The sequence below is a fragment of the Leiobunum rupestre genome, chromosome 4 (genome assembly GCF_980474605.1).
Source record: "Leiobunum rupestre chromosome 4, qqLeiRupe1.1.hap1, whole genome shotgun sequence".
NCBI classification, from domain to species: Eukaryota; Metazoa; Arthropoda; class Arachnida; order Opiliones; family Sclerosomatidae; genus Leiobunum; species Leiobunum rupestre.
In genome coordinates this window covers 26,949,412-27,021,500 of record NC_143387.1, presented here as the reverse complement: position 1 = coordinate 27,021,500, position 72,089 = coordinate 26,949,412, and the positions used below count along the sequence as shown (strand labels likewise).

Here is a 72,089-nt window from a genome sequence, read left to right as displayed (position 1 = left end):
TTAAAGAAATACAATTACTTAATTTTAAAGAAATACAATTACGCAATTTTAAAGAAATACAATTACGCAATTTTAAAGAAATACAATTACGCAATTTTAAAGAAATACAATTACGCAATTTTAAAGAAATACAATTACGCAATTTTAAAGAAATACAATTACGCAATTTTAAAGAAATACAATTACGCAATTTTAAAGAAATACAATTACGCAATTTTAACGAAATACAATTACGCCATTTTAAAGAAATACAATAACGCCATTTTAAAGAAATACAATTACGCAATTTTAAAGAAATACAATTACGCAATTTTAAAGAAATACAATTACGCAATTTTAAAGAAATACAATTACGCAATTTTAACGAAATACAATTACGCCATTTTAAAGAAATACAATTACGCAATTTTAAAGAAATACAATTACGCAATTTTAAAGAAATACAATTACGCAATTTTCACGAAATACAATTACGCAATTTTAAAGAAATACAATTACGCAATTTTAAAGAAACACAATTACGCAATTTTAAAGAAATACAATTACGCAATTTTAAAGAAATACAATTACGCAATTTTCACGAAATACAATTACGCAATTTTAAAGAAATACAATTACGCAATTTTAAAGAAATACAATTACGCAATTTTAAAGAAATACAATTACGCAATTTTAAAGAAATACAATTACGCAATTTTAAAGAAATACAATTACGCAATTTTAAAGAAATACAATTACGCAATTTTAAAGAAATACAATTACGCAATTTTAAAGAAATACAATTACGCAATTTTAAAGAAATACAATTACGCCATTTTAAAGAAATACAATAACGCCATTTTAAAGAAATACAATTACGCAATTTTAAAGAAATACAATTACGCCATTTTAAAGAAATACAATTACGCCATTTTAACGAAATACAATTACGCCATTTTAAAGAAATACAATTACGCAATTTTAAAGAAATACAATTACGCAATTTTAAAGAAATACAATTACGCAATTTTAAAGAAATACAATTACGCAATTTTAAAGAAATACAATTACGCCATTTTAACGAAATACAATTACGCCATTTTAAAGAAATATAATTACGCAATTTTAAAGAAATACAATTACGCAATTTTAAAGAAATACAATTACGCAATTTTAAAGAAATACAATTACTTAATTTTAAAGAAATACAATTACGCAATTTTAAAGAAATACAATTACGCAATTTTAAAGAAATACAATTACGCAATTTTAAAGAAATACAATTACTCAATTTTAAAGAAATACAATTACGCAATTTTAAAGAAATACAATTACGCAATTTTAAAGAAATACAATTACGCAATTTTAAAGAAATACAATTACGCAATTTTAACGAAATACAATTACGCCATTTTAAAGAAATACAATTACGCCATTTTAAAGAAATACAATTACGCAATTTTAAAGAAATACAATTACGCAATTTTAAAGAAATACAATTACGCAATTTTAAAGAAATACAATTACGCAATTTTAACGAAATACAATTACGCAATTTTAAAGAAATACAATTACGCAATTTTAAAGAAATACAATTACGCAATTTTAAAGAAATACAATTACGCAATTTTCACGAAATACAATTACGCAATTTTAAAGAAATACAATTACGCAATTTTAAAGAAACACAATTACGCAATTTTAAAGAAATACAATTACGCAATTTTAAAGAAATACAATTACGCAATTTTCACGAAATACAATTACGCAATTTTAAAGAAATACAATTACGCAATTTTAAAGAAATACAATTACGCAATTTTAAAGAAATACAATTACGCAATTTTAAAGAAATACAATTACGCAATTTTAAAGAAATACAATTACGCAATTTTAAAGAAATACAATTACGCAATTTTAAAGAAATACAATTACGCAATTTTAAAGAAATACAATTACGCCATTTTAAAGAAATACAATAACGCCATTTTAAAGAAATACAATTACGCAATTTTAAAGAAATACAATTACGCCATTTTAAAGAAATACAATTACGCAACTTTAAAGAAATACAATTACGCAATTTTAAAGAAATACAATTACGCAATTTTAAAGAAATACAATTACGCAATTTTAAAGAAATACAATTACGCAATTTTAAAGAAATACAATTACGCCATTTTAAAGAAATACAATTACGCAATTTTAAAGAAATACAATTACGCAATTTTAAAGAAATACAATTACGCAATTTTAAAGAAATACAATTACGCAATTTTAAAGAAATACAATTACGCAATTTTAAAGAAATACAATTACGCAATTTTAAAGAAATACAATTACGCAATTTTAAAGAAATACAATTACGCAATTTTAAAGAAATACAATTACGCCATTTTAACGAAATACAATTACGCCATTTTAAAGAAATACAATTACGCAATTTTAAAGAAATACAATTACGCAATTTTAAAGAAATACAATTACGCAATTTTAAAGAAATACAATTACGCAATTTTAAAGAAATACAATTACGCCATTTTAACGAAATACAATTACGCCATTTTAAAGAAATACAATTACGCAATTTTAAAGAAATACAATTACGCAATTTTAAAGAAATACAATTACGCAATTTTAAAGAAATACAATTTCGCAATTTTAACGAAATGCAATTACGCAATTTTAAAGAAATACAATTACGCAATTTTAAAGAAATACAATTACGCAATTTTAAAGAAATACAATTACGCCATTTTAAAGAAATACAATTACGCCATTTTAACGAAATACAATTACGCCATTTTAAAGAAATACAATTACGCAATTTTAAAGAAATACAATTACGCAATTTTAAAGAAATACAATTACGCAATTTTAAAGAAATACAATTACGCCATTTTAACGAAATACAATTACGCCATTTTAAAGAAATACAATTACGCAATTTTAAAGAAATACAATTACGCAATTTTAAAGAAATACAATTACGCAATTTTAAAGAAATACAATTACGCCATTTTAACGAAATACAAGTACGCCATTTTAAAGAAATACAATTACGCAATTTTAAAGAAATACAATTACGCAATTTTAAAGAAATACAATTACGCAATTTTAAAGAAATACAATTACGCAATTTTAAAGAAATACAATTACGCAATTTTAAAGAAATACAATTACGCAATTTTAAAGAAATACAATTACGCAATTTTAAAGAAATACAATTACGCAATTTTAAAGAAATACAATTACGCAATTTTAAAGAAATACAATTACGCAATTTTAAAGAAATACAATTACGCAATTTTAAAGAAATACAATTACGCCATTTTAACGAAATACAATTACGCCATTTTAACGAAATACAATTACGCCATTTTAAAGAAATACAATTACGCAATTTTAAAGAAATACAATTACGCAATTTTAAAGAAATACAATTACGCAATTTTAAAGAAATACAATTACGCAATTTTAAAGAAATACAATTACGCAATTTTAAAGAAATACAATTACGCAATTTTAAAGAAATACAATTACGCAATTTTAAAGAAATACAATTACGCAATTTTAAAGAAATACAATTACGCAATTTTAAAGAAATACAATTACGCCATTTTAAAGAAATACAATAACGCCATTTTAAAGAAATACAATTACGCAATTTTAAAGAAATACAATTACGCCATTTTAAAGAAATACAATTACGCCATTTTAACGAAATACAATTACGCCATTTTAAAGAAATACAATTACGCAATTTTAAAGAAATACAATTACGCAATTTTAAAGAAATACAATTACGCAATTTTAAAGAAATACAATTACGCAATTTTAAAGAAATACAATTACGCCATTTTAACGAAATACAATTACGCCATTTTAAAGAAATACAATTACGCAATTTTAAAGAAATACAATTACGCAATTTTAAAGAAATACAATTACGCAATTTTAAAGAAATACAATTACTTAATTTTAAAGAAATACAATTACGCAATTTTAAAGAAATACAATTACGCAATTTTAAAGAAATACAATTACGCAATTTTAAAGAAATACAATTACGCAATTTTAAAGAAATACAATTACGCAATTTTAAAGAAATACAATTACGCAATTTTAAAGAAATACAATTACGCAATTTTAAAGAAATACAATTACGCAATTTTAACGAAATACAATTACGCCATTTTAAAGAAATACAATTACGCCATTTTAAAGAAATACAATTACGCAATTTTAAAGAAATACAATTACGCAATTTTAAAGAAATACAATTACGCAATTTTAAAGAAATACAATTACGCAATTTTAACGAAATACAATTACGCCATTTTAAAGAAATACAATTACGCAATTTTAAAGAAATACAATTACGCAATTTTAAAGAAATACAATTACGCAATTTTCACGAAATACAATTACGCAATTTTAAAGAAAAACAATTACGCAATTTTAAAGAAACACAATTACGCAATTTTAAAGAAATACAATTACGCAATTTTAAAGAAATACAATTACGCAATTTTCACGAAATACAATTACGCAATTTTAAAGAAATACAATTACGCAATTTTAAAGAAATACAATTACGCAATTTTAAAGAAATACAATTACGCAATTTTAAAGAAATACAATTACGCAATTTTAAAGAAATACAATTACGCAATTTTAAAGAAATACAATTACGCAATTTTAAAGAAATACAATTACGCAATTTTAAAGAAATACAATTACGCAATTTTAAAGAAATACAATTACGCCATTTTAAAGAAATACAATAACGCCATTTTAAAGAAATACAATTACGCAATTTTAAAGAAATACAATTACGCCATTTTAAAGAAATACAATTACGCAACTTTAAAGAAATACAATTACGCAATTTTAAAGAAATACAATTACGCAATTTTAAAGAAATACAATTACGCAATTTTAAAGAAATACAATTACGCAATTTTAAAGAAATACAATTACGCCATTTTAAAGAAATACAATTACGCAATTTTAAAGAAATACAATTACGCAATTTTAAAGAAATACAATTACGCAATTTTAAAGAAATACAATTACGCAATTTTAAAGAAATACAATTACGCCATTTTAAAGAAATACAATTACGCAATTTTAAAGAAATACAATTACGCAATTTTAAAGAAATACAATTACGCAATTTTAAAGAAATACAATTACGCCATTTTAACGAAATACAAGTACGCCATTTTAAAGAAATACAATTACGCAATTTTAAAGAAATACAATTACGCAATTTTAAAGAAATACAATTACGCAATTTTAAAGAAATACAATTACGCAATTTTAAAGAAATACAATTACGCAATTTTAAAGAAATACAATTACGCAATTTTAAAGAAATACAATTACGCCATTTTAACGAAATACAATTACGCCATTTTAAAGAAATACAATTACGCAATTTTAAAGAAATACAATTACGCAATTTTAAAGAAATACAATTACGCAATTTTAAAGAAATACAATTACGCAATTTTAAAGAAATACAATTACGCCATTTTAACGAAATACAATTACGCCATTTTAAAGAAATACAATTACGCAATTTTAAAGAAATACAATTACGCAATTTTAAAGAAATACAATTACGCAATTTTAAAGAAATACAATTTCGCAATTTTAACGAAATGCAATTACGCAATTTTAAAGAAATACAATTACGCAATTTTAAAGAAATACAATTACGCAATTTTAAAGAAATACAATTACGCCATTTTAAAGAAATACAATTACGCCATTTTAACGAAATACAATTACGCCATTTTAAAGAAATACAATTACGCAATTTTAAAGAAATACAATTACGCAATTTTAAAGAAATACAATTACGCAATTTTAAAGAAATACAATTACGCCATTTTAACGAAATACAATTACGCCATTTTAAAGAAATACAATTACGCAATTTTAAAGAAATACAATTACGCAATTTTAAAGAAATACAATTACGCAATTTTAAAGAAATACAATTACGCCATTTTAACGAAATACAAGTACGCCATTTTAAAGAAATACAATTACGCAATTTTAAAGAAATACAATTACGCAATTTTAAAGAAATACAATTACGCAATTTTAAAGAAATACAATTACGCAATTTTAAAGAAATACAATTACGCAATTTTAAAGAAATACAATTACGCAATTTTAAAGAAATACAATTACGCAATTTTAAAGAAATACAATTACGCAATTTTAAAGAAATACAATTACGCAATTTTAAAGAAATACAATTACGCAATTTTAAAGAAATACAATTACGCAATTTTAAAGAAATACAATTACGCCATTTTAACGAAATACAATTACGCCATTTTAACGAAATACAATTACGCCATTTTAAAGAAATACAATTACGCAATTTTAAAGAAATACAATTACGCAATTTTAAAGAAATACAATTACGCAATTTTAAAGAAATACAATTACGCCATTTTAAAGAAATACAATTACGCAATTTTAAAGAAATACAATTACGCAATTTTAAAGAAATACAATTACGCCATTTTAACGAAATACAATTACGCCATTTTAAAGAAATACAATTACGCAATTTTAAAGAAATACAATTACGCAATTTTAAAGAAATACAATTACGCAATTTTAAAGAAATACAATTACGCAATTTTAAAGAAATACAATTACGCCATTTTAACGAAATACAATTACGCCATTTTAAAGAAATACAATTACGCAATTTTAAAGAAATACAATTACGCAATTTTAAAGAAATACAATTACGCAATTTTAAAGAAATACAATTCCGCCATTTTAAAGAAATACAATTACGCCATTTTAACGAAATACAATTACGCCATTTTAAAGAAATACAATTACGCAATTTTAAAGAAATACAATTACGCAATTTTAAAGAAATACAATTACGCAATTTTAAAGAAATACAATTACGCAATTTTAAAGAAATACAATTACGCCATTTTAACGAAATACAATTACGCCATTTTAAAGAAATACAAGTACGCAATTTTAAAGAAATACAATTACGCCATTTTAAAGAAATACAATTACGCAACTTTAAAGAAATACAATTACGCAATTTTAAAGAAATACAATTACGCAATTTTAAAGAAATACAATTACGCAATTTTAAAGAAATACAATTACGCAATTTTAAAGAAATACAATTACGCAATTTTAACGAAATACAATTACGCCATTTTAAAGAAATACAATAACGCCATTTTAAAGAAATACAATTACGCAATTTTAAAGAAATACAATTACGCAATTTTAAAGAAATACAATTACGCAATTTTAAAGAAATACAATTACGCAATTTTAACGAAATACAATTACGCCATTTTAAAGAAATACAATTACGCAGTTTTAAAGAAATACAATTACGCAATTTTAAAGAAATACAATTACGCAATTTTCACGAAATACAATTACGCAATTTTAAAGAAATACAATTACGCAATTTTAAAGAAACACAATTACGCAATTTTAAAGAAATACAATTACGCAATTTTAAAGAAATACAATTACGCAATTTTCACGAAATACAATTACGCAATTTTAAAGAAATACAATTACGCAATTTTAAAGAAATACAATTACGCAATTTTAAAGAAATACAATTACGCAATTTTAAAGAAATACAATTACGCAATTTTAAAGAAATACAATTACGCAATTTTAAAGAAATACAATTACGCAATTTTAAAGAAATACAATTACGCAATTTTAAAGAAATACAATTACGCAATTTTAAAGAAATACAATTACGCCATTTTAAAGAAATACAATAACGCCATTTTAAAGAAATACAATTACGCAATTTTAAAGAAATACAATTACGCCATTTTAAAGAAATACAATTACGCCATTTTAACGAAATACAATTACGCCATTTTAAAGAAATACAATTACGCAATTTTAAAGAAATACAATTACGCAATTTTAAAGAAATACAATTACGCAATTTTAAAGAAATACAATTACGCAATTTTAAAGAAATACAATTACGCCATTTTAACGAAATACAATTACGCCATTTTAAAGAAATATAATTACGCAATTTTAAAGAAATACAATTACGCAATTTTAAAGAAATACAATTACGCAATTTTAAAGAAATACAATTACTTAATTTTAAAGAAATACAATTACGCAATTTTAAAGAAATACAATTACGCAATTTTAAAGAAATACAATTACGCAATTTTAAAGAAATACAATTACGCAATTTTAAAGAAATACAATTACGCAATTTTAAAGAAATACAATTACGCAATTTTAAAGAAATACAATTACGCAATTTTAAAGAAATACAATTACGCAATTTTAACGAAATACAATTACGCCATTTTAAAGAAATACAATTACGCCATTTTAAAGAAATACAATTACGCAATTTTAAAGAAATACAATTACGCAATTTTAAAGAAATACAATTACGCAATTTTAAAGAAATACAATTACGCAATTTTAACGAAATACAATTACGCAATTTTAAAGAAATACAATTACGCAATTTTAAAGAAATACAATTACGCAATTTTAAAGAAATACAATTACGCAATTTTCACGAAATACAATTACGCAATTTTAAAGAAATACAATTACGCAATTTTAAAGAAACACAATTACGCAATTTTAAAGAAATACAATTACGCAATTTTAAAGAAATACAATTACGCAATTTTCACGAAATACAATTACGCAATTTTAAAGAAATACAATTACGCAATTTTAAAGAAATACAATTACGCAATTTTAAAGAAATACAATTACGCAATTTTAAAGAAATACAATTACGCAATTTTAAAGAAATACAATTACGCAATTTTAAAGAAATACAATTACGCAATTTTAAAGAAATACAATTACGCAATTTTAAAGAAATACAATTACGCAATTTTAAAGAAATACAATTACGCCATTTTAAAGAAATACAATAACGCCATTTTAAAGAAATACAATTACGCAATTTTAAAGAAATACAATTACGCCATTTTAAAGAAATACAATTACGCAACTTTAAAGAAATACAATTACGCAATTTTAAAGAAATACAATTACGCAATTTTAAAGAAATACAATTACGCAATTTTAAAGAAATACAATTACGCAATTTTAAAGAAATACAATTACGCCATTTTAAAGAAATACAATTACGCAATTTTAAAGAAATACAATTACGCAATTTTAAAGAAATACAATTACGCAATTTTAAAGAAATACAATTACGCAATTTTAAAGAAATACAATTACGCAATTTTAAAGAAATACAATTACGCAATTTTAAAGAAATACAATTACGCAATTTTAAAGAAATACAATTACGCAATTTTAAAGAAATACAATTACGCCATTTTAACGAAATACAATTACGCCATTTTAAAGAAATACAATTACGCAATTTTAAAGAAATACAATTACGCAATTTTAAAGAAATACAATTACGCAATTTTAAAGAAATACAATTACGCAATTTTAAAGAAATACAATTACGCCATTTTAACGAAATACAATTACGCCATTTTAAAGAAATACAATTACGCAATTTTAAAGAAATACAATTACGCAATTTTAAAGAAATACAATTACGCAATTTTAAAGAAATACAATTTCGCAATTTTAACGAAATGCAATTACGCAATTTTAAAGAAATACAATTACGCAATTTTAAAGAAATACAATTACGCAATTTTAAAGAAATACAATTACGCCATTTTAAAGAAATACAATTACGCCATTTTAACGAAATACAATTACGCCATTTTAAAGAAATACAATTACGCCATTTTAACGAAATACAATTACGCCATTTTAAAGAAATACAATTACGCAATTTTAAAGAAATACAATTACGCCATTTTAACGAAATACAATTACGCCATTTTAAAGAAATACAATTACGCAATTTTAAAGAAATACAATTACGCAATTTTAAAGAAATACAATTACGCAATTTTAAAGAAATACAATTACGCAATTTTAAAGAAATACAATTACGCAATTTTAAAGAAATACAATTACGCCATTTTAACGAAATACAAGTACGCCATTTTAAAGAAATACAATTACGCAATTTTAAAGAAATACAATTACGCAATTTTAAAGAAATACAATTACGCAATTTTAAAGAAATACAATTACGCAATTTTAAAGAAATACAATTACGCAATTTTAAAGAAATACAATTACGCAATTTTAAAGAAATACAATTACGCAATTTTAAAGAAATACAATTACGCAATTTTAAAGAAATACAATTACGCAATTTTAAAGAAATACAATTACGCAATTTTAAAGAAATACAATTACGCAATTTTAAAGAAATACAATTACGCCATTTTAACGAAATACAATTACGCCATTTTAACGAAATACAATTACGCCATTTTAAAGAAATACAATTACGCAATTTTAAAGAAATACAATTACGCAATTTTAAAGAAATACAATTACGCAATTTTAAAGAAATACAATTACGCAATTTTAAAGAAATACAATTACGCAATTTTAAAGAAATACAATTACGCAATTTTAAAGAAATACAATTACGCAATTTTAAAGAAATACAATTACGCAATTTTAAAGAAATACAATTACGCAATTTTAAAGAAATACAATTACGCCATTTTAAAGAAATACAATAACGCCATTTTAAAGAAATACAATTACGCAATTTTAAAGAAATACAATTACGCCATTTTAAAGAAATACAATTACGCCATTTTAACGAAATACAATTACGCCATTTTAAAGAAATACAATTACGCAATTTTAAAGAAATACAATTACGCAATTTTAAAGAAATACAATTACGCAATTTTAAAGAAATACAATTACGCAATTTTAAAGAAATACAATTACGCCATTTTAACGAAATACAATTACGCCATTTTAAAGAAATACAATTACGCAATTTTAAAGAAATACAATTACGCAATTTTAAAGAAATACAATTACGCAATTTTAAAGAAATACAATTACTTAATTTTAAAGAAATACAATTACGCAATTTTAAAGAAATACAATTACGCAATTTTAAAGAAATACAATTACGCAATTTTAAAGAAATACAATTACGCAATTTTAAAGAAATACAATTACGCAATTTTAAAGAAATACAATTACGCAATTTTAAAGAAATACAATTACGCAATTTTAAAGAAATACAATTACGCAATTTTAACGAAATACAATTACGCCATTTTAAAGAAATACAATTACGCCATTTTAAAGAAATACAATTACGCAATTTTAAAGAAATACAATTACGCAATTTTAAAGAAATACAATTACGCAATTTTAAAGAAATACAATTACGCAATTTTAACGAAATACAATTACGCCATTTTAAAGAAATACAATTACGCAATTTTAAAGAAATACAATTACGCAATTTTAAAGAAATACAATTACGCAATTTTCACGAAATACAATTACGCAATTTTAAAGAAATACAATTACGCAATTTTAAAGAAACACAATTACGCAATTTTAAAGAAATACAATTACGCAATTTTAAAGAAATACAATTACGCAATTTTCACGAAATACAATTACGCAATTTTAAAGAAATACAATTACGCAATTTTAAAGAAATACAATTACGCAATTTTAAAGAAATACAATTACGCAATTTTAAAGAAATACAATTACGCAATTTTAAAGAAATACAATTACGCAATTTTAAAGAAATACAATTACGCAATTTTAAAGAAATACAATTACGCAATTTTAAAGAAATACAATTACGCAATTTTAAAGAAATACAATTACGCCATTTTAAAGAAATACAATAACGCCATTTTAAAGAAATACAATTACGCAATTTTAAAGAAATACAATTACGCCATTTTAAAGAAATACAATTACGCAACTTTAAAGAAATACAATTACGCAATTTTAAAGAAATACAATTACGCAATTTTAAAGAAATACAATTACGCAATTTTAAAGAAATACAATTACGCAATTTTAAAGAAATACAATTACGCCATTTTAAAGAAATACAATTACGCAATTTTAAAGAAATACAATTACGCAATTTTAAAGAAATACAATTACGCAATTTTAAAGAAATACAATTACGCAATTTTAAAGAAATACAATTACGCAATTTTAAAGAAATACAATTACGCAATTTTAAAGAAATACAATTACGCAATTTTAAAGAAATACAATTACGCAATTTTAAAGAAATACAATTACGCCATTTTAACGAAATACAATTACGCCATTTTAAAGAAATACAATTACGCAATTTTAAAGAAATACAATTACGCAATTTTAAAGAAATACAATTACGCAATTTTAAAGAAATACAATTACGCAATTTTAAAGAAATACAATTACGCCATTTTAACGAAATACAATTACGCCATTTTAAAGAAATACAATTACGCAATTTTAAAGAAATACAATTACGCAATTTTAAAGAAATACAATTACGCAATTTTAAAGAAATACAATTTCGCAATTTTAACGAAATGCAATTACGCAATTTTAAAGAAATACAATTACGCAATTTTAAAGAAATACAATTACGCAATTTTAAAGAAATACAATTACGCCATTTTAAAGAAATACAATTACGCCATTTTAACGAAATACAATTACGCCATTTTAAAGAAATACAATTACGCAATTTTAAAGAAATACAATTACGCAATTTTAAAGAAATACAATTACGCAATTTTAAAGAAATACAATTACGCCATTTTAACGAAATACAATTACGCCATTTTAAAGAAATACAATTACGCAATTTTAAAGAAATACAATTACGCAATTTTAAAGAAATACAATTACGCAATTTTAAAGAAATACAATTACGCCATTTTAACGAAATACAAGTACGCCATTTTAAAGAAATACAATTACGCAATTTTAAAGAAATACAATTACGCAATTTTAAAGAAATACAATTACGCAATTTTAAAGAAATACAATTACGCAATTTTAAAGAAATACAATTACGCAATTTTAAAGAAATACAATTACGCAATTTTAAAGAAATACAATTACGCAATTTTAAAGAAATACAATTACGCAATTTTAAAGAAATACAATTACGCAATTTTAAAGAAATACAATTACGCAATTTTAAAGAAATACAATTACGCAATTTTAAAGAAATACAATTACGCCATTTTAACGAAATACAATTACGCCATTTTAACGAAATACAATTACGCCATTTTAAAGAAATACAATTACGCAATTTTAAAGAAATACAATTACGCAATTTTAAAGAAATACAATTACGCAATTTTAAAGAAATACAATTACGCCATTTTAAAGAAATACAATTACGCAATTTTAAAGAAATACAATTACGCAATTTTAAAGAAATACAATTACGCCATTTTAACGAAATACAATTACGCCATTTTAAAGAAATACAATTACGCAATTTTAAAGAAATACAATTACGCAATTTTAAAGAAATACAATTACGCAATTTTAAAGAAATACAATTACGCAATTTTAAAGAAATACAATTACGCCATTTTAACGAAATACAATTACGCCATTTTAAAGAAATACAATTACGCAATTTTAAAGAAATACAATTACGCAATTTTAAAGAAATACAATTACGCAATTTTAAAGAAATACAATTCCGCCATTTTAAAGAAATACAATTACGCCATTTTAACGAAATACAATTACGCCATTTTAAAGAAATACAATTACGCAATTTTAAAGAAATACAATTACGCAATTTTAAAGAAATACAATTACGCAATTTTAAAGAAATACAATTACGCAATTTTAAAGAAATACAATTACGCCATTTTAACGAAATACAATTACGCCATTTTAAAGAAATACAATTACGCAATTTTAAAGAAATACAATTACGCAATTTTAAAGAAATACAATTACGCCATTTTAAAGAAATACAATTACGCCATTTTAACGAAATACAATTACGCCATTTTAAAGAAATACAATTACGCAATTTTAAAGAAATACAATTACGCAATTTTAAAGAAATACAATTACGCAATTTTAAAGAAATACAATTACGCAATTTTAAAGAAATACAATTACGCCATTTTAACGAAATACAATTACGCCATTTTAAAGAAATACAATTACGCAATTTTAAAGAAATACAATTACGCAATTTTAAAGAAATACAATTACGCAATTTTAAAGAAATACAATTACGCAATTTTAAAGAAATACAATTACGCAATTTTAAAGAAATACAATTACGCAATTTTAAAGAAATACAATTACGCAATTTTAAAGAAATACAATTACGCAATTTTAAAGAAATACAATTACGCAATTTTAAAGAAATACAATTACGCAATTTTAAAGAAATACAATTACGCCATTTTAAAGAAATACAATTACGCAATTTTAAAGAAATACAATTACGCAATTTTAAAGAAATACAATTACGCCATTTTAACGAAATACAAGTACGCAATTTTAAAGAAATACAATTACGCCATTTTAAAGAAATACAATTACGCAACTTTAAAGAAATACAATTACGCAATTTTAAAGAAATACAATTACGCAATTTTAAAGAAATACAATTACGCAATTTTAAAGAAATACAATTACGCAATTTTAAAGAAATACAATTACGCCATTTTAAAGAAATACAATTACGCAATTTTAAAGAAATACAATTACGCAATTTTAAAGAAATACAATTACGCAATTTTAAAGAAATACAATTACGCCATTTTAAAGAAATACAATTACGCAATTTTAAAGAAATACAATTACGCAATTTTAAAGAAATACAATTACGCAATTTTAAAGAAATACAATTACGCAATTTTAAAGAAATACAATTACGCCATTTTAACGAAATACAATTACGCCATTTTAAAGAAATACAATTACGCAATTTTAAAGAAATACAATTACGCAATTTTAAAGAAATACAATTACGCAATTTTAAAGAAATACAATTACGCAATTTTAAAGAAATACAATTACGCCATTTTAACGAAATACAATTACGCCATTTTAAAGAAATACAATTACGCAATTTTAAAGAAATACAATTACGCAATTTTAAAGAAATACAATTACGCAATTTTAAAGAAATACAATTTCGCAATTTTAACGAAATGCAATTACGCAATTTTAAAGAAATACAATTACGCAATTTTAAAGAAATACAATTACGCAATTTTAAAGAAATACAATTACGCCATTTTAAAGAAATACAATTACGCCATTTTAACGAAATACAATTACGCCATTTTAAAGAAATACAATTACGCAATTTTAAAGAAATACAATTACGCAATTTTAAAGAAATACAATTACGCAATTTTAAAGAAATACAATTACGCCATTTTAACGAAATACAAGTACGCCATTTTAAAGAAATACAATTACGCAATTTTAAAGAAATACAATTACGCAATTTTAAAGAAATACAATTACGCAATTTTAAAGAAATACAATTACGCAATTTTAAAGAAATACAATTACGCAATTTTAAAGAAATACAATTACGCAATTTTAAAGAAATACAATTACGCAATTTTAAAGAAATACAATTACGCAATTTTAAAGAAATACAATTACGCAATTTTAAAGAAATACAATTACGCAATTTTAAAGAAATACAATTACGCAATTTTAAAGAAATACAATTACGCCATTTTAAAGAAATACAATTACGCCATTTTAAAGAAATACAATTACGCAATTTTAAAGAAATACAATTACGCAATTTTAAAGAAATACAATTACGCCATTTTAAAGAAATACAATTACGCCATTTTAAAGAAATACAATTACGCAATTTTAAAGAAATACAATTACGCAATTTTAAAGAAATACAATTACGCAATTTTAAAGAAATACAATTACACAAATTTGGTAATACTACTAAACGAATTAACTGAATATATATATATATATATATATATATATATATATATATATATATATTTATAACGCGGGATTGAACATATGATCTGTAAATTTATCGTACTCGGTGAACCACGCACATCTCAAGGACATGATTTGTTGCTACTTTGTACTTTCTCGACCAATATTTTAACCATACTGACTACCGGGGCGGATTTAGGCATGCTCTTTAAGTGCTGCAGCCCAGAGCCCAGTTCATCTTTTGATATGTGTTATATCATCAGGGCCGGCGTTAGGGCAAGGTATTTTGGTATACAATTTTCGTCAAAAGAAGAACTTTGCTCATCCCTTTCTGCCTAGGGCTCCAAACTCACCAACGCGGGGCCTACTTGTCACTAGAAGAACTGGCCTAGTCAGACATTTTCCGAAGATAATATCTTCCACTTGACGGTTTCCAGGACTTAACGTAGTGGCTCTGTCTTCTGCTTTCTGGGTTGTCCTAAGACAGTCTCTTCTCCGCTGCAACTAGTGTAGACGTGAAATAATCACTTGCGTGAAAGTAAGATCTGCTGGTATACCTTCAGTGGCGTAGCTGATGGTCCGCAGGGCCCACGGTGCGGGGGGGCCTCGAGCTTCAGGGGGGCTCAAGCTTCGGGGCGGGGGGCACTAACCATAAAAAAATTAAAAAGGGGGGCCTCATAGAGATTTTTGGGGGGGTCCTCTGAGTTCTCAGCTACGCCACTGTATACCTTATCGAACTCTACAGGTAACTCTTTGAGAATCTTCACCTGGACGATGGCTTTGTTGGGTATCATACGTAACCTGTAATTTTTATCAATGAGTCCTTTGGAACTCGTCATGTAATTGGTCGTTGGTGCTTCCGAACTTTTCTAGTTTGACTTTGACCCCTCAAACTTAAAATTCAGCGCGTTATCCTCCGTCTTTGTCAATTATGTGTTACGCGAAAGTATCCACTTATCTCGAGCATCGGAATGTCTGAAAATGTACACTTGGGTGAAGCATCTTCAACATGATGACCATCTCTGTTCGATTTCATTTCTCCCAAGCATTCACCTTCTTGGCTTGATAAGCTGAATCTACTACACTACCTTCCGTAGAAATAGTAAGAGACATGGTTCTCTCTCCTTCGACTACTTCATACGCTCCTGCCTTTTCGATCAGTAAGATCTTCAATCCAAACATCTAGATGTCCCAATTTTATGACATCTGCGGCTTGTGAAAGTGAGCAAATACTTTCATCACTCGCAGACATCAATGACAAATTGACTTAACTGAAATATTAGGGCCTGGAACAACATCGACGGATTGATGATATGATTTCGTTGATGATACAGGAATGAGGCTCGAACGTCTACTAGCGTGTTGAATACATCGTTCGTCAATTAGTTAGTAGAGTCGTTTATTCAACACGCGTCACATTCAAATTGAAACGTTGGGTTCGCGGTGGAAAACGTCATTAGAGTCACGAAAACCTATCGAACAATTTTCGCGCTTTACGAAGCGGGGAAAATTTATTAGCGAATGGCTTGGGATTTCTTGACCGAACCATTACAACGCGGGGGTGTTAAATAGATAAACAATGGGCGTCTTCAAAGTCGACCTCGAGCGAAGCGGGAATTCAACGCGTCCGCGAGCAATAAGCTTGATTAGTTTTGGCCAACGAAGCGCTCGCTTTCATTTCGAAAAACACTATATGCACTGCAAACCCATAAAAAAATGATCGGTGCCCGATTTTTTTCACTTTCCGCGTCCCGGTTGGAAACACCCTCGCGACGCCGACAACGACTAAACGCTTCATTCTGAACATCTGCCCTTAAATTCGCGAACACGTTGGGCCAAATGGAGAACGAGAGAGCAGATACGTTATTATCGATAAAAAGTTCAAAGATCCTGATCAATTTTGGACGGTTATTCGAGAAGGAAGGGATGGGCCAAAACTACCCAAAGTTACAAAGACTGTTATTTTACATTTGATTAGCGAATTCATTTAATTGATATGATATGTAGTGTAGTAAAATACTGCAAATTAGTTGTTATTTTATTTTATGCACATTACTGTTGGTATTTACGCGTATTTACCGTTGTTACAAGAAGGGTTTTAGGGCCCAAATTATCCCCGAACATTTAATTTGAACCGTCTTTTCGAAGTCTTTTATAATTTATATAGAAGAGTGCCCCTTGAAAAATTTCAATTAACGCGAATGTTTTTACTTTTTTAAATTACTAATTAAACGACGTTCACACCACCTTCCATGACGAGTTTATCTTAATTTCATTATGCAAAATGGATATTCAAACCGACTTGAACTGGGTTTTAAGTTCTAGTTTGACCGTGGCTATTTTCTAATAGATGGGATTCTCGTCGCTGATTGGCTTATAACTCATTTTGGCGTCATTAACAATTGTAAGTGGCTCGACACTGATTTAAACACCAATACGTACAGATGATAAACTTTACAAAAAGGATACTCTATGGTAACAAGTCCATGGCTCTATCCTACTATGTTTTCCATATCCAAACCGAAAGGTCAAGTCTTCCGATAGGGGGACAGATGAGGCATGTTGAACAGGGCGCCGCTCTAGAGGTCTTCTGGAGGGGTGCCAAAAGACCCAAAATTATTCCAACCATAACGTTGCTTATATTCAAATGTTCCTAAAGGTCCTTTAGACGCGATTGCCTTTTCGAATTAATGCGCGCGTACAATTTAGTTTTTAACGTTCTTAATGTTAGATCACTGTCGAAGGACGAACTCACCTGTTTTTCGTTCGGAATTTAATCAATAAATAATTCTTAGTAGAACCAAGAATGTATTTATTTATACTCAGGGAGAATGAATATGTCGAGATTATTTTTAGCATTTCTCCAATTCCAGCCGTTGGGGCCCCCGGTATGCTCCTCCGCTTTAATAAAATCAAATAATACTGCAATCTCATTGGTTCTTAAAAATTACGTTTTTCTACGCGATTAACGCTGCTGCGAGGACGCAAAAAATAAGACCGCCTCCTTTTATTCCCCCCCCCCCCTTAGCGTGACGGGGTTAGGGCCTCAACGTGTCCGTCGATAGTCTCGACATATTCATTCTCCCTGAGTATAAATAAATACATTCTTGGTAGAACAAAACCAACGAAGTATTATGTAAGATATAAATTAAAATTTATTCCTAATTTATTTTATTAATGACATACATCGGGGGATCCATATAGAAATTTTGAATCGGGCGCCAGCGAGGGGTAAGACACTCTGCGAACTAGGTGTACACTGCCGTACCTTTGACAGTGCTAAATGGAACTCGCGAACTCTTGAAAATATGTACCTTTAACAGTGCTAAATGCACGAACTCGGTGTACAGATTATCTGAGACTGTCTTATCCCTCGGCTCGGGCGCCAGCACTTCGTCGGTACGCCTGCACTGTTTATAAGTTCACCTCTTAGACTTTTCTTCGCTACCAGCCTCCAACAGCCCTCCCTTGGAAATTTGGAACACAGGGGCAAGCGATCACCTCGTTGGCCCCAGGCCTACAAACGTCTTTGCGCGCGAGCCCTCGTACAATGCCAAGTACCTTCGAGGTTACGTTAGAAAGATGAACTTCATGGTCATACGAAGCGTGAAAGGAGCTGCCTCCACCCCGCGATTCAATGACCGGTTTTAAGCCAATTGAGGCTATAACCCGACCGCGATCGCTATTAATTCCCTACCCTGTCGTGGTTAGTTTAATTCCACGTCTATCGTACATTCGCTATAAGTGGACGAAATTCCGTCTACATCACCGTTATATCTGTAGGTCTATAAATTGGCCCGGTGGATTTCCAAAATCAATATACGCCGAGAAACTGTACAGGAGGTATAGACGCGATACTGGCACGAGAGACTACAGCGTTTCAATTAATTGATTTATTCACCAGCAACTATCGGAGAGGATGCTTCGCCAAAAATGGCCCGAGGAAAGAAGGCGAGTGCGAAGGGAGAAGCTCTTTGAGTCCGTCGATGGCTGATTGAAACAAATCATTAGCGGGCTGGCTTCCGCTACAATGTATAGCGTACGCGTAACATTTGCCAAAAGGGTTGGTCCGTGTAGATATAGCGAGTGACTGTACTGGGCCCGAGAGACAATCGCGAGAGGCGGCGAAGGCGATATTCTTGAGAACGCCAACAGGTGTTCTTAAGATCTTCGTCATTAAATGTTCCAGGCGCGAGACTATTCTTCGTGTTCCGGAGACGGGCTGCTCTTCACCGCGGACCAGATTTGTGCATTAATGGAGGATGCGCCTCTACTTCGGTTTGCCCCGCATTGATTACTCTCTTCAACTTTGTCTCCCGGCACTCGAATCAGCCACAGATTCGAGATTAACGCTCTCTCTACGATTTCATTTCATTAAAATTTAGTTTCGCAGTACGATAATTTAGAGTACGGTCGAAATTCGAATGAAACGTAACAACCCAACACACGAGCAGTGTTTTCCTCATTTTCCCCTATTTTCTAGTTTTACCACCATTTCCCGTTGTTCTAACAAATTCGTGATAAGTAAAAATGTTGATTCCGAACAGTGGTGTAGGAACGTTTGAGAAGTTGGGGAGTAGCAAAGCCATTGAGTTGGGAATAAATAGAGGTACAACTAAATCTGGCTGGCGCGTTACCAATTTCGTTCCATAAGGAGACTTTATAAACTTTATCGTTCTACCGTGGCGGCATCTGTCTCTAGTGGTGGCAACTATATGGCAATTGAATTTTTTCGCGAATCTGATGCGAAATTTAAATGTATGATTTCTCGTAACAAACAAACCTTTGAAGTAGTTTTAAATTATTTTATTCTGTCAACACGATCCTTTTTAACTCAAGTTACGGTGAGTTAGCTAATAATTATTTATTTTTAGCCATATAACTTTGCAAAATATAGATGGCGCTACCGCCTAATTATAAAGATGAATTTCGTACAGTCTTATCAGAACAGGTCCCACGTAACCATGGTAACCGAAATCGTAATTGTAATTCTAGCAGTATTATTCCCAATTCAATGAGTAAAGCAGTGTAAACCCGGCGGTCTGGGGCAGCAGTCCCCTGGTGATAAGAAAAAATAATTGAAACCCAAAAAGGTCCAGATTTAGCGAGAGATTTAGTATTTTTACATTTGGAAATTTTATAGATAGATTTAAATTTATAATAAAAAGAAAAATAGAAGATATTTTAGAAAGTTTCAAGTTTATTTTAGTATAAAACCAATATTTCTTAAGAAAATTAAGGACTGTAGTTTAATTTTTGCTCTATTTCATACATTTTAATTTTTAGCCCACCATAAAGTTGGGGGGGAAATACATTAGTTGCCTCCCCCTCGTAGCAACGAACCTTTCTTAATTGTAAAAGTTAACCGTTGTCTGTTTAAGGCGAGGGGTCCTACAAATCCGTATATACTCTAGAGTAAAATTATTTTCGAAATCTTGAAATCAACTTGAAAATTGTGCTCTGAAATCTCAATCTGGGAGAAAGTCAGCCTAAAAAATGAAGTTGTTAATTAAATGCGGAAAAGTTTCCGGGAAATTTTCCGCCAATCGGAAAAATAAAAAATTGAAACATATATTACTTTTTAAGGGTTTTTTTTAGACTAGTCTAGAGGTTAAATTTTACTTTTGGATTCGACAAAATGAGGCGAAAATGCCGCGAAATTTTAATTTGCGAGCAATTATAGGCTAATCATGGAATGAAAACCTTTTATTTTCGTAAAAATAAGGAAATATTTCCGAAAACAAGCATTAGTAATTTTTCGGAAAATTTTCCGACTTACGAAAATGGTGCTCTGAAATCTTAAAATCAGTTTCTGATTTTTGAAATCCCACAATACGGGAGATTTGTGCGTGTCCGACCCCTATGTCTTAAGAAGCATTGTATTGACATGATCTGAACCCTGCAGAGCGAAACATTTGGCGATATTGCACGCCAAATATTGATTTTATAAATGACAATAATTCCAATATTAAAGTAAGTCATTTCCGCAGTATAGCAATGTGTAAGTCAGCTCAATTGTTGAGTTCGAAATGTCAACTTGTAGCAAAAAGGGCTACCTAATTCCAAAATTAAATGCTTGGAAAAATTAAAAATCAACAAATAAACAGAGAGATTACTATGCTCTAAACAATTCATACTTTACCTTTATATGAAGTATCAAGTAGGATGTTCTATGGTGGATCAACTAGTTTTATATTTTAGCCACTAGGAGCGCTATTTATTGTTTTTTTCACACAATTCTAAAGGATGCCGCAGTATTCCACATGACTTTTCAACACTCAGGCGCCTTTTGGACCAACGGGGGTTCAGCTTGGTTATTGAATTTGGCGCCCTCCTCTTCCACAGGCTTTTAGCGCCCCTTACGGACTAATTTAGCGCCCTTTCCAATTTTAAGGAGGGGTACGTTATACCCTTCTACCACCTCTTTTCTACGCCACTGTCAACAATTAGCTCTAGAAGAGCCAATTTATTGGGCAGAACATCTTCTTGATAGCCCAATATTGATTTTTTTGGGACAGGGTGCCCAGAACTTAATAGCATACATTTCTGAGATTTTGGATTCTTCCCCTGAACTCTTCGACCGAGGGAGTTATAAGAGTAAATCATTCGATAGAACATGCCACCACCTTTTGGGAATTTATATCAATTTCTGCGATTCGAGCCCAACACTCGAGCAACGTCCATTTTTAATTTCGTCCATGGCCAATTTTTTAATTTCTCATATTATTCACGCTTCCCGCGTATTGGAGCTTTTGGGAGAGTGTTTTCCAGTAAGCAGCCAAAGTCTGAAATCGGATAGCTCTAATCAGGGCTAGTTTTAGTAGTGTAGTGTAACTTTTTACGCTTTTATCAATGGTCATGTTTATTGAGAAAGCGATGTAACGGATTTTTCACGGGTTGAGAAACACGTTGAATGGGATCTTGTGCTTAAATATTCCTCTTAGGTTGCTATAATGCTATAGTGTAAATTTGTGCTAAATTTAACTTTAATACGCCAGATGTACTTAACACATCAGGAGGATTGTGTCTACTCAAATGTCCGTGACTCTTGTTAGAATTAAATGTCTGTAAGAGCTGAAGCGCAGTTATGCGAATTAGCAGAAGTTATTTAGAAGTGGCTGAAATTGAGGGTTGGTTTGAAATGAAGTACAACTTGGTGAACTTTTATGGCTTAAGCTGAATCTATAAAAGGTTCATGTTTGAATTTAAATATATCTTTACCATTTTCTAGGCAATTTACTAGAATTTAGCTTAATTATTAAGAATCACACTTTCAAAACTGACTCGCTAACTTATGAAAAGATATTAATTTACCTTTTGGATTAATTACTTTATTAATACAATGAACCATGGACCAAGAATTTAAGGGGACTCACTGTTCACGATATTTTGAATCGGAAGGCTTACTGAGGTACATCAGCCGCTTTGAAGCGCCTCAAGAATTCCTTTCAACTATCACAGTATCACTGCGAGTTGGGGCTTTAGACACAGTACGTGCATGTAGACACAGTACGTGCATGGTAATGTGCGAGAAAGTTAGGTTAGGCTTAGATCATAAAAAATTTTAAGTTTGGAAATGAAATGGATTCCAGTAAATTTGATTAAAAATCAGCTATATGCGGCTTACTATTTATTTTTACTTAGCACAAAGGTCAATTACCATCACTTAAACTTTAAAAGGCCCAATTTCAAAAATAAAAGGTCTAAACATAGATATAAGAAATGTATATAAAGGTCTAGATAAATTTCGGGGCGTCTAAGCCTAACATAAAATACGGAATTGACACCTAGCAGACACCGAGGAAGGCACGTGACCAAGAGCGCGAACTCTCTTAGCATTTTAGTACTAAGTGCTTGACCTTTCCGCAGGCCGTAGTCTTAAGACACCATCTGTTGGTGACTTTTAGTATCATTTTTAAGCAGGAGACAATGGCTCTCGCGACGATAGCACGAGCTTTCTTACCGATAGATAGCGTCTTATAAGGATAGCCTGCAGAAATTACGCGTTTCTGCTAGCTGTCATCTCCGTATTCACTCACTTTGAAATATTTTATCTAGACCTTTATATACGTTTCCTATATCTATGGGTCTAAAACTTACTAAGCCTAAACATTTAACCGAAAACAACGGCCCCATCTGGTCAAAATTGAACGTGAGCGCGAACACACATCGACCAGGCTTGGAAATAAGTGGTGATCACTGGGTCAAAGACCAGTTTATTAATTGCTCGGACCAGTTTTTTTATTCAAAAGCTAGGGGTTCAGTGGTCCAGTGTCCAGTTTATTCATTGAAAATTATCTACCGTATTATCAACCAACTGGTCTACGTGACCACTTAAATAATTCAAGAGTTGGGAGTCACTGACCAAATAAACCAGTTTAGAAATAAACCTTATTTCCAAGTCTAACATCGACTACGAAACGCCGCAATGCCAGTTATGCCCCCTAGACTCGTTTATATTGAAAATTCTTATGCTTTTTATTTATTATTATCAACTTCAATAATAAATAAAATTGAACGATCTAAATTAGTGTTTAAATCGAACTTTTCAGTGACTTAGTTCACATTTCAGACTATAAGCTTCGTGCGTAGTTTAAATGTTGGTCGGCTCGTTCAAAATTCTCTATGCACAAGAAAGCTCAACTGAAAAACATTGAATTTTTTCTTCACATATTTAGTTGACGGATATTAAGACCGATGGCGCTATATTTCCTAAGCCCGATGCCTATTTCCCTTATTCGTTCCTCCTACACGTTTTTTATGATTTACTCAACCTGTTTACTCTTGCATACAGCCAAGTAAATAGTTTTCTTACAATGTTTTATCAAGGTTTTTAAACTTCTAGGAGGCGTTACGTCGGTATACCAGTAACGATTGTTCCCCAATAAGTTAGACTGCCCCCACAATTTTTTAAGAGCGCCCTCTATTGCACATAAATAGAAGCTCGTGAAGAAAATACGTAAACAGTGCGGTCGATTAATTATGAAAATTACTTAATAAGAATTATTAAAATAAATATTTATTTAAAATATGGCTATCTTTGCTCAATGAAATTGATCAAAGTTAACTAAATATGTTATCTAGATGGCGCTCCAGTGAAATAACGATGAAAGAGGGGGGATTTGGGGAAAGCCTGTTTCTTTATTTTGTTTCGGTTTTCTTTTAGTTTCTGCAATTGTTCACAGAGTGCTCCGAAAGTTGATACGTATCAATCACCCTGTCCATTAGAAAAAACATTTTTATCACCCTGTACATTAACTTGATAATCACACTACACTTACGACCATAATCTGTTTACATATATTTAGGAAGCGGCTAGCCCTTCGATTCAATTACAACGGTTTTTCAATATAAAACAAAATATATTTCCGCGCTTTTGTTAATGTTTTGGGGGTCCGATCACCGAAATTAATATTGGGCTATCTGAATTGCACTATCGATTGACGTATCATTTACCATATTAACCGTAACGGTTGAACAGTAGGGGATTGTGTGTAAAAACGACGTTATTCTTCGCGTTCAAAGTTGCACGCCAAAAAAACCAACTATTATTTTTAAGCGTAGCTACCGCCATCTATAATCGGCACAAACTACAAAACTAATTACAAACTCAATTGCGCCTTCTAAATAAGACACAAAGTGACGTTTAAATTAATTAACGTAGTATGGCAAAAAAAATTAAAATAATACATATTGGAAACGGGAGATGTCGTTGCCTACGTTTTCGAATCGATATACCGCGCCAAAGCATCGATGATCGACCCCCCCCGACAGAAAAGATGGCGTCTTAAATCTGAGCGCGGAAGCGTTCCGGACGCGAATCCCGCAACCAAAAGCGCGTCTTGATTATATAAATAGTAATATATTTAGAGAAATAAAAATCTAAGTTTAAAAATTCAATAAAATGTAGTTTATTAAAAGGATTATTTTTACAACACCATATACGGAATCTCAAATTTAAGGTAAGTGAATAAGAAAAATTATAAAATCCATATTACGCAATAACAGTAAAATCTCGCGCACGAAAAGCGGGGCCCACGCGTTTCTTATATTTCTCTCAGTTGCTGCAGTTTCCAAGCAGAGAGTTCTTATAATAGCTCGCTCAAAAAATTGTATTATTTTTCTTTTTACAATTTTCCTCTAACGAAAGATAATTTAAAAAGAAATATTTTCATCCCCTTGAAAATCTGGTTTCTATAATTACAGGTTCACGGTATCATTAATAACAGGAATTTAATTTATTTAGCTACTAATACTAATGATATTATAAAAGGTAATTTTGTTGTACTCGGCTTACCCTACACGTTTGTTTGTAAAGGCTTAATCTCTCTAATGCGGTGCCTTGCGTATTAGCCTAGCTGATTATTATTATTATTAATGTTATTATGTTTACAACGGATAAAAAATGAGTTTCAATAATCTAAATGTACTTTCAAATAACAAAATTCTACCCAATATTAAATTAAATTCTAAGGTTGTCAACTTTCCCATGATATACTTTATTTCGTTGTATAGAGAAAAAAAAAAGGTTTTAAAATTTAAAATTTGATTTTCTCCAAACTTAATTTTTCAAGTTACGATATTTTTAAACTCAACTAACGACAATTAAACGTAAGGAAAATTTCGATACTTTTGGTAGATCTCACCTGGAGTGAGACGATTTTCAGCGCACGCTAATTTTAGTTTTTCTGACCAGTTGGGTTGGCCTTGAGGATTGAAGCTGGTTTAATACCACATATAATTTAATGACTGCAATTCTAATTAGGCAATTTATCATTCCAAAAGGGGTTTGATTTTCATTTATCAAGTGACTCCAGCCTAGACAAGGCAGTAGGATCGAAACACGTCAAATTCGCGTTTCTGAAATTTAAACCATGGCCGAAAAATCATTACCAAAAATTAAGTACCTATTTTACTTACTTTTGTGTAAATAGTAATGAAACCTAGAGATTTAATTCAAGTATTTAAATTTGTACCAAATTCTAAATTAGAATTTGTTTTCACTTTCGGTTCTTCGTTACATATTAATTAAAACAATTAGGCTTTTCAGTTTATATAGAGAAACGTATTGGTCAATGTAAGAAGTTCATAAACTGCTGGATTTTCGCAAAACTTCTAGTCAGCTGACAAAAATACAGCAGTTTACTTAAACTGAAAAGACTAATTATGTTTATACGGTATAATTTACTTTTGCAGCTTTTATTGATTTTCTTACCTAAAAAACGATTCCAATCGTAACGTTTTCAGTTGATTTAGTGATCGGTAGCATCAAATTAGTTTTTTATTAACTTAAATCATAAGTAACATAATAATAATAAGTATGACAATTAGCAAAAAATTATAACCGAACTGATTTTCAGAGCTATTGCACAGTCAAGGTTAAGTTTAGCACAGTGAACCCCTATATAAGGCAAAATATAATACTTACAAGGACGTCAGTGTCGAAAAAAGCTTAGATAAGAAAGTTAGCGTTAACGCAATAGTAATAGGGAGGTAACAGTTCTACGTCCTATTGGGGGGGGGGGGGGGAATTTTCCACAGCCAAATTGTAACGCTAGGAAATTTTTTCGTTTCGCTATGCTTCGTTTTAGTTGTAAGGCCTTTTGTGAGGAAAAACTAACCAATGTGGATTGCAAAATTTATATTCATAAAAATTAATTCGGGAAATAAATTAAAACTATGCCCACAGCCAAAGCTACGGAGTATTAGTTCCCTATTCTTTTGGTTATTATCTTAGTTCTACTAAAATGAAAAAATAACAATTTTAAATTATAACAATTTTAAATTCGTTGTACCCGATTTTATATTTTGTTTTTATTTTTGATTTATAAAATTACTAGTCAGTGAGTGACTACTAAATTCTAAATTAAAAAACATGACGATAAATTGAAACAAAAACGCAGTATTCAATGAACTACTACGATATTTCTCACAAAAAGGGCAGTAGTTACAATGGAAGATTCACCCCCCGAAAGTGGAGGCACGTGATAAATGGGTAAAGTAAAAATGGAAAAAGTCCGAAAAATACTCTAAAGAGAATTACAAATCAAATCAATACAAAATATTAAATAAAAACTTGAAAGAATACACAATCAATCAATTAATACAGGATTAGTAAAAACCAAAAATTATAAAAATTAAATACAAATACAATAAGAAATTAATTATATATAAAATAATATCAATATTTTACAGCCTTTACAGCGTTGAGCATCGTAAAAAAACGTCATATAATTATCGCAAACTCGCTTTCGGCAATGCTATCAAGGCTAATAGTTAAGGAACGACCGAGGGGTAAGACACTCTGCGAACTCGGTGTACACTGCCGTACCTTTGACAGTGCTAAATGGAACTCGCGAACTCTTGAAAATATGTACCTTTAGCAGTGCTAAATGCACGAACTCGGTGTACAAATTATCTGATAAGTTAAGTTAGAAGAAACCACCTATGGACTGTGAGAAGGATGATAAAATACGCGTATTTTATCATCGTACAAATTATCTGAGACGTTAACTTTTTACCTATTTAATAATTCTCGAGCACACCTGCGTGGTTGCGTAATCATACTGCAACTACCAGCTAAGCATAAAGGCGCTTATTGCATATACAAAAATTATAGGCCTGTTTTGATTCGTTCTAGTCTAGCATATGCGTAATCTCTCGAAAAAGTTGAGTAAAGCGCCATTACGAGCGCTAGTGGAAAGCACGGCCAACTTTGATCACGCGCTGTTCGCGCTACAGCGGCCAACACATTCGTCGAAATTCCGCGAGCAAGGATTTTCCCCCTATAAACTGTACTTTAACGTGTAGGAGTTCAGCGCCACGCTCGGTTTTTATATTGACTTCAATGTAAAAGCTATTCTAAAAATAATAATCCGCTAGGGGCGCTCACGTCATACACATCTTTTGCTCATAGGTTAACACAGAAACGTCAACGAATGAGGTGGCCGCTGTAGCGCGAGAGATCAAAGTTGGCCGTGTGGAAAGTAAGCATTAGGCCTAACGGAGATTTTTTGCGTAGTTGAAACCAGCCTTTAATGTTGTTTTGCGTTGACGCTCGGTGTCGCGACGGTTTGTCCCTAGTTAAAAGAATCCTTCAGGTCGGAACACGCATTCGTAAAAATGTCACGGAAACGTTTTCAAAAACGGTAAACTAAAAATAAAATTATTTTGTTTACGTTTCATGTTTTGACACGCCATTTGAAATTCTGCCACAGCGAAACTTCGAAGTCACACTTCAAACGAGACAATATTAATAATAAAAAAATGTGTCTGGAAACAGTTGACCGAGATGTCACTAATAGGCAAAATGCCTATTGGTTGACGGTAAACGTAGAATATTTTACGATGGAAAAGTTAAAAACATTTCAGTACAAGTTCTTTCCTTTCATGTTAACGTTTGTGTTCCAACCTTTACTCGGTTAATTATTGCGTCGGGTGTGAAACCACCCTTTCACTTTGAAAAAATGACAGCTACGGCATAAAGTTTGGTTTCCACTATGAGAGCCACGACGCAAAACTAGGCCTTTGTCATAACGGAGATTTTTGCGTCGACGTGTTTTTATCTTAGTGAAAACCAGAATTTATTTTAAGTAAGTTTTAAAGTTGGCGCTGCCGTTTAGCCCTATTGAAAACCAACATTTAGTCGCGGGAAAACATTCTACGCCGTCATCGGCTTTTATGAGAGTAAATGAGAGTAAAACTAAATCGTTGTTCCTAAAAACAGGCAGCTACTATACCGTTTCGCCGGGGAAAATTATCAGTATTAAATGCTAGTCAAGAATCCTTCGCACCCTTCGAAACTCCGCCTCGACGTACATAGGCGTCATGTCGTTGACAGTGACGCGCGCCAAGTCCTCGGAAGCGCTCCGAGTGGAAACTTTCCAAATGGCGGAAGTGATGGTAAAGCCAAAAACTCTGATGGGCAAAATGCTGGTCAGCCCCTTCTTGGGCGTCTACTGCGCCTTTGTCGCCTCGCTCATCTCGCCTTTCACCTACTTGACGGCCGCCCTGATCAGCGAGGTCAACCCGCTGATGATCCTGATGGTCCGCTCCATTCAACACGTCGTCGTCTTCTTCGTCATCGTGGCTAAGAACGGGCAGCCATCGTCCATCTTCGTCAAGGAGGAGTTCCTCTACGTCATGGGCCGAGCGGTTTCCCAATCTGTCTCCTTGGCCACCTACTATTACGCTCAGACTAAACTTCCAACAGCCGACGTTTACGCCATCAGTTCCAGTTCGCCGTTGTTCGCCACCCTGGGCGGATATCTCTTCCTGAAGGAGAAGTTCGGAATCGCTCAAGGTAAGCTGGGGCAGCAGCCATCGACATTTTACTTCCGAACTCCACCCCAGACTACGCGAAAGCACGCTCACTTTACAAATATTGTTCGAACCCAATTTGATTTTGAAACGAGCCACACCATTCCTTTCTATTATCGCTTTTTACCCGCGTTCTAGAAAACTAGAATCAAATGTTTCTGTAGGATGAAGTGTGTAAAATAACGGCCATCTTTATAATTAGTTCTAGTGGGAATCGGGTAATCTCAACTAATTTCGAGTAGAAATGAACGAATAGCTACGTCAATTATATCTTAAACATACTACCAGAACTTTGAATAGAATACTTATCAGCTTTGGCAGTATAAAGAGTATAGAGAAACAGTTTGTATGATTATGTCAAAACCCATAGGAGTCAGCGTTTTCCGCTTCTTACATACAAGTGGGAAAACCCTGTAGTGTTTTGTAGCGGCATTTTCAGCAAAGTCGGTGTAAAGATCTACCTCCTTAAAAAACTGAATTTAAATTATTTTTATTCGTTCAAGTCTACTTGGAAAATAATAAAACAGCTAGAGCAAAAACACGAGAACCACCAATGGTCCAGAGAGTGAGGAGTAAAAACGCGAACAAGTAAAGAGACCAAGAAGTGGGGGAGAAAACTAAGCTTTATTGGGGAAAAATATGCGGTACTTCGGCCTTCAAGGCGAAAAACTTAATTAAGACAGTCTTAATTAAGTTTTTCGCCTTGAAGGCCTATCGGTCGAAGTACCGCATATTTTTCCCCAATAAAGCTTAGTTTTCTCCCCCACTTCTTGGTCTCTTTACTTGTTCGCGTTTTTACTCCTTTGAAAATAATGGTTTACGGGTTCCGAATGATGGTTGGTGAGCGTGTTTGAGGAATTGCACGTATTTATACGCGCTCTTCTCCGTTTTGCAAGGTGTGGGCGCCGTGGCCGTCGTGGTGGGAGCAGTCTTCATTTCGAAACCGACCTGGCTCTTCGGTCAAGTTGGCGGAAACTCCGCCGAGGACGTCATCAGCGGGACGACGCTGTCCGTCATCTCCTGTCTCTTCTTGGCTTTCCAAATACTCTTTTCGAGGAAGCTGCAGATCACGGAGACGTCGGCCGTCGTTCTGGTCGACGGCATCTTCTGCGCGTCGGGAACTTTGGCTTGCCTCTTCTTCTACGAGGACTTCCGGTACCCCCACTGCGGTTGGTCCGTGGCCCTTTGCATCTTGGGAGGAGTGACGGCCATGATCACCAACGCCCTGACTGTCCACGCCGGCAAGTTAATCAAAGCCGGACAGTTGTCCGTCATTCGATCGAGTTCCATCTTTTTCACCTACATTTTCCAAATCTGGGTCTTGGGGCTGGTGCCCACGTGGCACAGTGTCGTCGGCGCCTCGCTCATCCTGCTCTCTTTGGTCGCCACGACGTTGAAATGCGAGAAGAAACGGCTCGGTAGGAAACCGCCCGTTCTTACGGGAGAAACTCTATTGTGATTATTTTCTCGAAAACGATACTTAACGGTAAATTAAATTTATTGATAGCGTAATTTTGGTAAAGCGAAAAAGCCACGCATTTTTACGGAGCAAAATCAAATACTTAGATACGGTTGAATGTTGATTGTTATACACTTTATTTACATTTTTATACATGAAATCGCATTACCCGCGTTATGTACGGGCGTATTATGTTTGTTTGTTTGTTTGTTTATTCATTTATTTATTACGAGATCTAGAATATTTATTCGTTTTCTTATAATGTTTGTATTTATTTTTAGCATTGATAATACAAATTGAAATTATTTTCATTTACGCGAAATCTCCTAACACTGTGATGAGTTTTAAGATGATTTATTACTGGCAGTTTAATTGACACCAGAGCCATCTTTCGTCCAAAATTCGGTCGGGAGATGACTTTGACGTCAATTGAAATCGTGTATTATTTGCTGAAGTATTTTGGATACCGGTGAAAAATCTACATATTTTTGCCTTGCCGATTAACTTAAAATATGGGCTAATCGTTCGCGAGACGATTAACGACTGACTCGAAGAAGTTAGCCGGCTCTCGAGGTCGAGAGCCCTGATAGCAAAATTATCATAGATTATAATACTGTAGTTGGCTTAAAATCGTCAAATTTAAATAACGTTATGTGATAGACGTTATACGACAATCATTTTACGAACACCAATATAATGTCTTTCAGTCTGTTGTAAAACATATTGTCGTGCCGAAATAAAGTTTTTATTAGATATATCATTTTTTGTTACGTAAGAAAATCCATTACTTTTGACCGCAATCTCTCGATACACGATTCAATAAAAGGCATTCAGCGATTCACTAGGAAGTAATAATACATAGAGCCTGGATGTGCAAGCTACTTTTTTTGCGTAAACGCTCATCATCTCGCCGGTTTTCATTTTGTACAAATCTGTACTTGGAATGTAGGCCGTTTTTTGCTTTAAGGAGGTATTTCGAACCTGGTTTTCACTAGCACGTAGAAAGCTCTCTGTCAATGTAGCACTTATTGATCATAATATAAATTATATATTTGGGGATTTTTGTGACTCAATTGCAACATGAGATGGCACCAAGCAAGATTGTAGAATCGTATTAGCCGAGCTGATTAATATTATTATTATTATTATTATTATTATTATTATTATTATTCGCCTCACTAATCCAGGAATCGAAATATCATAATCGACAACGAGAACCTGTTCAGCAGCCGTAATATGAAGGCACACATGTGGTAAGCCACATTTGGTCACCCTAATTGCCAAGCCCTTAAATGCTAATTTCAAGCGAGCATTAATGCGAATACCGTCAACTTGAAATGTCTGACATGAATTGGATACAATCAATTTTACCTTGACTACGGAGGAGGTAGTAGAAATATTGTCTTTAGATATCCATTTACACCATGTTCAAACGGACGCTGATTCGCAATATTCTGACCCGCCCGTTGTTGCCCGGGGTCTGCCTCGCTCTGGTCGCCTCAATAGCCTCTCCAATCACTTTTTTTGTCAGCGGTTTTAATCAACGACATGGACCCAATGATGATCCTTTTAGTTCGGTCCCTAGAACACGTGATGGTCTTCTTGGCTATCCTCGCCCAGAGTGGTCATTCCCACGAGTGGTCGGAGTGTGCAATAACTGGTGGCTTTACCGGGGAGTCGGTTTCCGGCTCTTGTAACCCAGCACGGGCGGTGGCGCACTGGGAGATGTTAGCTCCGTCCAAATGGTCCTATCTCCACCTCCGACTTCGGTCCGGTGTGGGCTGGTAACTGGTCTTCGGCCCAGGCTAACGGAGAGGGGCCGGGCAAACTGGCCGTCTCGGCGGATTGAGTTGCCTGCTGTGGGGCTGCGGGCCTCCGTATGAGGGCACGGCGGACCCATCTCCCGGCCTTTTGGGATTCCACCGGGATATCCGGTGCCAGCTGTGCCGGGTTATTCGGGCTGCCGTGTGCCCGCCGTTCCCCTTTAGGCGCTCCTTCCAATGGGCTTGGCTCTCTACCTCTCTGAGTAGGGTGTCGGCTGGCGTTGCCAGAGCATCCGCTCTTATTCCCACTGCTGTGTGCGAAGTGGGGGCTGGTCGACCCATTGCTGCACCTTCTGCTGGGTTGAGTGGCTTGCGTCGAGGGCGCGACCATCAGTAGTAGGGTTCTGCTACCCATGCTGGTTTTGCCGCCTGTCCAGGTCTGTGGACGCTGGCGTAGGGCATAATGATGACAAACCTCCGGTGGTGTGGTTTCAATCTTACCGGGTACACCGGGCTATAAATCTGACGCATGTTCAGAGTGGTCATCCGTCGTCCATCTTAGATTGTACACGTTATGGGCAGATCCTTTTCTCAAACAATTTCAATGACCACCTACTACTACGGCCAAACTAAACAACAGGCGGCAGACGCCAGCGCTATCAGGTACAGTTCTCCCTTGTTCCCCACTCTGGGAGGTAACGTCTTCTAGAAGGAAAAGTTCAGAGTCGTTCAAGGTAAAATATTGGGAGCACTCATGTCGTATAAAAATGCGCAAAGAACGTTCTAGTGATTAGAGATGCTAAAACTGAATTATGGATAAAACAGTTCACATGGAGATTCTACCTATTTTGCAAGGTGTGGGTGCCGTGGCGGTCGTCGTGGGAGCAGTCTTCATTTCGAAACCTTCGTGGCTTTTTCCCGTTACTCCCGTATAACTCGCTATCCGTCATCTGCCGCGTGTTTCTGGCCTACCAGACTCTTCTCCAGAAAGCTGCGAGTCACCGAGACGTTATTCTGGTCGATTTCGTTGTGTGCTCTTTGGCAATGCTGGCTCTACTGTTCTTCTACGAAGATTTCCACTACTCCAAATGTGGTTTGTTCGTGGCGCTTTGCTTCTTAGGAGGGCTAACCGCGATAATCACAAACGCCCTAACTGCCCACGCCGGCAAGTTAATCAAAGCCGGACAGTTGTCCGTCATTCAATCCCGTTCAATCTTTTTCACTTACATCTTCCAAATCTGGGTCCTGGGGCTGGATCCCACGTGGCATAGTGTCGTCGGCGCCTCTCTCATCTTGTTCCCTTTGGCCACCCGGACTTTAAAATGCGAGTATCCCCGGAAAACGGAGAAAAGCAACTTTTGCGTGACTCGAACCCACATTACTCTTCCGATAAGCTGAGTTTATAATTTTCAAAGAAACGTAATATGTATCGGTGGTTCTGTGGTAGAACATTCGCCTGTCATATAGAAGGGCTCGGGTTCGAAACCTGGGCGGTGCGTTCTTTTTAATCAACAAAGAAAACGTTACATTAGAATATCTTCAATGGAATAATTTAAATGAAACACGAAATTTCGTTCTATTTGAATAACAAGCATCGGTGGCTCTTTGGTGAGCGTTGACGAACAAAAAACCACAAACGCAAATATTATCCGTTAACGCTCACCATCACGGCAGTTTTGCCACAATTTGGAATCAAAGAAACTGCGTACGCGTTCGCAGGACACACACACAGACAGACACACACACAGACACGGTGATTGTATAACCCCTCCTAGTTTACATAGTACCCTCGGAGAGGTAAAAAGAAAACCAAAATCTAATATGTACACGCATGAGCATCTGCCGATGCTTAACCGTGATGGATCCATAGACAAAGTTCAGCGAACCGCCCAAACCCAGCTTTTTAGTTCCACATCTATATGTATATATAGAGTGGGACTATTGTTTTCGTTAGAATGTTGTGAAGTGTCGTCGTCGTCGTCGTCGTCCACATTTGCAACACCTTCCATATCTTTTTAACGGGGTGACATAACCCCGCCGTTTTTCTAAGAATGCTTAATATGGTTGCCACTATCTGCACAACCAAGTTTCACGGGTTAAATTTAGTTAGCGGCGCTTTGCCAGCCCCTTCTACCGACCCCCCTTAGATACTTAGAAGAAATAAATAAGTGTGCGTGATTTACGTATCGAAGCCGCGTATGGCCAGAAGTAGCAAATAAGTGTGACACTTACTTATCGAAGCCGTGTATGGCCAGAAGTAACAAATAAGTGTGACACTTACTTATCGAAGCCGTGTATGGCCAGAAGTATCAAATAAGTGTGACACTTACTTATCGAAGCCGTGTATGGCCAGAAGTAACAAATAAGTGTGACACTTACTTAACGAAGCCGTGTATGGCCAGAAGTAACAAATAAGTGTGACACTTACTTATCGCGGCCGTGTATGGCCTCAAGTAACAAATAAGTTTGGCACTTACTTGACGGAGCCGTGTATGGCCAACGCTATTCGCGTGCGATTTGAGATATAACTTCGAAACTGGATGTAGTTATTAGGATGGTCATTGCGGATATTTTATCAGACTTAATTTTAATTTAACCAAGGCTTAGCTTGTTTTGGCATAATTTTAACGCTATTCGCGTGCGATTTGAGGTATAACATTGAAACTGGATGTAGTTATTAGGATGGGTATTGCGGATATTTTACCAGACTTAATGGTAAAGGTGGTTACGTTTGGCACTATGCTTAACCATATTAACACGCGCCAAGGCTTATAGATCCTACACGAATTTTCTTCATAGTTTGGACTGGATTTGAGATACGGGGCTCAAACTTTTAAGAGGCTGAAGTTTGACCCTATGTTTAACTCTTTTAACCCGCGCCAAGGGTTAGTGACCGTATGCGAATTTTCTTCGTAGTTCCTATTGGATTTTAGATACGGAGCTCAAACTTACAATACAGATAAAGAAGCTTACGTCTAACCTTTTAACACGCGCCAAGGCTTAGAGAATAATTAATTAATTCATCCATGTGGAACTAATATTACGGCCTTGGCTTACTTGTTATCATTTACAAGCGCCTTTAGAAACCTAGTTCTAACGCCACTACTGCCATCACGCGGATCCCGAAGGAAATTAGCCCTTTTAGTTTAAATAGAGCCACCTATGGGGCCAACGAGAGAAGTTCATTAGTCGCTGGCTTTCATCAAATGATTCACCTTTTTAAAACATTTAGGTGTCTGCTACGCGGACGAAAATTCAGTGAGATTTTCGCCAGTAGGTGGCGCTATGTCAACGGAAAAGGTTAGTTAACCGTCCACCAGGCAGACTAAAATTTAAAGTACACGAAAAGAACGTTAAAAATACTTAAGTCAGACTAATCTAAAAACCATCGATGATTATTAATATCGAATTTCTCTCAAAAGTCACATCTCTCGACCCGCTTGACTCTTGCTCTCGTTTAATTCTCGGATCTTCGCCAAGAAGACTGAACTGTCATGGGGCCGTTCAAATTCCTCGCTATGGCAACACCATTTGAATTAAGCGTAAATTTTGGTGTGAAAGAAATCGTAGGTGGCCCAAAAGTGACCAAAGAGCAAATTCCACCTTCGGCCAATGAATGTCAAGGGTGACAACCATAGATATAAGAAATGTATATAAAGGTCTAGATAAATTTCGGGGCGTCTAAGCCTAACATAAAATACGGAGTTGACACCTAGCAGACACCGAGGAAGGCACGTGACCAAGAGCGCGAGCTCTCTTAGCATTTTAGTACTAAGCGCTTGACCTTTCCGCAGGCCGTAGTCTTTAGACACCATCTGTTGGTGACCTTTAGTATCATTTTTAAGCAGGAGACAATGGCTCTCGCGACGATAGCACGAGCTTTCTTACCGATAGATAGCGCTTTATAAGGATAGCCTGCAGAAATTACGCGTTTCTGCTAGCTGTCACCTCCGTATTCACTAACTTTGAAATATTTTATCTAGACCTTTATATACGTTTCTTATATCTATGGTGACAACACTGAGGGCCCCTTTACTGATTTCCCGCTCAATACCAGCCTCGTAAGCTCAACTTTACCCCGTCATTTAAACTTCACATTCGTATATCTATCAATCACTCGTTATTTCTTTTTCTATTTGGGTTGGGGAGTCAAAATTTGTCGCGACACTTTCCCCTACATTTTTTTCTAGATGGCCCAAGTGCCGCAAACAGGGGGAACTAAGTTTAAACGGCCCACACGAATGTTCGTTGTAGATGTATTATCACGTTCTGTTAAACGCTAAATTTTTCTTTTTGAAAAAGTCGTGTTTTGACAGCTATAGCGGCTCGGGTTACGGAGCCAAAATGGATATTTTAATTGGAATTCTTCGTAGAGGTACCAGATTGTTTAAGCAAAAACTTTTTCGTAACATATATAATTACTAATGGTTGCGAAAACAGTTGTTGTCGTTAACGTAATTAGCAAGCGTTTTTCCAATCGTTTTGTAGCGCTAATCTATTTATCAATTTCTGTAAGCCCAAAACCTCAGATTACGAAAAGCTCTATCACCAAAAATCGAAACCCGCGGGCCACATCGATTTACGTACGAAAACGAATAAATTATTTTAAAATACACGTACGCGGCACCTAATTAATAAAGAGGTTAAGCACGCGATAGAAAACTTGTAGCAGGGCTGGCTGTCTACGTCTACAATCCTACACAGACGGGTTAAAGCATCCCTCGAAATCGTGTAGGGAAGACTTGTACGAGTATAGGTAGCGCGTTATATCGTTAAATCCCTACAAGTTTCCCGTTCACGTATTTTGACTCGAGCTTAACTTCACTATTAACCTCTCCTTTGACACTTTATTAAAATAATAAAATACATATTGTATATTTCTTCTAATCTGCATGCGGGTGCTAGCGTTCGAAAAATTATTACGTATCATCAAAAGACTATAATATCACTCTTACGATAGAAGTATTGATATCCCTATTCTACTAACCTTATTCGCTCGAAACAAGTAAATGAACCGCCTCCCGTTGATTTTTCTAAATTATTTTCGTAAGAAAAAATATCACGAAGGGAAATACGAAACATTGTGATTTTCTTAACCTACTGCACGTATAGAATATGGTTTATAAATAAGGAAATATACCTGCACGGTGCAATTCGTACATATTACGTTAGGCGGAGTAATACGCGCGGTAAAATGGCGTGACGCTGTGTACACATCCGCGATTCAACGGAAAAATCGCCTTCACTTAAATCTGCCTCGAGTGTGCGAAGTTACGCGTTACATTTTTACTTTCTAAGCGGATACTTCTGTGGTAAGAGTGATATTATATACTTCTGGTATAATGTATGATGAAAGAACCGCAAAAAATCGCGCGTGTACGATTCTAATGACTGGCACATAATGTCGGTAGAAAAGCGTATCTAGGCCTTCGCATTTGTTGTATGTGACCTACATATACGCGGCTGCGGCATCGCGAGTCGAAGGGAAAAGGAGCGGAGAAATTTCGCTGGCGAAAGGAGGGTTTGTGACAGAGATGTTTTGGGAATGTCCTTGGCTCCCGCTTGGACATCGAGGAGATTCAATGTTTTGGGAAATTCTCCGCCTATAGGTAAACGTAATTACGTATTTTTGGGGATAATATTTTTTCCTCATTATTGTATTTTGTTCTCGGTGTTTGAGAAACGCTAAAGGGCTCTGAACGTTTGTACTCGTCGTAATAAATAAATTATTTTATCTTCTTTGAGGAAGAGCGCTTCTTTCCGAGCGTAACGAAACGGATATGTCCCGAAACAATTCTTATCATTAGCTCGAGTTTTAACGAGGCCAAAAATGTCCAAAACTCCCGGTGTACCCGCAGCTGTTACGTTGAAATGAAGACGGCTGTTTAAATAAGTATAAATATCTTTTATTAAAAAGAGTCGATACTTCGTCAATTCTTAAGTGTTTTATTTTGGAATAAAAGTGAGTGATTGAGAATGGTCAGAAACGTCCCGAATTTTTTTAAATAAAAGATTTCAAATGAAAGAAGTATCAATTCTTTTGAATAAAATATTTATTTTTGTAATATGGGAAAAGTCTAATCGATCAATTTTCCCTTTCGTGTTTTTTTTTACAATAGTCAGCTTAAGGCTACCCTCGAAAACGTGAACGGGGTAACTTTCAGGAGTGTAGAATGTACGGAATAAAACTACGTCTACACTCAGCTACAAGTTGTCTCTACACGTTTTTAAGGGGGCTAGAGTTTTTCAAGTTAAGTTATCGAATGTAAATTTAAAAAATATATTTGTAAGCGGATAATAAGTACTGTGGTGAATGTTTGAGGAAAGCTTTTGTCCTTGAAAATGACACTAATTACGTAAAACACGCTCAACGCCATTCAAAAGAAATTTAATAACTCAAAGGTAAATATAATGCTATTTGTAATTTATTAAGCCTAAGCGTGTATGGATATTTTGGCTGTTGACGCAGTCATACATAGTTGCATTTTTAAGTTCCCCTAACAATTATGCAAATTAAGATTTTTCAATAATTTTATTAAAATTAATTAAAGGCGCAATTTCAATTTTAATATAATACAAGAGAAATTTAAACGCGTTAAAGAGTCCCAATCAAGGTTGTCGGATTTAATTTAATTTGATTTAAATCGGTGATTTAATTCAAGTTATTTTTGGAAATGATTTAAATCAACTATTATACTTCAGTGTATTTTTGAAAATGTACAAAGTAGTTTCTTTATAAAGTTAAATATCTATTAAAATAAGATTTAAATCAAATAAATCGTTTTTTTTAAATAAATCAAATCAAATCAACAACCTTGGCTTCAGCAACATTTACGCAAAATTTACAGTATAGTCTGAAAAGGAAAACTAATGCAATTTTTAATTAAAATTTAATTAAATTTCACTTTGATAGCTTATTACTATTCTTGTTACAAAATATACTCAAATAAATCAAAATGTTTCCAAACTCTCGCGACTGTACTTACCATCCGATCAAATTCCTGCCCTTTCTTGAACGTGATGAATAACTTACGTTTGGCAATATACCAGGATTTTTCTCATCGTAGCCGAGCGTTTCTCGATAATATTCTATTCACGTTTTTACGAAGTGATAGTGCTATTTCCCCCCTCGAACGAAATCTCCAACTGATTTCTCTAATCTCACAATGTTCGAATCTAGGCGAAACGATAAAAACATTTGTATTATCCATTATAAAATCGATCTTGTTTACAACATTGATACCCAGAGCTACTAAATACGTCTCTAAATACGAATAACGTTTGACGGTTAAGGCTGCTAGAGATGAATTCCAGGCTAGAAAGATGATACACTTTTAAAGGTACAAGGACCTCCTTAATTCGAATATCATATTTATGTAGTAAAACCTCAGTCTTGCTAATTGTAAATTTTCCTTTACATTCGAGCGGCGCCAGCTCGCACGAATCTCAAAATGTTTTCGACAAAGTAGGTGTTAGGTAAGTTGAACGTTTCGTTCCGTAGTTAATATTTACGAAGTTTTTATAAACACTTTGTGGCTACGAATATGAGACGGGAAATGTAAGTTTTGTCAGTCGGCAGGGTTCGTTAGGCCCAAGTACAAAGAGAAGATACGAGTTATTGGAGAAAAAATCCGGAGGGAAATGTTTCGGTTATCCGGGGCAGCGTGTTCCGCCGTTATGTTGTTGTTGTTACAAAGTTAATATTTTACGAACGTTGTGACAAACATCGACAGAAATTTATTGTTTCAACGAAGCCACGGTCACACTATCGAAACCAGTTAACACGGCGAGTTCATTTCAATTTTATTGGTCAAAACTAGCATTCAAACCGACTTAAACTCTGTGTTTTAAGGTGTAGCGTGATCGGGGCTCAAGCTAAGAAGGCTTATTTTTACCAAGTGTATATTATTATTATTATTATTATTATTATTATTATTATTATTATTGTTTATTGTGGAAGAAAAATATATATATATTACGAGAGAAGTCACTATGACTCTATTCTGCTAATGTGATTTGTTTCAAACACGTATCTTCGCAGACTCAAGCTGTTAATAGTGAGTGTAGGGAGCTGTTGGCTCGCGTGGCATGAAGGGCTTGCCACCACCCTCCTTCGCATTGTAACTCGGCCACTTGTTTAAAGGCATTATAAGTCGCTAGATGACTCGGGCCTAAGGTGGTGCCTTGGGTATTAGCCTAGCTGATTATTACAAATTTTGAAATATTGCTCCAAAGAAATACTAGTTGGAGGTGAAAGACAAAAATATAGTTATTTTGGTCGTTATATAATAATGTGAACAGTTTACATTAGTAAGCGGATGAATATAACTTATTTGATGTGGTGTATTCTTCGGTAATTGAAAATTATCTCGAGCCTCCGAAGTCATTTTACATTTTGGTGGTGTATAAGGCTACTTCTCTTGTAAACAGTAATTCGTATACTTCTGTTCTTACTCATTTCTACAATTTTTCATATTAAATTTGCTTTGATGTAGACTCTCTCGTGATGAGTGAAATGTTTATCTAACATACGTATCAATATAACACGATTATTAGAAATTATTAATTTGAATTAAGTTTTTAAGTTTACGAAGGCCTCTCTGACGCCATTTCAAAATTGCGCTTTAGGATTGTCACCGCGAGCATTCGGACCATGTAATACCATGCCTTCTCTACTTTCAGGATAAAATGGACGGCGGGAAAGGCACTTCGAGAGGCGAGCCGGGTGGCCACTTGCGAGGATGCGTCCAACGCTTTTCTCGGAGCAAGTTCCTCGGGGTGTATTGCGCCTTCCTGTCTTCGGCGGGATCACCGCTGCACCTCTTAACGGCGGCCATGATCGCGGACGTCTCGACGCCCATGATTCTACTGGTGCGATCTCTCGAACACTTCGTGGTCTTTACCATCTTCGTGGTACTGACGTGGACTTCGCTGAGTGACGCGTGGGTGCGCGAAGAAGTGGCGGCTAACGTGGGACACGCTTTGGCTGCGGCCGCGTCCCTGTTCTTCGTGTACTACGCCTTGGCGTTCTTACCGTCCGCCGACGTGTACGTCATCAGTTGCGCCACGCCCATTTTCGCCACTTTAGCGGCGTACGTCGTCCTGAAGGAGAAATTCGGAGTGGCGCAAGGTATCAGCGCCATCACCGTCGCCATCGGGGCCGTCATCATCACCAAACCGACCTGGCTGTTCGGAAAAAGTCACTACAAAGAAAACGCTTGGATCGGCACGTTGCTGTCCATTCTGTCCTGCGTCTTCACGACGATACAAGCGTTACTCGTCCGAAAGTTGCAGAAGACGAACACTGGAATTGTGATATTCTTAGCTTCCATTATATTCAGCATTCTGTCCTTAATTTTACTGGTTCTATCCATGGACTTCAGGTACCCTTCGTGCGGACGCGGTGCCATGCTTCTGCTGTTGGGAGGCGCCTGTCAAATCGTCACAAACGTCTTGCAGGTCGTGGCCGGAAAGTTAGTGAAAGCCGGGAGGTTGAGCGTCATCAAGACGAGCGCGGTCTTATTCACGTACATTTTTCAAGTCATCTTGGTCGGCGAAATACCAACTTGGCACAGTTTGCTGGGCGCCGCGTTAATTCTCGTCTCGGTTTTGTTGACAACCTTGAAAAAATGCGATTTCTGCGACGTGTGTCTCGTGGGACCGGCCAAAAAATTCAGGTCGAGATCCAAAGTTCCTCCCCTGGAACCGCAAAGATACCTCGAAGTCGCCAAATCGAAGCGCGCTTTCAAAGAAGATCAAATTGAAGATCTGGATGAAACAGTCGTTTGAATTTGTACGCGTGATCTGATGAACCCAACTTCAAAATCCGAATGATGGTTACAACGCTTCTTAGACAGTGGAATGATACAGTTCTTATTCCAACCCAACCTCCAGCTCCTTCGGAAAAGTGATATTTGTGGTGTTCAACCTTTAAGAGGTTTGGTTTCAAATGATACCACACGGAGAGATTTTGAGACGCGTTATCCGAATGATTTTTTAAATATTTTACAGCTAAACCCGTCGATTTTCTATAAGTATTTCAGAGTTTGAACAACTATTTTACTAAAATATGAACCCGGTGCTTAAATTTAAACAAACGAATTTTAATTTGTAATGACGTGTTATACCTCGATATCAGACGTAAATTTTACTTAAGTCAAAAATGGTGATAGCGCGTATACTTTAAGAGATAATAACGCAGATTTGATTGTCGTCGACGTCCATTTTGGTCGTCGACTTAAGGGAAATTAAAAGCTCCCTTTGAAAATTCGATTTATTTTTAAATTAACAAAAAATTAAAGTTTCTTTAAAAATATCAAAAATAAAATTCTTTGTCGACGTCGTTATGTTCTACTTTTAGATAAAGTATACTTAACAAATTAAAAATTTTATAAATGCGTAAATTATTGTTATATACACGTTTATTTTTAAAGGGAATATAACCTGCAAAGCAATCTTTACGGAAGACCCCTTCAATTTTTCAAATGTCCCTGTACAGTGGCGCCAAACATTTTTAAAGCCAAAGGCAAGAGCGGCCAGAGCTGCAAGCGTTGGTGTTCCACACCAAATACCTGAGGTTATATTCCCTTTAAATACCATTTAAACCGTTGTGTTTTTCAAACATCGTTTATGAAACGGAAAAAAATGTAACGTTCATATATATAATACTATATACTTAAAATATGAAGAAAGGTTCGTTAACATTTTTTTATGGAATTTATATTGACTTTTCTAACTTAGTTGTTGATATTAACTCTATTTTGCAATATTTAAAAATTGAAATATATAACGACTGCCATTGTAATATACATGTTCACAAACTAGTCAATTGTGCCTTTAACGTGTACATCTTCTTTTTACGATCTGAGAAATTTTAAAGGTTATCGTACAAAATGGTAGTGTGTGTACTAAAGATTTAAAATTACTGCAGTATTAATTACAAATAAACATATGTTTCTTCCTCAAAATTTTTCAAACTCATTAAAACAAGTATAAGCTTCGTGCTTAGTTTAATCTTTGGTCAGAAGTATCGCCGCCTGCCGACTGAGTTTTAAATCAAATGTGTGAAAGCTGTCTGCTCATTCAAAATTATCTCGATATAAAAGCTGAACGTTTCAGTTAAAGAACATTCATATTCAAAAGTCGTCTGCTTTTTCTTCACACATAAAGTTGACAGGTATTAAAGTAGATGGCGCTACGTTTTCTAAGCTCGAAGCCTATTAATCAACAGCAAAGATTTGGCTTTTATATACCTAATATCAGTTCCGCGTTATCCATAAGACTGACTTGACTGAAGTCTAGGGGTCCACCAAGAGCAGGGTCCCACGCATCACGAGGGGAATGTCGAAGGGCCCAAAGAAGCTCGAAGCCTAGGGACCCTGCCATGGGTTAATACGAAACCACTGCTCAATGTTCCTTCTGAGAATGCCGGAAACGGCACATTTTCCATCAACAAAAACAGCACAGTTTACCCATATAAATTTATTTGAAGGTAGCACATTTAAAAATAAGAATTTCGTTGAAGTGACGTAGTTCGAAATACGTCAGTTGTAGGGAACAAATGAGATGCCGAGCTAGTTTGATTTGCTTAGGGGGAAGGAGCTTACTCTTCGAGCGTGGAGGGGACTGGGAGCATCCATCCGGTTAAAATCGTCTCAACGAGTCAATATAGTCATTTTCCCTAATTATAAGTAAATACATTCTAGATCAATGAGGTAGAATAAATAGAGATCCAAATCCGCCTTCCAGGACCTACCGTTTTGTGGGACTGTATTTGTTGAGTTGGAGAGTTAGGCCTAGTAAATGATCTTAATCAAATCGTGTTGGCGCCCTCTATCGTGTTATTGGAAAACTAAACCTTAATATATTTTTCAAAATTGTCTGCTTATAGAAACAGATGGCGCCAACACGATTGGATAAAGTTTAAACTTAAGCCTAATTCTCCTACTCAAATAAAACGTGTCCCGCGAATCCCAGTTTATTTTTATCTCTATTTATTCTACCTCATTGTTCTAGATTTAACTAAATATTGAAAAGTAGACATAAAATTCTTATTTTTTTTTAAAACTAACAATAATTCTGTTTCTAAGCTTAAGGAAAGATAATTTAAACTCGTACCCTAGATTCGAAATCACTTTCTCGGGCGTTGCCGATAGCGTTTACCCACTTCGCGCTGTAACTTCGCCCGATTTGTCTGAGGTCACGTGCCGGAAAAGGGTAAACGCTTCGTAACACAACCGTCAATGGGAAAGCTCTCAGTATTCGAATCTAGGGTACGAGTTTAAATTATCTTTGGCTTAAGTGATTTCCTTGCTGCTGCGTGGGTGGGCGTCTAATGTCATCTATTGAGCAGTGAAGGTAACATAGAATTTATCATCAGTCTCCGGTCCTCCAGTCTCCACTGGAAGGTTGGGGTAACAGTCTCCGGTCCTCCAGTCTCCACTGGAAGGTTGGGATAACAGTCTCCGGTCCTCCAGTCTCCAATGGAAGGTTGGGCCTGCAGTCTCCGGTCCTCCAGTCTCCACTGGAAGGTTGTGCATCCGGTCTCCGGTCCTCCAGTTTCCAATGGAAGACTGGGGATACAGTCTCCGGTCCTCCAGTTTCCAATGGAGTGGTGGGGATTGTCTCTGGTCCTCCAGTCTCCACTGGAAGGCTGGGGATACAATCTCTGGGCCTCCAGTCTCCACTGGAAAGTTGGTCCTCCAGTCTCCAATGGAAGGTTGGGCCTCCAGTCTCCGGTCCTCCAGTCTCCACTGGAAGGTTGTGCATCCTGTCTCCGGTCCTCCAGTTTCCAATGGAAGACTGGGGATACAGTCTCCGGTCCTCCAGTTTCCAATGGAGTGGTGGGGATTGTCTCCGGTCCTCCAGTCTCCACTGAAAGGTTGTGCATCCGGTCTCCGGTCCTCCAGTTTCCAATGGAAGACTGGGGATACAGTCTCCGGTCCTCCAGTTTCCAATGGAAAGGTGGAGATTGTCTCCGGTCCTCCAGTCTCCACTGGAAGGTTGGGCATAAAGTCTCCGGTCCTCCTGTTTCAAATGGAAGGTTGGGCCTCCAGTCACCGGTCATCCAGTCTCCAATGGAATACTGGGCCTCCAGTATCCACTGGAAGGTTGGGCATATAGTCTCCACTAGAAGGTTGGGCATCCAGTCTCCGGTCCTCCAGTCTCCAATGGAAGGTTGGGCATAAAGTCTCCGGTCCTCCAGTTTCAAATGGAAGGTTGGGCCTCCAGTCACCGGTCCTCCAGTCTCCGGTCCTCCAGTCTCCGGTCCTCCAGTCTCCGGTCCTCCAGTCTCCAATGGAAGGTTGGGCATCCAGTCTCTGGTCCTCCAGTTTCCAATGGAAGGTTGGGGCTCCAGTCTTTCGTCCTCCACTCTCCAATGGAAGTTTGGGGTTCCAGTCTCCGGTCCTCTAGTCTCCACTGAAGGTTGGGCATCCTGTCTCCGGTCCTCAAGTTTCCAATGGAAGGTTGGGCATCCAGTCTCCGGTCCTCCAGTCTCCAATGGAAGGTTGGGCATAAAGTGTCCGGTCCTCCAGTTTCAAATGGAAGGTTGGGACTCTAGTCACCAGTCTTCCAGTCTCCACTGGAAGGCTGGGGATACAGTCTCTGGTCCACCAGTTTCCAATGGAAGACTGGGCCTCCAGTCTCCGGTCCACCAGTCTCCACTGGAAGGCTGGGCCTCCAGTCTCCACTGGATGGTTGGGCCTCCAGTCTTTCGTCCTCCACTCTCCAATGGAAGTTTGGGGTTCCAGTCTCCGGTCCTCTAGTCTCCACTGAAGGTTGGGCATCCAGTCTCTGGTCCTCCAGTTTCCAATGGAAGGTTGGGCCTCCAGTCTTTCGTCCTCCACTCTCCAATGGAAGTTCGGGGTTCCAGTCTCCGGTCCTCTAGTCTCCACTGAAGGTTGGGCATCCAGTCTCCGGTCCTCCAGTTTCCAATGGAAGGTTTTGCCTCCAGAATTAATTTTTAATCATATATTTTGCGGCAATTTTTACTAATAAAATCATATTATTGCCTTTTCACCCATTGAGCATTGATGATGAGAGAGCAGCCAATTTATCGCGCTCTGTTACTCCGGGGTCAGTGTTAGAGCAATGGAATAAAAAATAGAGGCGATCAGGTAAAATACTAACTTGCCAAATATTCAGTTTTTAGAATTTATTAAATTGAGGTTTTGGATGAAATACTTATCGGGCATATCTTTATTAATTTTTAAGAACTGATTATAAAACCTTCGCGTGTCTTAATTTAAAATGAAGACATTAATTGCGCCCAAATTACTGCTCTTACAACAAGGTTTTTCTCATTGGAAAATCACTCTCACTGTGGGCACTGAGAGAACGATGAGGTCAAGCGTCAAATTTACTCGATTCGAACGGATTTTTCGAGCAGTATCGGAGCTGCCCCAAAAGAAAAATAACGCCATAAAATGAAGGTCAAGAACACAGCATACGCCTATCAAACACGTGCGCAATATCAGACTGTTTCAAGTCATTTGCTCTTCTCAGGCCCGGACTGGCCCGGGCGGCTAACCGGCGATCGCCGGTCAGATCAGGCCCAACTCAAATTGGGGGCCAAAGTGGAAAAAATTGGCATTAATGGGAAATGAGGTCAACACGATTGCATAGCCGGTGGGGCCAACTACTAGCCAGTCCGACCCTGGCTCTTCTACGTACGCGTGTTAGTGAAATGCCTTTAAAAAGAGTGCTGTTCTTCACGTTTAGCCAAAGATAATATAAAACTCGTACCCTAGATTCGAAATAATTTCCTCGAGCGTAGTCAATAGCGTTTACCCACTTCCTGCCGGAGCTCCGATATATATAACTCCGTAGTTACCATCATAACCAGCTATAGATAAGACAACGGTCAACTTTGATGACACGCTGTTGTACAAACAGCGCGACATCAAAGTTGGCCATGATAGGATTACGGCCGATGGAGGCTGATTTTTCGGAGATCACGTGCCGGAAGTCGGTAAATGCTTCGTTACAAAACAGTCATTCTATAGTTCTCAGAATTCGAATCTAGGGTACGGAGATCTATATTATCTTTGTTATTTCGGTGTACTGCAACGGGAATCGGTATGACGGAACTGGAAGTACCTTGAATATTAATTAGCATTAAGCCAGATCAAATTAGCCAAGGTTAGGATTATTTACGGAGCAAATGTCAAATGTTACCATATTTATATCAGTTGTTTGTGTCATTAATTTAAATTGAACCCTTTTCTCTAATATTGAAACGCTGCGAGCGTGAGCGTTGTTTCTACTTAACCTTAAAGCGAATTCGTTAAAGGGTATTTTTATATGGACGCCTACAAACAAGTCGTAACGCGTAGACCCATTTCGTTTAATTTATTTTCTTGATTTGATTGAATTACAATTTGATCGAATCTCAATGCCAAAGAGCATCGAGTTAAGACATCCCTCTGGCTAAATAAAGATTTTCTGGTCTTTAGAGACACTTTTTTAGGAACATTTATGAAAAATTCCAAGAATTTTGACAAATTGAAGGCTGAATCCGACTCCTTCGATACACCCTTGCGTATGAGCGAATACTAGTTTCAATAATATCACACTTGACTGTGGATCCTGCCTCTCCTGAGCTTGTTGCCAGAACTTTGGCCATAGCTTTGGCGTCAACGGAAACAAGATGTGCCAAATTTGTTAAGTTTATCTCGCATATTAAAGTGAACATTTTATAATTTTGTTAATTACCTGACAAAACGCCCTAAACTTTCTCAACCTGAAAGTTATTTTTACCCCAAAAGAAAAATCCGCAATAGTCTCAATGTTTTTCCTCGAAACGTAATAGCATTTTAAAGGATTTTCGTTTTTCAATCGGTCTAGCCAAGTTATAGAAATATTGATAGAAAAAAGTTTATCAATAGAAGAGTGTTTAACTTTGAGCAGCGTCTATCGAACCAGCGTATGCAGACGCGACACGTCATCGTTCGAAATTAAAAATATATAAATAAGGGGTGACGAACCAAAAGAACGTCTTACTTCTGAATGCGACGGCCTTTTTTGATTTCTGTCCCGTTGGATTGTGGCTTAAAATAGCTCTGACTTTTTATATTTATTTGCCATTTCCTTAGTGTCACGATAAAAGGTGGTTTTTAATTTATGTTTTGCTTCACAAGAATTTCAACAGATCTGTTTATTTATATTAGTATAATATAATACTAATTATATAATATTTGTTATAAAACCAAACTAAAGCTTGATTTAACCTAACCCAAAGCAACATAAAACTAATAGATCCTAGTATAAATAAAATTTAGGGCATTATAAATCAATAGAATCACTTATAAGTTTTAATTTTCTATCATTTTAACCAAATTTAATCACATATTTCGCGTTGGATCATTTGCAATGCAGCTCGATCAATTGAGAATAAATGATACCACGTACCATTTTGGATAATTCAAAGAAAATTTGATTATTTATCATTTCATAAAGTACTAAAACAAATTGCCGCTTTACGAGTTAAAACGTAGGAATTTAGTTAGAAGGTAAATTTAGAAAAGAGTTAATGTAGATTTGACAGATGTTGCTTATTTTTTCACGAACGTATGACAAGTATAGTCCATGCCAAAAACAAAATACAGACATCTATATCGGTTCGCGTAAGCTACGCTATAAAAATAAAAGAAGATATAACTAAAAGAACGTGGGATTCTTAAGCAAGACTAATAAGACTTTGACAAGCTGCCTTGGAGTGGAACCCCTCTCGCGTCCTCCTGTTGCACGTCGGAGAATGGGAGAATGGTTGGTGGCCAAATAGACCATATCCCACGCACGCACACTATCGCGGAAGAGGACAACTTATTTCGGGAAACCGAGTCGGGGAAAAGAAAGTAATTGCTTTCTTTCGAGCAACTGTAAAAATTGTCGCGAATTGCTTTCGCTATTCTTTGTCGCCTCGAACTAAGTCGGGAGTCATGGAGAGAAAATGGACAGGGTATCTCGGCTTAACAATTATTCTGGTAACGCTCCTGGTCGGGGACAACTCGGTATCGGCGGCGAGGAGGACCATTCCCGATTGGCAGATCAAAATTGCTCAAAAGCAAGGGTAAGTGTCACCCGCAAATATTTTTTTTTAAAGTAGACCAAATGATACTAGCAATTTTGTAATTTATCTAATCAATCGTGTTATCTCTCAAAAACTGCGTTCGTTTATAATACCTTAATTATCATAAAAATGCTTTTGTTTAGGGACAAAATCTATATTATCCCTCGTCATACAATGTTCACAAATAAAAAGATCTAAAAAGTAATCGAAAATAGTTCATTGATTTTGATTCATTTTATTAAGTTAATTTCCGTGATTATCTATGATTTTCACACCTGATTACTTAAAAGAAAGGCTTAGGTTGAAAAGATTTTCAAATTATTTCGAATGACTTAATGTAGTCCATGTGTGGTTCTTATTAACTTAATGTTTTTATAAATACAGTCCCTATAAATGCAGTCCAAAGGTGATTCTTATTAACTGAAGGTTTTTATAAATGCAGTCCATGGGTGGTTCTTATTAACTTAATGTTTTTAAAAACTTAACTACCAGAGGAGTAGCCAAGGGCTAAATTTATATAAGCATTTGCCCCCCCTTTTTGTGAGTTATAAATGCAATAATAAAGTTATGAAGTTCCTTCCCCCTTTTGACTAGGTATGACGATTGCCCCCCCCCCCCCCCCTTTGAAAACTTTCGGCGGGTGACCCTGTATATAAGATTTAGAGGAAACCTACGGAGACCTGATTTATCTTAACATAACTTTATGACATTTTAGAGTACCTGCGTCCTATCGAACTCAACCCAACCTTATCTAACCTCCCCTAACCCAATCTATATGGACATACCTTTAGTGTACGTGAGAGCCACAGCTCCTGAGACAGCCAGTCGAACCCTAACCTAACCTAACCTAATTTAACCTCACCTAACCCAATCTATATGGAAATACCTTTAGTGTACGTGAGAGCCACAGCTCCTGAGACAGCCAGTCGAACCCTAACCTAACCTAACCTAATTTAACATCGCCGCATTTAGTTAGTCTATTAAAACCGAACCTAACCTAACTTACCCGGACCTACCCTAATCAAAAGCTTTAAAGAATGGTCTTAAATTCCCGAAACACCATAAAAGCCATGAATCGTCTTAAAAATCGATACTAACGAAATAGCCATTCAATTTTAATTTGCCTTAAAAATAATATAGTTTATCGTTTAATTAGTTTACCTTTCACAATATTATCTTCGTTAATGGTGGGATTTTTTTTAGTTATTTTAGGGGATTTATTTCCAATAATATTGCGATTTTTTTCTATTAGAGGGGGGATTTTGTCTAATCATTATTTCCGGGATGCTTTAGGTCAAAGGGATGTTGCTTTTGGGGCAATTATAGGCGGGAATTGGCAACAAACGCAAATATTTAAGATAAAACTTATTTTTGAACTAACAACAATTGCGTTAAGGTTAACGGTTATATTTAGTGTAGGGATTTGTTGTCTCGCTAACCACCACCTACCTACCCGGCCACCTGAATAAATTTCATTAAAATCGCTAGCCAAAGAAATTAACAATTCCTTTAAGCTTGTAACTTTCTTAGAATATTTTTTTAATGAAATTCAGGGTTGAATTGTTGGCAAAAAAGAAAAATGCTATATTAAAGTGGAGAAATTCGTTGAACCCGTGTAATTATTAATTAAGTAGTCGCGGCTAATTACACCTAAATTCTATAAGTGGAGTTTCCTGGCAAATGGGAAAGCACCAGAGGCAGCCATTAATCAGAAGGGGGAGAGATTAGGGGCAGTTTATTGCATTCAGGGATGTCCCAAAAGTAAGGGATAAACATTCAAACACCAAATTCATCTTTGTACGTGTAAAATCACATTTTGGTTTCTAAACAAGATTTAATCATGATTAAATCGTCAGAAAAATCAAAGACGTGATCTGCCCTCAAAATCAGCATTTTAATGGTTAAAACTATAAAGTGTCTTCAGCATGTATTCCCAAGAATGCATTCAGAATTTTTAAAGTTCGTCCGCTTTCAATATGTGTTTTCAAAAAATCTGGCTCAGTCTTTGGAGTTCAGTTCAGTAGGTCCCAGTTCTAAAACCGTCGGCGCGACCCGCATCAATGTACGTTAATAAGCTGGCAAACATGTTTCCCGAAAAAACAATAAAAACCAAAGACTACAGACAGTTACATGTCCCTTCCTAGAGTATACCACCTCCTAGGCTGTTCTTTGATGGGGATTTTATGAAAACACCTATTTATCGTCACACGTTGACCCGATTCTTCCGATTGCTTTAACTTTCTTTTCCGATTGCTTATCGTGACGTAAAAGATTGTTAAACGCCAAAACTCTCAAAAGCCGTTTCTAATTAAATAATAAAAATGGCGGTTAACAAAAATCTGCTATGTGCGCGATCAACAATCGTACTTTTATTAAACGTATCCGAAAAACCGGTTCGTAGAACAAGTTAATTTTATACCGCCCGATACCGATCGTGAAGTCATACTGGAATAAACAAAAATCATTCAGCAACTGTGACGGTTTTTTTTTATACAACGTTTTCATAAATCAAATTTTAAGGCTGTGCGAATAGTGGTTTTAGGCAATCGAGTCGGATATCGTGTACGACCTTTTTTTCATCGAGTATTCGAATCGAGTAATCGAGTACTTGATTAAGGGAAAATTTTCTCTCATTCTAGTCAATTAATTCAGAAAAAAACTCGATTAATATTTTTAACGAGTCGTGTTATCGAGTACTTGATTAGGAGCTGGTTTTATTCAAGTAATTAGAAATGAAATTTAAAATGAGCATAAACTAACTTTCAATGTGGAAAAATATTCCTTTAACTTAAATGATCCACCGTTTCCACAACTTTAGTAACCTTATAGTGACTACAATACTGGCCTAATTAAAGAAATTAATAGTAAAATACCAATACAATCATATTATTGGAGAAAAACGGGGCAGACGCACTACGTATTAAAAACCGTGATCCATCCCCAAGGTCATTCAATGCATTTGTTGTTTGTACGTCTTGTAGGTACCGTTTATTATTGCCGCCCCAAAAAGTTTCAAAAACCCCTCTTAGAACTTAGAGCAGCTTTTTCGACTATGCAATTTTTTGGTACTCGATAATCCAATTACTTATTCGAGGTCGAGTTCGAGTACTTGACTTCCAAAAATGCCGAGTAATCGATGATGTTCGAGTACTCGCGCAGCCCAATCAAATTTCCATTTTCTTCCCAATTTCGGAAAGATAGTTTTAGGCCTGGTTTTCACTTGGCGGAAAATCACCGACAGAAAGTTTGACGTCGGCGATATGGTTTTCGACGTTTCGCTCACTGTCGGCGTTTTAGCATTTTCCCTTGGCGTTTTTTTAGGGCGGAAATAAAGCGATTTCTTTCTGGCAGCGAGTTCGTCGGTTTTCGTCTGATAGTGGAGATTTAAGCCTAGGCCTAAAAATGGATGATTTATCTGATCATAATAGTGAACTATTGATTAAAGCTCATGTAAGCATTTTAAATTTAATGTTATTTTACATGATCTATCGTGTTCAAAGAAATATGAGTTATGAAAGATCGGTTTGTGTGAAAGAAACATACTGGAAAAGAAGGCAACAAGGGTATCAAAAAAAAACACGTTCCAAAATTCACAGAAAAGCACGTGGCCGAGTTCCGGATGCAAGAAGCAGGAAATTAACCATCCCCCTGACGTCACAGTCACCTTTCGAAAATGGTTTTTGATTGGTTGAAAAAGAGCGAAATCGCCCAACTGAGCGAAAAAAATAGAAATGAAAATCGCCACACAAAACCGAAAACCGACGGAATTTCCGCCCGGCGTCGACGGAAATTTTCGCCCATTTTCCGTCGACGCCGGGCTTTTTCGCCCAAAAACCGCCAAGTGAAAACCAAGCTTTAAAACCAAAATATTTCGTTTCAGTCCGAACACTTGCGCGGTGGAAGAAATTCCAGGCACGAACAAGAAATACTGGACCGAATGCAAGTACTGGTCCAATCGTGAAATATGCGGCGTTAAAACGTAAATAATTTACTTAGCTACGAGGAAATTACGTAATTTTAAAATATCGATACGAAATAGAGTGATTCGATACGAATGTTGCGAAGGCTTTCAACAATTACAAGGCAAACATGGCTGTACCGGAGGTAAGATATCAAAAATACATTCAAATATTATAACGAATCTTATTTCCTACTCCGTCATAGTCAAACCGATGGTGGATATTCTGGAGACGACCAGAAATTTGGGAGCCACCAGTTTCGTCGACTTCCTGGTTCAGACCGGCATAGCGGAACGAATCAAAGAGGAAGGTGGAGCTCACACAATCTTCGCGCCGACCAACGACGCTTTCAAAGTACTTTGGTCGTAACCCAGTCATAGACAAACATTGAATTGACCAAACCTCTCTCTACACAGAGCATGGTGACAATTCATCAAGAGATATTTAACCATAGCCTGCGTGATTTCAATTCGTCTCCGCTATTATACCATATTGTGTCCAAACGAATTCATTCGAAAGACTTCGGAGCCAACTTTATGGCGGATACCATGCTCGGAGGTCCGCAGCTGCGCATCAACAGATACGCCAACGGGGTATTTCTCGTAAATGTAAGCCCGATGAACGCTTAACTATTCAGCTATCTATTCCTACAGATGATGTCCGTTAATTGCGCCCCAATTATTCGTAAAGACCAAGAAGCGTTGGACGGCATCGTCCATTTGCTGGACCAAGTTCTTTTACCGCCGTCCAGCGAAAGTTTTACGAGCGTGCCCGAGATGATATTCTACGATGGGCGCTTTCGGGAGCTATCGCGCGCTTTACTTCAATCGAATCTAGTCAACGAACTCAGATCTCAGGGACCATTTACCATTTTCGCCCCTTTCGACGAAGCGTTCCAAAAAATCAGCCCGGATGAATTGAGAAAAATCACCGATAATCCAAAAGCTCAGCTAGGTTGGGTAAAAAAAAACAGGGTGACAAAAGCTAAATTGTAGATTAAAACGGGAACCGTTTCCTTTACAGCTCTATTGCAGAATCACATAGTCCACCATCCCATTTGCCCAACGGCCATTATCGATAACCACAATATGAAGACCATGGGCGGCGAGAGACTACGTTTCTCTTGCAACGGAACGTCGATGCTAGTCAATGGAGTTCGAATGCCGGGGGAAACGATTCTCGCTAAAAACGGATTGGTAGTAGTAGTTAACGATTTGCTAATTCCGGATGAAGGTAATTTCTCGGACTTTTGAACTTATTACCCGAATCACGCTTGATTCTTCACCCAGTAAGAAGTATAGTGGACATCGCCAAAGACCGGGAATACATATCCATATTCAATCATATCGCCAAATTCGGGGCTCTGGAAGAACTGATTAAAGTGACCGAAGAAAGCCAAGTGTCAATTTTCGCGCCCACCAACGCGGCCTTCGAAGAGATTTCGGCCAAGGAATTGGACAAACTGAAAACGAACGTGGAAGCGGCCCGTAGTTTTCTGAACTATCATACGGTCGACGGCAGAGTGACCAAAGACACCATGATCGATAACCAGAGAGTAGACAATCTAAATAAACAGTCGATTTTGAGGTTGAAGGTCTATCGCAAAGTAAGATTGTCTTTCTTACCAACGATATCAGTATATTTGACTAATTTCGTTAATTATCGCGATCGAGGCGACTGGTGTGGAGAACGCCATCATTCAGGAAGGTGACGTGTCGGGACAAAATGGAGTCCTACACGTCATTGACAAAGTCTTGTTCCCTCCAGATTTAAGCACTTTGGAAATGTTCAGGAAAGACAGAAATTTTAGGTAATAAAAATGAGCGTTATACCTGAAACAAAGACGTTTGTAAAAACGTTGACATCCAATTACAGTTTGTTCGCGAATGCCATAACCCGCGTGAGAGAGACGGACCCGCAATTCTTGAACGTTTTTGAGAACGACTCCATCACGATTTTCGCGCCAAACGATTACGCCTTCCAACAGATGGACGAACAGGAACTGGCGAATTTGATGGAGGACAGCCATCAACTTAAACAGGTATAGATTTCAGGTTTCAGCAATGAAAACGCGCTAATATCCCATTTGATATTTTAGGTTTTACAAAACCACGTGGTTGACAATATGATATCTTCGGGGTCGTTTCAAAGCAGATTGGTCTATCGAGTTCCCACAGAAAACGAGCCGATCAAAATCCATAAGAGACACGGCGGAGACCTAATGGTTAACAGCGCCCACGTCGTCAAGCAAGACCTCGTTACCAAGGACGGTATCGTACATTGCATCGACAAAGTACTTATGCCAGAGCCCGAAAATCACGGTCACTTCCGGGATTTTAGAAAAAGAAGAAGATCCACGAACAGGCGGAATCGACGCAGATATTAACTACTCTACGCGCAATTGCATCAACTGACAATATTTAGTCTTTCCTTATCAACTGAAAGGGATTTATCGCTTGCCCGCGTTCGTTGCAGCTTGCTTTTTTAACAGTAGATGGTTAATTATGGTTGTGATACAAAATACGTCAAACAAAGTGCTTCAAAATGTAACACGTACTATCCCACCCTCGAACAGAATTTAATACGCCTAAAAACGTGTAGAATCAAATCTCGTTTAATTAGCCTATGTTTTGAACTGTTTATTCTGAAAATTAACGAGTCTTATAGCCAACGGGCAAAGTGTCCAACCAGAAGTATATGATATTTCATACGATATATCTTCTCTATTTCTAGCTTAACCTATTAGTGAAATTGTTGATCAATGAAATTTTATTTTCGATTTCATCATATTTCGATAAATAAAAATAAAAATGAACGTGCCAGTTTCTTATTTATATTGATGTAATACAGATAAAACCCGTACATTAGTTTAGAGGGTACACATACGCCCGTTTATTTTAGAAATTTTAAGCCATCCTTGGCGAAGTTTAGTTTTTAAAATTAGACTTCGGGTAATTCCCAAATCCTCGTTTCATTTTGATTCATATTACCCACCTAGGAGCAACAAACACAAGGAGAACGCAGCTAGCCTTTAAACACGCTAACGAAGGGTTGTGTACGAATTTCATTGGACGAGCGTCACGAGCCTTTACGCTGAACGTTTTACGGGCGGGGGGGAAGACCATTTCCGAATTTTCCCCTTCCGACGCCAGCAGACGCTAGAGCGTCTAGCCAATGAAAAACGTACACAAGAAAATACACGACTTTTGACGGGTTGCGTTCTCCTTGTGTGGGGTGTTGTGTTTGTTGCTCCTAGTTACCCACAAACCCACCCTTTCCATCAAAATCAATAATAAAAAAACAATAACTCTTGTCCAATGAAAATAGCGATCTCATAACGGTGGAGCTCAGTCTGAAGATCTCGGTGCCAGCGATGTTCGACGTGGTTTGTTTTAATTAATCCATGATCGGATTTATTAAATTCATCTTCTTGTATATCTATTTTTCGAGTAAGCCTCTTCCATTAACGAAGATGGCCAGACTTTACTTCAAAACATGTTAACGAAAAGAATTTTATTTACCGTTCTTACATAAACACGCGAATTATTTATTAAGATAATAATTTACCCTTTAAAATTTTCTGTTGTTTTTTCTGTTTTATTTCTCGATAACTTACAAGTTAGTTTATTTTAGTACTTGCTCATTTCCAGAATTACCCTAAGGTTCCCTACTATGGACTAATTAATAAAATTAGTTTTACGGAAACTAGTTAATTAATTAATCTTCCTACACGTTTAGCGTCAGCTGACAACGATCATTTTCCGAATTGAAATTGATAATTTCGTAATTAAGGTCGACGCTAACTGACTCTCGACTAAGCGCTTTTGGTATTCAACCTTGTTGATAATATTCTGATAATTAACAATAGATCATTTTGAAGTTTTACAACTAATATGTATCATTATTTTCAAATTGATTTAATTTCTATGAAGTAAGCTAAAAATCGTATACTAATCGTAAAAATATATTTATTAGGCCTAAGTCATCAAGCGACTTTTAAAGCCATTAATTTAGGTGGCCGGGGTTGCTATGCGTAACTATAAGAACTATAAGATCAGATGAACTAAGATGATGATACTGTTAATTCAAACAAGCATGAATTTATTCATATTCAACATGAATAAATTCATGATACAAGGGATAAAAATATAAATAGATCGAATAAATATAATACTGGAATGTGAATATAATATAAAGGGTTAGGTATTAACGGTAGTACATAAATCTTCAGGCTATGAAGAACGAAAACCTATTATAATCCTTCTCGAAAATGTATATTTTGAGGTAGCTTGGTCTACTTATTGATAACACTATGCGAGAACGAATAGTCCAGCAGTTGTATTAGCTCGTCTTACGTCGTTAGTTGTTATGAAAAATGTATGTTATAAGCGAATATTGTTGATTTGATACCTAACGCAACAAGTTGTATTCTAGGAGATTTTAATCGAGAAGGTACAAGAAGCTTTCAAATTTCGTTACAAGTTTATTTTGGTGAACCGATTCTTAGCCAATTGTATAACTTGTATTGCTAACTGGTCAGTTGGAAAATGAGGGGTACAAATAAGCTATCAGTAGTCAAATATTGGGGGAAACAAGCTAGGTATTATACAGTGTTTTAATTAATTTTGGGGACCGGAAATTTAAGTTTCGACGTAAAAAGTGTCAGTAGCTTCAAGAATTTTAGACAGGCAAGAACGATACGAGAAACCAGTGCTGAGAAGCACATCGAAAATTGATAGTGCCCACTTCGGAATTCGAAAGTGTAAAACATGAGAAGGATGAGTTATCTGGAACTTCCCCAGGAGCAGTCGCCCAATGTAGTTCTTTTTATAAAGTAACTTGACTTTCTTGTTTTAATGTGGCTCTCATGTCACATTCTCTTACTTTTACAATCTGTCGCGAAGAAAATACATCTTTCAAGTGCGCGTGCAAATCGCTAGAATATACTAATAAAGCTGTGTATTGTGACGTAAGAACAACATTTTAACAAGATGGGCAAGACTTTGCTAATAGGGCGGAAAATAAAAAGAATTTTCTCAGCACTTGGACTAAGCAAAAGCTTTAAACCTCCCGCCACCTAGGAATATAATACTCCTAGCCGCCATGACTCTCTACGAGATTGAACTTTATCTTCAACAAGAGGGGTTATTTTGGTAGGGTATGCTTAGACTATACCGACTAGCTTCCACAAGCCTTCCTAGCGGGGGGGGGGGGGCAAGGAAGTAGTAGGAAGGACTGTGGGGCAACTCTATTATACAGGCAGAACAGAGACCAATCAAGACTAAGGACTTTAGAAAGGAAAGACTGATTTAATTGCGACCGCGATGGTTTTAAATTTCCTATCTATCAGCTATATTTATCGCCTTAATTATTTCGGAGATACCTATTATCTAATATCCAATTTCCTTATATCGCGAGGGCGTTAAATTTCTAATCGTATGTTATATAATTTACATTTCTTATCCTAAGGATCTGCAAGAGCTGACAAAGTCACTGGGAGCCCGGATATAGTGTTGTCGTCTGATACGATTTTGAAAACCCATAACGTCACAGCTGTAGTGTTAATAGTGGCCGCCATGACAGTTACCGTTTTTTATCAATAGGCAAATTTCAATGGTGACGTCGCAGGGTTTCAGACGACAACACTCTAAGGGCACAGATCTATACCTAAACTGTCTGGAACTTCTGAAGGTGTATACAGGGTGTAAATAAAACAACGATTAAGTGCTAACAAATCAAATTAAATTTTAGTATGGATTTAAAATTTTCAGGTCACGTAGCTCGTGCAGGGGGACATTTGAAAAGAAATGTATACAATTTCTTAAAGCTTGGGTGAATTCTTATCTCAGAAGAGTTATTATATCCTTCTGGTCGAACTGGGCCAGTGGTCTAGCTAAGGTCTCTAGGGCTAGCCTACGAAAATGTTTTATCCATAACAAGCGTCCCTAAGGACCATTGTTATAGAAACTTTTGTGGGGCAGGCCCGTAACTAATATTTATTTCTATGAAAATAAGTTGTAATACAAATTATATAGTTCTGATAAAATTCAAATATTACGTGTCTTACATCTTTATTGGTTCATAACAGATATACATTAAAATAGTATTATAAAAGTAATGCAATTATCCATAAAATAATCCAAATATACATATTGGAATTCCACCAAAATGGAAAATTAAAATGATAATTATAGTGAATTAAAGGTAGACGTGCACTTTCAATAATATAAACTAAATGTATTAAAGTGCGATTACATTAACTAGTGGAATTGTATATCGTTATATAAGGAACTGCGCTTATAGGGAATAAAATGGGGGAATGAAAAAAATTCATTTATTTGGATGCAAAACATCCAAGACTGCGGCTATGTCTCCCTGTTTGGCTTTAATCAAAGAGATCAACCAATCTCCTTCGTTGGAATACCCCATGTGCAGCATTTGCTCTAAAGCAAGTTGAAATTTACCTGAAAAAACCAAAATAATTAAATTACACATTTGGGGAAGAATATTTTATACAACAAACTGTAAATCGTTATTACCATTATCAAGTTCAACTGACGGGTACAAAGACGGAGTGAATTTTGAAGCTGCAGTTAATTTTGTGGCTGGAACATGAGCAGTTTGAGTTTCTGGGGAAATAGATCTAGATTTAACTTGAGTTGCATCACTATTTACTATAGTCCAACCATATCCAGAATTTTCCTGAAAAAGGAATAATTTAATTTATGTTATTTATACGTAACAATAAGGTAAAAACAGGGTAATTAGTTAGTTACAATAGTAATTAAAATAAGCTTTTTTTTCTTTTTTTAAATTCCGATACAATAAAAACTTCAAATAATATTTTTGTTATCATATTTTCTATTTTTTGCCATTGTTACTTTTTATTTCATTGTTTATATATTAAAAAATTAACAAATTTCCAAAATTAAATGAAAAATTAAAGGGCTATAAGTCACTGTTGACTTAATTAGATCTTTTTTAAACTTTAATTTTTACAAAAGGACTTCAATTTAGCCGCACTTGTAGCGCCACCAAGAATGTATTTATTTATACTCAGGGAGAATGAATATGTCGATATTACTCTTAGCGTTTCTAAAATTCCACCCATTGGGGCCCCGGTATGCTGCTCCGCTTTAATAAAATCAAATAATACTGCAATCTCATTGGGTCTTAAAAATTACGTTTTTCGACGCGATTAACGCTGCTGCGAGGACGCAAAAAATAAGACCGCCTCCTTACCATGTTATCTTCAGAAACATCGATCAAAGTAGTAGTTGGCGGTTCAGCTATTCCCGCAATTTTGATTTGTTTAGAGATGGCCCCAGTTTGTCTCTGTTTGATTTGCTCTTGGACTTGTTTAACCTTTGTGGCATCATCAGTCGCAACTTCAGCCACATTTTGGCCTCCGTCACTCACAGCCGTAACTGGTACCAAATTTTCAACTGATGCGGATGAAGAAACTTCGTTGGTTTCAGTTGGCGCTACAGTAGTTGAATTAGTGGTAGTTCCCTCAGTCGAGGATGTCGCCTGAGCTTCAGAAGCTCTTTGATCAGAAGAGTCTCCCGTAACTCCGTGAAGAACTTCGGACAGAATACCTTGAACCTCAATAAAGCGTTCCTTGGCAAATTCTTTTCTTTCTTCAGGGCTCAAGTTCTGCATATGTTGAAACAAATTTCCTGACATTTCAGTGATGTTGGACAAAATGCGCCTTAAAGACGGAGGATCATTGTTATTGGGGCTATCATTCTGGCTATCTTTTTCAGTGCTGTTATTCTGGCTATCTTTTTCTTTTCCATCAGTGGTGGATCCGAATAATCCCCCTGGTATACAAAATGAATTTTCAAAACTCTTTTTAGGGTTAGGTTTGCTGGGGCACGATATGCATGGTTCAATTTCTCCATCACTGTTTTCTACATCAACAGTAACGTTGATACCTATCATTGAAAAAGATAAAACATTATTAAAAATACAAGAAATAATTAAAAATTGTGATTAATTACCGAGAGGGTCAAGCATATTAGCCACAGAAGTTCCGATGTTTTTAAGAATGGCGTTCTTGTCCATATTTCCATGAATTCCAAAAAAAGGGCCAAATCCACAGTCGAGAAATGGGTTGTCCTGGTAAAAGCCTGGAATTCCACTCGATGTAGCGTCACCCTTATCCGATCCCTTGTGCTCTTCTTTTTTAGCTTTCATTCGGTGAATGCGTTTGCAGTGTTTCTCTCTAATAGCATCCATTTTCGCTTTCATCTTTTCCTCTTTCTTTTCAAGATGCGCTGAATGACGGGCCATTTTGAACCAGATATGTTGCATTGGTTTGAACCATTCTCGAGTAGCCTATTAACAATAAGATTAGTATTATAAAGAATGTATTTTTAAAATACAGAAAGAAATACTTACATAGTTTCGGGTTGGTGCAATGATTCTGATCATATCATGATCATTATGGGTGTTTTTCATCAAGCAAGATTGGCAAAGGTCATAGTCATCACAAGTTAAGCACTTGTAACGAGGTCCAGAAATGGTTCCGTTACACCCATCACAAAGAACATTTGGATGGATTTCTGGCTTAAGTAATGGAGCCGTTTCATTCAATGTAGCACTCGAATTTGATTCACTGACTTCCTTGTCAATGGTTGCGATACTTTCAACTCCCATCACTCTGATATAGACACGAAGCACTCCACCAGAGGCAAAGGTAATAGCTTGCAGTAATTCTTCTTCACTAGAAACAGTGATGTTATCACCCTCCTCATCTAAATTAAGAATTTCATTAAAAAAACTTTAAAAAATTAGAGCTTATGTTTTATTTCATATATTCTTACCTTGCCAAGTTATCGAAAAATTGTGGTTGTTTAAGTCCGGAAAGACAGACTTTATCTTTTGACGAAGTATCGCATAAGTGATGTCCGTGATCACTAACAGCCTAACTTCTCTAACTTTTACGGACGTTCCGACTTGGCTATCTTCGTAAAGATAGGCTTTCACCTTCGTAGCGTTATTATTTGCCATTTCTCAATTCCACAACAAACAAAACTCAGCAATTGCTTTCAAAATATCAAAAAGACGTTGAAGAATATAATATTAAAATACTTGGACAATAAGGTAAGCAACAAAAGGACGACTTATACACTTCCTTCCCAGTTTCCAGCGAAAATATAACTACGTAAATTTTTGTACGCACTTTTTATATGGTACAAGAAGTTCTAGAACATTACCTACATGTAACAACAAAAGACGAGGCGAATGAATTGGAAATGACTCATAATAAACAAGACCACGTTCGGTCACGGTCACGTGCCACTTATTCACGATCTTTCTAAATCCCGATTGGCTGCTTTAAAAATGACATCATGAATTTAGTATTTCATTGGACAGCTTCAGCCATTACCAACAACTTTTAGATGAACGCCATGATGACGTTTTGCTTTAATGTAGCATGACGAAATTTCTATGGTTTGTGTTAGGCTGAGAAATAAGGAATTTTTTTTTAAACTGGAGCTGTGGCCAGTAGAGCCTAGGTAGTTTAATTAAAAAACTGGCCTCTGGCCACTGGCTACTTACCATTTTTAAACTTCTAAATCAGGCTTTCATAATTTATGGTCAAATTATCTATTCTTGACAATATGTGCTATTGTTAGTTATTATTGGTATTTCAAAATATTGGAGTGTTAAATAAAGAACTATAAATCTGCTTAAGCAATATCTAGACACATCTTTATTGAGCAATGTAAAATTAAAAATATCACTACTATCATAAATGGATCACATTGTAATGAGGCCGATCATTGAGTTGGGAATATTAATCTAGAGATCCAATCAAATTACGAATGTGCCGTCTCCTCTAAAATGACGAGAAAACGTTATCATATGACCCGTGGCGCCGTCCATTATTTTTGAAAAATAAATCTTTTTGTCGGAAAACGTGACTTATTTGAACGAACCATTGAGAGATAGACGGCGCCACGGGTATAATGATAAAGTTTTCTCGTCATTTGGGAGTATTCCTATTTTTTAAAAACTTTTTTCGCGAAATACTGAAATCCAACGTTTTGATTGCACCTCTAGATTAAAATTCCCAACTCAATGAGGCCGATTCGGGCTTCACGACCATAGAAATATTACGCGTAACTGAGAAATAGCCAAACAGCCGTGGCAGACAATCGACGAATAACCATAGAAATAGAAATTAGACTAGAAGCACTGCCCTTTCCGCCAATCCCAAGGGAAACAGGCGAGCTAGAAAGCTGACATTAGGGTGGAATCGCGATGTATGCGCCATCTGACAAATGCATTAAACATTGTCGTCATGGCTACAACGCGAATTTCGAAGAGGGAAAAAAAAAGGTGATCCACTGCGCATCACGTCGTGCGCAGCGGCGGTCTTTTCGTGTTTAAATTTTTGCGTCTAAAAGCATATCCGCAAAAATGGTTAAAAACTGCGCTTTTTCACATTGTAATGAGAGATCTGGGAAAGAAATAAAATTATCATTTCATAAGTATGTAAGCTAGTTGTGTGTTTCGAGGCACTCCACCCCAGTACGCCCCCCCCCCCCAGTACGCCCCCCCCCCACCCTTTTTCCAATGGGATAATTTCCGTGGCACCCTTTTCCCCATAGTCGAACCACCGCAGTAAGGCCCTTCCTCCCCTTTTTCCCCAGGTGGTATTTAACCGGGGTACCCACCTCCCCCTTTTTCCCATGTGATAATTACCGGGGTACCCCAGTAAGTCCCTTCCTCCCCCTTGTCCCAGGTGATAATTACCGTGGTACCCGTGGTACCCACCTCCCCCTTTTTCCCCTGTGATAATTACCGTGGTACCCTACCCTGTGCCCCTTTAAACCCCCGGTATCCAATGTTTGATGCATAAAGGCCACAGGACTAACTAAAAGTTGTTGTAACGAACAAAATATCGTCTGCTACCCCTCCTTCAACTTTGTCGAATGACGTCACTATACCGATAAGCAACGGAAAAACCATCTCGCTCAGCCGATGTTTCCGCTAAGTCTCCGAGGATCAACGTGACGTCAAAAAACCCGTTCGGCAAAAATTGCTGACCGTTTAGCTCAGCGCTGAGGTTTTTTAGAGTTGTTGAACCCCCACCCCCCTCCCACCTCGCCGTTCCCGAAATGCACAGTACTTCTGAAACTAGCCCATACAAAAAAATTTCGGGTGTATTGCGTGTTGGGACAAACACGGCCCAACTCTCAGGGGTGACAGATTTTGAGAAAATAGATAGTCGAACCACCTCAGTAACGCTGCGAAAGGCAGGAGAGAAAATTTCGGGTGTATTGCGTGTTGGGACAAACACGGCCCAACTCTAAGGGGCGAGAGATTTTGAGAAAATAGATAGTCGAACCACCTCAGTAACGCTGCGAAAGGCAGTCTCGGTTTCCCTCTGTGCCGCCGGTGAACCAGTGATGTTCCAAGCGGTACATTTGTACTTTTTTAATACATTTTTGATTTTGAAGTACAAAAATACATTTGGAGATTTTTAATACGTATTTAGTACATTTTGTAAATTTATGATACCAAAGTAAACTTTTAGATACGTATTTAGTACATTTTGTAAATTTATGATACCAAAGTAAACTTTTAGATACGTATTTAGTACATTTTGAAAATATATGAAACGAAAATACATTTTTATATTTTTGACATATATTTAGTACATTTTTTTAATTTGGGGGATTGTTTTAAATTTAACCATCACAAATTTTCTGCTTATCTCCGAATTTCCATTGTAAACCCCCGCTCTCCCACCCTCCCCACCTCAGCCACCTGTATAGATAGCGAAATTCCGCTCATAGCTCGGACCTACTGGAATACTGGTTTTCAAGGGCAGCTGCGTTTTAAAGGCAGTTAATATTTCGGACTTTTTCTTTTGACCGTTCATCAGTATCAATAGGGAGGGGGGGGGGGTTAACCCCTTTTGCAGACATAGAGCAGCTTTAAATGCAGGAAATTAATAGTGAAATCTACTTGGCCGCTCTGAATCACTCGCGGGGTAACAGGTGTACATTTGTTTTGTGGAATGTTTTGTGTACTTACTATTTTACTGTTTCTTTTCGGGTTTTCACCACACTATAGAGGGGGTGGGTTTTAGGAGACTTTGGACAGTTGGGCTTATCAAAATCAAGGAGACTGTAAACAAGTTTTGGAAAATATGCAAAAAAAATTTAAGTCCACATTTCTGTTTCCACTCATTTCTTGTATCAGGGAGTGCTCCCTGCTTGTATTTACAATTTTCGCGTCCATCATCTAATTTTGTGTAATGTAACATCTGAGTTCTACCTACGAACATCTGCGTTATTAAAGTTTGTTCTTTTATTATAGCATATGTAACATAATTGCTGGTAAGTATGCCTCTCAAAAATACAGAAATGCTTATAATCCTTGCGCTATTGAAAAGGTTACCATGGAAATGAAATCATGTGATCGCGAGGCACGAGCTAAACTTGGCATGAGACAAAGCCAGAAACGCGCGAGGAATTCTCACTAACTTCCGTTTTCAATCGGTAAAGTTGATGACGCGTATTTCGTCACGGAGTTGTAAGTGACTTAATTTACGTCATATTACGTGAACAAGGTTTCATTAACGAAAATGCTTTTATGGCATCCTTATGAGTGATTATGTTACATATGATTATAGCAATAAGAAAAGTTAAAAACTAGAAACGTTTTGAAATTTCCCGCTCTCTTTAGTAATAACGTTTTGAAATTTCCCGCGATTTTTGGTAATAAAACTCATAGAGGGCGCGCGCCGCTCAGCTTATAAACGAAAAGTACATTTTATCCTCCAAAAGTACATTTTGACCTAGGTGGAAAGTACATTCCTAAATCGCGGCGGAACATCACTGCGCCGGTCGCTTTTTCCTCGCCGCCCCGCCTTTGGCTTCGTGACAGACTAAGCGAACATTCCTGAAAGCTCGGACGACGACGACGACCAACGTACCAAGCGCTCCTTATAATATAGATATTTTATAATCATCTCGGAATAAGAGATTTTTTTTACACTAAGATTTCCTCTGAGAAATTCTGAATAGGGACTTGGCAGTGCTACGTCACAGTTTTTTTTAATAGTTTTTATCGTGGGGAGAAAAATATGACCACAATGGCGGCCATGGCCAAAGCTACGGAGTGCCAAATATCTATTACTAGGAAAATGGGTTTTAGCGGTAAATCGCGAAAATTGAACTCCATCTTCAATTACTTCATATGACTATGTGTGTAGTAAACATTTTCTGCCGGATGAAATTTACTATCAAAATGGAAGGCACCATTTGAAAGCAAATGCTGTACCTACACAAGTAAAAATTACCCTATACATTCTGAAATAAACAAGTTGGCAAGCCGAAATATACCTCTCCTCGGAAGAATTGTCCCTAGTGCTATTAATTTCTTGAGATAACCCTTAAAGATATATCTCCGCAATTTAGAGTTACTTGTTAAAAATGTTATCTCAGTTCTATCCCGCCCGGTATAAAATTTTAATTATAATTAAAATAATTGAGACGAAACGACCAATTTTAATTTATTCAGAATATCATAAGTTAAGTAGTTACAACAGTGAGTTAGACGTACTATAACAATGCACAATTGAATTTAATCCTATTTACGGTACAAGTTTTCAGTTGAATATAATACAAAGCAAATTTTAATGAAAGATATATCTACAGAGGGTATTATAACGACCGTTCGCTTTTTGGTTTATAATTTTAACGGAATAGGGCTGATTTTAATTAAACGATAGATTATCGAAATTTTGTTAAAAGAATATTCCCTAAGGCCGCGCGATAAATTTACGAGAATTATTTCCCGTCGCCGTTATATCGACAATTTAGTTGATTCAAGGATAATAGCTAAAGGATACAAAATGGCGAAGCGAGCTCGTACCTCTCTCGTGAAAGGAGTCTCCCCCGACGGGTGGATGGGGTGGGTGGAAAAAGTGGGGATCGCATCCTGGTAAAACGGTAGCTGTCCTTGCTGTTTCCATCTAGAGGCAAAAATCTGCGACTCCTGCCGACAATAAACGGTGATTCGATCTAGGTTAGGTCAAGTGGCGGGATAGCTTTAAAACTTTTAACTTCAAGGGCGATTTGATTTGAGCTTTGATTTAAATAGTTATTTTGTAAAATGGGAAAATACTGTGTGTTTAGTAAGTGTAAAATTTTTGCTGCGCCTTAGGTTTTTTCAAAGCTTTTAATTTAAAATAATTGTGATCCATATTTAGCTATTATACTTAATATCTCATTATTAATAAAAGAAAAGCGTGGTCCAAAGCCATTGGCGGCAAAACTAAGGATATTTTCAAATATCCTTAGTAGAGAGGGCGCTACAAAGTGGTCTTACCAGGATCATACACATTTCCCCCTTTTTTAGTACCCCCTTTTCTGACAACTTGTGGGAGTAAAACTGTTACGGAACGGGAGCGAAAATCGCGAGTTATTTCGTATCCTTTAGCTATTATCCTTGGTTGATTCGGGATTGCCAGAACTTTAATGTTGTGGGCGAGTGATTAGAAAATCAAATGGCAACCAGAATTATGCAAAATTATAAATGTTTATTTTTATTCAGAACAGTCTATGGAACGTTCTAGATTTAACTTTCATCAATAACCCAACAATATATATCCCTCCTACGTAATTGTACAGAACTGGCACTCAAGTGTCTAAGACTAGATTTGTCTTAGTTCATCGTGATTGAAAAATAAACCAAAACATACTTAATAAATATCATAAATTATACCGAGTAATTTTAACTAAATTCAAACTACCTTACTATAAACTCTTGTCTTAATTAACAGCTGAGAGCTGTTCGCTACTAATTACTTCCAATCTACTTAATTAGCCTCACAGGTTGAGTTGATAATTTCAAGGGTATAATTAGGTTATTCCAATTCAAAAAATAAAAACAATCAATTTTATCTTACAGTTGACTTGAGTTAGTTCACAATTACTTTAACACTTTCAGTCTTAAACACGCACTGTTCATACACTTAAGTCCATTCGCTCACGTTCCAAACGCGAAACACAATTTAACTCTTTCCTTGACCGAAGACCGAAAATACTAATTAAAACCGCAAAGTTACCTCATAACTTTTGACCGACACCAGGACCCCGTCCTGTAGTAGTTCGTCTGACAGCCAAGTACTAAGAAAGACTAAATCTTCCATTTTGACGGCAACGGCTTTATATACGTTTATTTGGCGTTTTTTAGACCCGTCAAGATTTGACTAAAGTTCGAAAAATTGAAGAGATTATATTTTTTACCCGGTTTGATTGATAGTTCTCCACACGGTGGCGCTATATTATTACTTTGATATAGTTTCCGCGGGAGTTTTGAATAATTATCATTAAATAAACAATATATACAGTGATTGTATTAATCCGTTTAGTAAAAAAACCCGCCTTATCATAATTGTTCTTTTACTTGAATACTCTTCCTGAGGAAGTCAATAGCTCGGCGGTGAACTATTCGCATTGTAAAAATGCGACCCGAGTTCAATTCCTGATCGCGATCAAATTTTACATTAAAATACTAAAATATTTAATTAAATATAAGGTTAATGTAATCTATAAATATTTAATTAAATATAAGGTTAATGTAATCTATAAATATTTAATTAAATATAAGATTAATATAATTTATAAATATTTAATTAAATATAAGATTAATATAATTTATAAATATTTAATTAAATATAAGATTGATTTAATTTATAAATATTTAATTAAATATAAGATTGATTTAATTTATAAATATTTAAAATGATGTAGAATAAATTATAGTACCTAACGTTATAACTTTAATATAACTAAATTAACAAGCGTTGGTGGCTGAGTGGTTAGAGTACATCTCTTGCACGAGGCAGCCCCGGGTTCGATTCCCGGCCGGCGCCATTAAATCGCTAAATGATACTAAGATGAATACCGTCGCACCCATAAAGGTCAACTTAAACAAGTTCAGACTATTACTAAATTCTAAACGGTTCAGATTTTAGGTACATTATGACTACAAATTTACCAATTCATAAAATTTTGACGCAAAGCCCATGCAACATCACTTGCATATCCCTTTAATAATTATATATGTTGCCGCACGAAAGATACAAAATGTAGTTTTCAAAATCAATTCTTACCCTCGACTTCACCTGAGCAAGTGAGTTTCGTTCCGACATATTTTACATTTTAATGTACCCTACTTTACCTAAAGCTTTAGTAATTTTTTCAAGATCAAACCTATAAATTTCAGGTAGACCTAGAAACGTAAACACAATAAAACATATACCTAATTTAATTAAGGCAGGTGTTCTAGCTACGAACTATAATTTGTACACTTATGAAATTCGTGTATCCCACTTTACTTTAAGTTTGAAGATATCTTATAAAACATAAAAACAATGACTGAAATGCGGCGAGATTCCGTCTAACCATGTGGTTCCCTAGTTGCGGGGCCAATGCTATAGCGTGGGGGTAAAAAGTCTGAAAAATTCAGTTCGGTTCAGTTTTAAATCTCGTATCCGCGGTCGGTGCTGGCTGCTGGCAGTCTAAACAAAAAAAAATCAGGACTGGAGGACGAGGCCCGAGGGGTTCGACCAAGTTTGATTTGAAGCGTAAATTTTCTTTATTTTGGATTTCAAAGGTATTTGTTTTAAGTTACATTAACCAGATATAATATGAAACTAAGGTTTATTTTATTTTACCAATGTGTAAATTAAATATGTTAAAATCTTGCCAATTCAAGAGTTGTAAGAACTATCACAAGTCATCTTTAATCATAAGTTGGGTTAAATTGAAATTGTAGCGAAGTTTATTAATACGTCGCCTTCAATTGTAAATATGGAAAAGTAATGGAATGCTTCATTTGTCATAATTTTATTGGATTTGCCTTAATTTTTTCTAAGCAAAGCTGTTTAAAAAGAATAAAAATATAGAAAAACATTTGAAATTAAGCATTTAAAACTAATTTTTACAAAAGGTAAATCAGGAGATTCAATCTCTTCACTGGGCAAAAATATTAATTTTGAAGCGTTTTTTAAAGTTTACCCCTGAAATTATATTCAAAACAAACAATTTTTGACTACATCGATGATAATTAAAATTGTAATACTAACCATTCGGCTTTTTAGATTTAGATTGTTTCTTTTGACAATAAGCGTAATCCATTTTTAGCCCGAGGCCCAGATACCGAAGCAGACGAACACGCTGAAACTTTTCAGACTAAACTTCCACCCCCACATCTCCCACTAGTATAGGGAATCGCATGAGACAACGCATTTCGCGTACGTTTCTACCCCCTGAGTGCAATAAGAAACAATTTTTGAAAACTACTTGTGCAGGAAAAGCAGAATATCGCATTGACTTCTATGGTTTTAGCTTTCTGCTGTAATAATATCCAGCTTTGAATGGGTCACCACTCATAAAAATTAAATGTATAGAATATTTTTTAAATTTAGAGTTTCAAATATAGCCTACTTAAATAACATCAATAATATAGTATAAGTTTAAAAGTTTACTAACAGTACAGTACCTGTGATAATTATTGAATTGAGGATTTGAGGCTAAATAAGCTAATATTTAGAAAATTTTTAGAAAAATAACCTTATTGGCATTCAAGATTCACAGCATCTTGAG

General features: G+C 35.3%; 5 protein-coding genes across 14 annotated transcripts; 4 read left to right on the top strand and 1 right to left on the bottom strand.

Moving 5' to 3' along the window:
* The first annotated feature begins 25,666 nt into the window (after positions 1–25,666).
* Positions 25,667–32,417, top strand: LOC149947327 (solute carrier family 35 member G1-like). Of its 7 annotated transcripts, none has more exons than XM_090171888.1 (4): positions 25,667–25,841; positions 26,665–26,782; positions 29,610–30,181; positions 31,095–32,417. In XM_090171888.1, exons 3-4 carry the CDS (start codon positions 29,707–29,709, stop codon positions 31,655–31,657), a joined length of 1,038 nt encoding a protein of 345 aa, XP_090028014.1. In that variant the 5' UTR covers positions 25,667–25,841; positions 26,665–26,782; positions 29,610–29,706; the 3' UTR covers positions 31,658–32,417. The 7 variants fall into 7 exon arrangements, with proteins under 7 accessions (XP_090028014.1, XP_090028013.1, XP_090028011.1 ...); XM_090171887.1 differs by having other exon boundaries at positions 29,606–30,181; XM_090171885.1 differs by lacking the exon at positions 26,665–26,782 and having other exon boundaries at positions 29,606–30,181.
* Positions 32,418–34,024: 1,607 nt separating this feature from the next.
* On the top strand, positions 34,025–34,818 carry LOC149947326 (solute carrier family 35 member G1-like). Its single transcript, XM_090170875.1, has 3 exons — positions 34,025–34,115; positions 34,246–34,349; positions 34,396–34,818. The coding sequence occupies exons 1-3, from the start codon at positions 34,025–34,027 to the stop codon at positions 34,816–34,818; spliced, it is 618 nt and encodes a 205-aa protein (XP_090027001.1).
* Positions 34,819–38,835: 4,017 nt separating this feature from the next.
* On the top strand, positions 38,836–44,285 carry LOC149947325 (solute carrier family 35 member G1-like). Of its 4 annotated transcripts, none has more exons than XM_090171883.1 (4): positions 38,836–39,029; positions 40,601–40,760; positions 40,855–40,896; positions 42,103–44,285. In XM_090171883.1, exon 4 carries the CDS (start codon positions 42,109–42,111, stop codon positions 43,207–43,209), a length of 1,101 nt encoding a protein of 366 aa, XP_090028009.1. In that variant the 5' UTR covers positions 38,836–39,029; positions 40,601–40,760; positions 40,855–40,896; positions 42,103–42,108; the 3' UTR covers positions 43,210–44,285. The 4 variants fall into 4 exon arrangements, with proteins under 4 accessions (XP_090028009.1, XP_090028007.1, XP_090028008.1 ...); XM_090171881.1 differs by having other exon boundaries at positions 40,846–40,896; XM_090171882.1 differs by lacking the exon at positions 40,601–40,760 and having other exon boundaries at positions 40,846–40,896.
* A 5,864-nt stretch (positions 44,286–50,149) lies between these two features.
* LOC149947324 (transforming growth factor-beta-induced protein ig-h3-like) lies at positions 50,150–57,265 on the top strand. Its single transcript, XM_090172999.1, has 11 exons — positions 50,150–50,491; positions 54,372–54,470; positions 54,531–54,595; positions 54,656–54,804; positions 54,867–55,043; positions 55,104–55,404; positions 55,474–55,683; positions 55,740–56,056; positions 56,124–56,260; positions 56,326–56,491; positions 56,549–57,265. Exons 1-11 carry the CDS (start codon positions 50,361–50,363, stop codon positions 56,834–56,836), a joined length of 2,040 nt encoding a protein of 679 aa, XP_090029125.1. The 5' UTR covers positions 50,150–50,360; the 3' UTR covers positions 56,837–57,265.
* Positions 57,266–60,504: 3,239 nt separating this feature from the next.
* On the bottom strand, positions 60,505–63,693 carry LOC149947323 (uncharacterized). Its single transcript, XM_090171901.1, has 6 exons — positions 63,279–63,693; positions 62,854–63,209; positions 62,454–62,790; positions 61,693–62,387; positions 60,990–61,152; positions 60,505–60,914 (listed from the first exon to the last, which is right to left on the bottom strand). Exons 1-6 carry the CDS (start codon positions 63,463–63,465, stop codon positions 60,781–60,783), a joined length of 1,872 nt encoding a protein of 623 aa, XP_090028027.1. The 5' UTR covers positions 63,466–63,693; the 3' UTR covers positions 60,505–60,780.
* Between the last annotated feature and the right edge of the window lie 8,396 nt (positions 63,694–72,089).

Coding starts and splice junctions, on each gene's coding strand:
- LOC149947325 (XM_090171884.1), top strand. CDS start 42,109: ATGGACGGCGGGAAAGGCACTTCGAGAGGCGAGCCGGGTGGCCACTTG.
- LOC149947326 (XM_090170875.1), top strand. CDS start 34,025: ATGACCACCTACTACTACGGCCAAACTAAACAACAGGCGGCAGACGCC. Junction 34,116..34,245: donor CTTGTTCCCCACTCTGGGAG/GTAACGTCTTCT, acceptor TGGATAAAACAG/TTCACATGGAGATTCTACCT. Junction 34,350..34,395: donor GGCTTTTTCCCGTTACTCCC/GTATAACTCGCT, acceptor CTGGCCTACCAG/ACTCTTCTCCAGAAAGCTGC.
- LOC149947323 (XM_090171901.1), bottom strand. CDS start 63,465: ATGGCAAATAATAACGCTACGAAGGTGAAAGCCTATCTTTACGAAGAT. Junction 62,791..62,853: donor TTGCACCAACCCGAAACTAT/GTAAGTATTTCT, acceptor TATTGTTAATAG/GCTACTCGAGAATGGTTCAA. Junction 62,388..62,453: donor TAATATGCTTGACCCTCTCG/GTAATTAATCAC, acceptor TTTCAATGATAG/GTATCAACGTTACTGTTGAT.
- LOC149947327 (XM_090171885.1), top strand. CDS start 29,707: ATGTCGTTGACAGTGACGCGCGCCAAGTCCTCGGAAGCGCTCCGAGTG. Junction 30,182..31,094: donor GAAGTTCGGAATCGCTCAAG/GTAAGCTGGGGC, acceptor CCGTTTTGCAAG/GTGTGGGCGCCGTGGCCGTC.
- LOC149947324 (XM_090172999.1), top strand. CDS start 50,361: ATGGAGAGAAAATGGACAGGGTATCTCGGCTTAACAATTATTCTGGTA. Junction 50,492..54,371: donor AAAATTGCTCAAAAGCAAGG/GTAAGTGTCACC, acceptor ATTTCGTTTCAG/TCCGAACACTTGCGCGGTGG. Junction 56,057..56,123: donor GGTTGAAGGTCTATCGCAAA/GTAAGATTGTCT, acceptor ATCGCGATCGAG/GCGACTGGTGTGGAGAACGC.